This window comes from Indicator indicator, chromosome 23 (genome assembly GCF_027791375.1).
Source record: "Indicator indicator isolate 239-I01 chromosome 23, UM_Iind_1.1, whole genome shotgun sequence".
Taxonomy (NCBI): domain Eukaryota; kingdom Metazoa; phylum Chordata; class Aves; order Piciformes; family Indicatoridae; genus Indicator; species Indicator indicator.
Window position 1 is genome coordinate 7143063 of NC_072032.1, and position 71029 is coordinate 7214091.

Here is a 71029-nt window from a genome sequence, read left to right on the forward strand (position 1 = left end):
GGTCACCGCGGGTCGCGGGCAGGACTCCCAGCACCACCACCTACAGCATGCGAGGAAGGAGCGCTGTGCCCAGCCAGCCAAGAAAGGACGTCAGGGAGCCAAAAATAAACCCAAAACCAACTCAACCCTACACTGGCAAATCAGCAGTGGTGAGAAAGAGAAGGGGAGTCTATTATTTTTGAAGGGGACAGGGAGGAGTTGGGGAAAAAAAACAAAACAACCAACCAAACAAAAAGAAAAAAAAAAAGCGGGGCGGGGGGGGTGGGTAGAAAAAGGAGAGGAAATCAACTTTTGTGGTGCTGTTTGGTTGGGTGGCTTTCATTCCTCCCGCAGCTGCAGGCGGTAGCGGTGGTAGCGGACCTGGAAAAACATCCTCTCCAGCAAGGAGCGCGTCATCCCCGGCAGGGCGTAATGTTCCACCACCCCCATGTGCTTGAAGCCCAAGGACTCGTAGAGCTTGTGGGCTGCCATCTTGACGGCTGTGGTTCCCAGCACCACCGAGGAGTAGTTGTTGAGCATGGCGAACTCCAGCACCTTGCGGCCCAGGGCCTTGGCGATGCCTTTGCCGCGGTAGTTGGAGTCGACGGACATGCGGCGCAGCTCCACGGTGTTGTCCTCCTCGTTGCCTCGCGCCGCCACGATCCCCACCACGTTGCCGTCCAGGACGGCCACCCAGAAGCAGGAGCCTGCAAGTGAGAAAGCAGCACATGGAGCCACCCCAGATGGACAAGGCAGGCAAAGCACCCACTGATGGACACCTGGACTGGTTAGCCTGGAGAAGACTGAGAGGGGATTTAACACATGTTTATAAATATCTGAGGGGTGGGGGACAAGAGGGAGGGGACAGGCTCTGCTCAGTTGCACTCTGTGACAGGACAAGGGGCAACTGACAAACTACAGCACAGGAGGTTCCACCTCAACATGAGGAGGAACTTCTTCACTGTGAGGGTCACAGAGCACTGGAACAGGCTCCCCAGGGGGGTTGTGGAATCTCCTTCTCTGGAGACTTTAAAGACCCATCTGGATGTGTTCCTGTGTGACCTGTGCTAGTTTCTATGGTCCTGCTCTGGTGGGGGGGGTTTGACTCACTGATCTTTGGGAGTCCCTTCCAACCCCTAGCACCCTGTGATCCTATGAACACACCTACGGGGTCAGGAACCACCTCTGTGTCATAACCTCCTTGAATAAGGACCAAACTTCCCTTTCCTCTGACACTGTGAAGGGGATGTTGTTCTCCTGAGGAAGACACACAGGAAAGTCACTACAAACTCTAAGGGTGGTGAGACACTGGAACAGGTTCCCCAGGGAGGTTGTGGATGCCCCCTCCCTGAGGTGGTCAAGCCCTCCCCCAGGCTGGATGAGGTCTTGAGCAACCTGGTGTGGTGAGAGGTGTCCCTGTCCATAGCAGAGGGGTTGGAAACGGATGATCTTCAAGATCCCTTCCAACCCAAACCTTTCTATGAAGCTATGACCTTGCTGGAGCGAGGCACCAAGACCATCCCATCCCACTGCTTACACTGGCCAAACATGAAAGCTGATTCAATTAGCAACTGATGTACCTCTGTAGTAGTACAGCAGCACCTTGTGACTTGGCAAAGTCATCAGAAAGAGATTACCAAGGCTTTCTGTGCTTCTCTATGGCACAGTTCAGCTGCAGAGGAATCATGGAATGGTGAGGATTGGAAGAAACCTCTGAAGATCAAGTCCAACCTCCCTGCCAAGGCAGGTTCACCTACAGAAGGTCACACAGGAACATGTCCAGGTGGGTTTTGAATGTTTCCAGAGATGGAGACTCCACCACCAGGTACAAAGTGCAAGGAACCAGCTCAGGTTCAACCCTGGCTCATCCCCACCGTCAGTGACACACAGCTCAGGGATGCTCACTGCTGTCCCCACTGCAAGGCACTCCCCTGGCACTATCTAGGTCAGCAGCTAATTTTTAAAACACTGGGACCTATCCTGACCCACTTCTCAGGAGCAGTTAAGATTCCTCTCCTCTGCTGCTGCGTTGGCAGTGACTGCATTCACCTGGATCTCAAAACATCACTTATTCAGACGTGACCCCAGATGAAGACCTGCAGGAGCAGAACCCCAGCAGCCACCCTCCCTCTGAACGTGAGTCCCAGGGCTCAGCTCACTGCTCTCTGCACTGACTTTAAGCAGCTCATCACGTCAGGGCTCTGCTCAACACCCCCCAGCTCCTGTGCTGTAGTCCAAAAATGGGGTGCCTGAGTCTCCTCCATGCTTGGAGATGACCAGAGGTGGGATGGTCCCGTGGAGGTACACACTCACATCTCCCCAGCACCCACCCAGTCCTGAAGCAACCCCAGAAAATGCCACAAAGCAGGAACCAACTGGTGACTGCTGAATTGCAGCTGGTGGCACAGGCACCACATCCTTCTCATGCAGCCCTATATGCAGAAACTCCTCCTGGAGCTCCTTCTCCAGCAAGCCTCCCTCATTTTCCTCAAGCCACAGATACCAACCAAGGGCTCCCCCACTGAGAGGTGGTTGAATCCCCATCCCTGGAGGTGTTTCCAAGAGGCAGAGATGTGGTGCTGAGGGCCGTGGTTTAGCACCAGCCTTGGTAGAGTTAGAGAATAGTTGGACTGGATGATGCTAAAGAGCTTTTCCAACCAAAATGATTTTGTGATTCCTCTCAGCCCCAGGTTCCTGATTTCCCCTTCTCAGCAAGCACCTCTGCCCTGGGCACACCAAGCCCAACAGGCTGCTAAAGCTCCTCAGCAGCACTGCCCGTGTTTATAAAATGAGGACAATTTCCAGCATTTTGGAATTTGTTGCCTATTTAAGACCCAAATCAGGGCATGACCACCACAAGAGAGCCCACAAGGCCCTTCACACCTACAGCCCTTTCTGACCACCCACCAGGCCAGGAGCTTCACCACTCATCCCTCCGGCAGGGACTTGCCAACGTTGCAAGCAACATGACAGCGAACCCCTCCCCGCCGCCTCATGAGCTTTCACTTACAACTTTAAAGCTTAATTACAATGATTTTGGGTTCAGTGTGAGCAGACATCGTATCTGGCACGTCTGCCAGCGTCTGCTGTGCACACAGCACCCAGGGTTAGCAGCAGACAGGACACAGCTGCTCAAACAATGCCACTGGTACTCAGCCCTCACACCAGCACCAGCAAGGCCCAGCACTTTCACCCTGCCTCCCACCTTCTGTCTGCATCTGCTCTCAGGATTGCCACTAACCCCTAGAGCCTCCTAAAGACACCTCAGGCGTCCAAAGGTGGCCTGATCCTTCAGCCTCCTAAAGACACCTCAGGCGTCCAAAGGTGGCCTGATCCTTCAGCCTCCTAAAGACACCTCAAGCTTCCAAAGGTGGCCTGATCCTTCAGCCTCCTAAAGACACCTCAGGCGTCCAAAGGTGGCCTGATCCTTCAGCCTCCTAAAGACACCTCAGGCGTCCAAAGGTGGCCTGATCCTTCAGCCTCCTAAAGACACCTCAGGCTTCCAAAGGTGGCCTGATCCTTCAGCCTCCTAAAGACACCTCAGGCGTCCAAAGGTGGCCTGATCCTTCAGCCTCCTAAAGACACCTCAGGCATCCAAAGGTGGCCTGATCCTTCAGCCTCCTAAAGACACCTCAGGCGTCCAAAGGTGGCCTGATCCTTCAGCCTCCTAAAGACACCTCAAGCTTCCAAAGGTGGCCTGATCCTTCAGCCTCCTAAAGACACCTCAAGCTTCCAAAGGTGGCCTGATCCTTCAGCCTCCTAAAGACACCTCAAGCTTCCAAAGGTGGCCAGATCCTTCAGCCTCCTAAAGACACCTCAGGCTTCCAAAGGTGGCCAGATCCTTCAGCCTCCTAAAGACACCTCAGGCTTCCAAAGGTGGCCTGATCCTTCAGCCTCCTAAAGACACCTCAGGCTTCCAAAGGTGGCCTGATCCTTCATCCTCCTAAAGACACCTCAGGCTTCCAAAGGTGGCCTGATCCTTCAGCCTCCTAAAGACACCTCAGGCTTCCAAAGGTGGCCTGATCCTTCAGCCTCCTAAAGACACCTCAGGCTTCCAAAGGTGGCCTGATCCTTCAGCCTCCTAAAGACACCTCAGGCTTCCAAAGGTGGCCAGATCCTTCAGCCTCCTAAAGACACCTCAGGCTTCCAAAGGTGGCCTGATCCTTCAGCCTCCTAAAGACACCTCAGGCTTCCAAAGGTGGCCTGATCCTTCAGCCTCCTAAAGACACCTCAGGCTTCCAAAGGTGGCCAGATCCTTCAGCCTCCTAAAGACACCTCAGGCTTCCAAAGGTGGCCAGATCCTTCAGCCTCCTAAAGACACCTCAGGCTTCCAAAGGTGGCCAGATCCTTCAGCCTCCTGAAGACACCTCAAGCTTCCAAAGGTGGCCAGATCCTTCAGCCTCCTAAAGACACCTCAGGCTTCCAAAGGTGGCCTGATCCTTCAGCCTCCTAAAGACACCTCAGGCTTCCAAAGGTGGCCTGATCCTTCAGCCTCCTAAAGACACCTCAGGCTTCCAAAGGTGGCCTGATCCTTCAGCCTCCTAAAGACACCTCAGGCTTCCAAAGGTGGCCAGATCCTTCAGCCTCCTAAAGACACCTCAGGCTTCCAAAGGTGGCCAGATCCTTCAGCCTCCTGAAGACACCTCAGGCTTCCAAAGGTGGCCAGATCCTTCAGCCTCCTGAAGACACCTCAAGCTTCCAAAGGTGGCCAGATCCTTCAGCCTCCTAAAGACACCTCAGGCTTCCAAAGGTGGCCTGATCCTTCATCCTCCTAAAGACACCTCAGGCTTCCAAAGGTGGCCTGATCCTTCAGCCTCCTAAAGACACCTCAGGCTTCCAAAGGTGGCCTGATCCTTCAGCCTCCTAAAGACACCTCAGGCTTCCAAAGGTGGCCAGATCCTTCAGCCTCCTAAAGACACCTCAAGCTTCCAAAGGTGGCCTGATCCTTCATCCTCCTAAAGACACCTCAGGCTTCCAAAGGTGGCCAGATCCTTCAGCCTCCTAAAGACACCTCAGGCTTCCAAAGGTGGCCTGATCCTTCAGCCTCCTAAAGACACCTCAAGCTTCCAAAGGTGGCCTGATCCTTCAGCCTCCTGAAGACACCTCAGGCTTCCAAAGGTGGCCTGATCCTTCAGCCTCCTAAAGACACCTCAGGCTTCCAAAGGTGGTCTGATCCTTCATCCTCCTAAAGACACCTCAGGCTTCCAAAGGTGGCCTGATCCTTCAGCCTCCTAAAGACACCTCAGGCTTCCAAAGGTGGCCTGATCCTTCAGCCTCCTGAAGACACCTCAAGCTTCCAAAGGTGGCCTGATCCTTCAGCCTCCTAAAGACACCTCAGGCTTCCAAAGGTGGCCAGATCCTTCAGCCTCCTAAAGACACCTCAGGCTTCCAAAGGTGGCCTGATCCTTCAGCCTCCTAAAGACACCTCAGGCTTCCAAAGGTGGCCTGATCCTTCAGCCTCCTAAAGACACCTCAGGCTTCCAAAGGTGGCCTGATCCTTCAGCCTCCTAAAGACACCTCAGGCTTCCAAAGGTGGCCTGATCCTTCAGCCTCCTAAAGACACCTCAGGCTTCCAAAGGTGGCCTGATCCTTCAGCCTCCTAAAGACACCTCAAGCTTCCAAAGGTGGCCAGATCCTTCAGCCTCCTAAAGACACCTCAGGCTTCCAAAGGTGGCCTGATCCTTCAGCCTCCTAAAGACACCTCATGCTTCCAAAGGTGGCCTGATCCTTCAGCCTCCTAAAGACACCTCAGGCTTCCAAAGGTGGCCAGATCCTTCAGCCTCCTAAAGACACCTCAGGCTTCCAAAGGTGGCCAGATCCTTCAGCCTCCTAAAGACACCTCAAGCTTCCAAAGGTGGTCTGATCCTTCATCCTCCTAAAGACACCTCAGGCTTCCAAAGGTGGCCTGATCCTTCAGCCTCCTAAAGACACCTCAGGCTTCCAAAGGTGGCCTGATCCTTCAGCCTCCTAAAGACACCTCAGGCTTCCAAAGGTGGCCTGATCCTTCAGCCTCTTAAAGACACCTCAAGCTTCCAAAGGTGGCCAGATCCTTCAGCCTCCTAAAGACACCTCAGGCTTCCAAAGGTGGCCTGATCCTTCAGCCTCCTAAAGACACCTCAAGCTTCCAAAGGTGGCCAGATCCTTCAGCCTCCTAAAGACACCTCAGGCTTCCAAAGGTGGCCTGATCCTTCAGCCTCCTAAAGACACCTCTCAGAGCTTTAACTTCAGAAATTCACAGGCAAATGTCACAATGAAGGAAGAATATTTCTGTAGGATGAGAGGACTCTGAGAGACTGGAACAGGTTTTCCAGAGAAGCTGTGGATGCTCCATCTCTGGCAGCATTCATGGTGGACAGACAGCACTTTGAGCAACCTGATTTATTCAAAGATGTTCCTGCCTGTGGCACAGGGGTTGGACTGGATGATCTTTCAAGGTCTCCTCCAATTCAAACTATGAAAAACAACCACCTGGGACACATGCACCTGTGTAAAAGGCATAAGAAGGCTGTGATGTGCACAACAAGGAAGGTGATTTTGCATTGTTCATGCTTCAGAGCAAGGTCAGCCATGGCTCCTGAGCTGAGGGCACCCAGGACCTGAAAGCACACATGATGGCAGTGTCTTTCTGCTCTAAATTTAAGGATGATTCCCAGCTTTTGAGGCCCAAAAGAGAGCATTCAGCTAATCCACCCACTCCTCTCCTGCCCTCAGGCTTCACACACCACTGCCAGCCCCATGCCTTGAGGATTGCCCTGGAGCACCATGCCTGATGGCTTATTCTCCAACCAAAGCACCCACCAGCCCTGCCCAAGGAGGACACCCTGTGTGAGCCCCTGGCTGTGCCTGCAAGCCCTCCTCTCCTGCTCTCCTCCATCATCATGAGCTGCACAGCTCACCCCCGCGCAGCCGACGAGGCTGGTGGGTGAAAATAAATTCATTTATTTTTGCTGCAAACTCTCTCCTCCCCCCTTTGGTGAATAAAAGGCTGGTGGGTGGATGGGTGGAAAGGCTGGAGCCAAAAGCAAGAGCATGGAGTACTGCTAGCAAAGAGGGGGGGGAAAACAAGATCCCAGCCTTCCCCCACCGCACGAGTCCTATGGGACTGACTACAGCAGGTTCTAACAGCTTTCCCAAGTCCTTCAGCACCTGAGGAACGCCACCTCAAAACCCAGAGCTGCTCAGAAAGAGCACAGATCTGTCTGCCAGGTACTCCTATAATCCATTGCTTTCTAGTAAATTCCAGTACTTCCACAGGAACAAGCAGAGCTCTGCCTCCCCAGAACATTCTGAAGTCACACTTGGGTCCAGCACTCATAGGTTGATGGTTGGGGTTGATGACCTTAGAGACCTTTTCCAACCAAAACAATTCTATGAGTCTATGATTCATGCACTAAGGGGTGAACGGCTGAGCCAGACAAAACCTATCCCTGCTTCCCACAGGGCTTGAGAGAGGACAGAGCAGCTCCTGTGGCCACAACCAACTGCTGGTGCTAATTTTGCCTGGGTGAGGTTGATCCCTGGGGGAAGGAGCTTTCTGTGGAAGCTCAGCAGAGGGCAAGTATGGAAACCTTCTGCAGAGAAGGTCTTCTCCCTCTTTCTTCACAGGTGGCACTGCTATCTCACACAGCTGAGTTCTTACCCACTCCCTGAGAGTTATTTGTGGAACAATTTCCAGACATGCCACTCCTCAAGGCAATGTCCCTTCAAGCAGAGACTGTGATTCTCAGTCCTGCTCCAGCATGTCACAGTGATGCAAACATGAACAATTCCCCTCCTGACCCACAGCTGTCCCAGGTGACGTCCTCAGAGCCTTATCCAGATGAGGGGACCAGGAGAGCCACTCAGCAGCTACCACCAGCACTGCTGGGAACCTACCAGGTGAACACTGGCTCCTCTGCACCATGCTTACAGCTGAGCCAGGAAAGCATCTGAGGACTGGCCACCAGGAGAGAAGGAAGCTGATGTTAAGAGAACATTCTGGCCAGGCTCCCAGTGAAGGTGAGGAAGCTGCAGAGATGTGACATGCAGGTGTGAGTTCTGGGAGGGGGGAGGCTGCCCACAGCCTGAGGGAGAAGCAGCATCTCCCCATCCCGGCTGGCTGAGCAGTCGCAGCCAGCAGCAGGTACAGCTGCTGCCTGTCCTTGGTTAGTGTCCCTGTGCCCAAGCTGGCTGTGGCTGAGTGGCAGCTGATGTGCCCTAAACTCCTCCTGAGGCACCATTTCTGTCAGCTGTCCCCAGAAGAGCCTCGTTTCTCCCTTGACATTAATGTGACTTGGCTGGGCTGCCCCATGCTTCACCCAGGGTGGAGGAGGAGGAGGAGGAGGGAAGGGTGCCTGGAGCACTGAGTCCCTCTGCTCCTTTCCAGACCCAGACAGGGCTAAGGGCAGGGACTGAAATGGCATCAACAGTACACAGCCATGGCACAGCCAGCTCTGGGCTGGAGACTGTCCCCTTGCTGCCATGCACAACCTGTCTCACTTGAAGTGATGTGTGCAGACAGTGCTGGCAGGAGGAGAGGGGAGACACTGGGTAAAGTACCAAGAAGGCCACCAGCATCCTGGCCTGGATCAGGAATAGTGTGACCAGCAGGACCAGGGAAGGGATTGTCCCCCTGCATTCAGCATTGCTCAAGTCACACCTCAAGGACTGGGTTCACTTTTGGGCCCCTCACTCCAAGAAGGACATTGATGTGCTGGAGCAGGTCCAGAGGAGGGCAACAAAGCTGGGAAAGAATCTGGAGAACAGAACTGGTGAGGAGCAGGTGAAGGAACTGGGGTTGTTCAGCCTGGAGAAAACCTTTCTACAACTCCCTGAAAGCAGGTGGGAGCCAGGTGGGGGTTGGTCTCTTCTCTCTAGTAACTAGCAACAGGACAAGAAGAAATGACCTCAAGTTGCACCAGGGGAGCTTTAGTTTGTATGTTAGGAAACATTTCTTTGCTGCAAGAGTGGTCAGGCATTGGAACAGGTTGCTCAGGGAGGTGGTGGAATCACCATCCCTGGAGGGGTTCCAGAAACCTGTGGCCATGGCACTGGGGCCATGGTTTAATGGCCATGGTGGTGGTGTCTGATGGACTTGATGATCATAGAGGTCTTTCTCAACCTTAATGATCACAGTATCACAATATATCAGAGGCTAGAAGGGACCTCAAGAAATCATCAGGTCCAACCCCCCTGCCAGAGCAGCATCACTTAAGGTAGTCTGCACAGGAATGCATCCAGGTGGGGTTGGAAAGTCTCCAGAGAAGGAGACTCCACAACCCCCCTGGGCAGCCTGTTCCAGGGCTCTGTCACCCTCACTGTAAAGAAGTTTCTCCTTATGTTGAGGTGAAATCTTCTATGTTCTAGTTTGAACCCATTGTTCCTTGTCCTATCACTGTGAACCACCCAAAAGAGCCTGGCCCCCTCCTCCTGACACCCATGACACATGATTCTGGGAGTCTCTCCTTTCCACCTTTCTAGCTCCCCTTGGCTTCAAACAGGGCTGTGCAGCAGCTCCCACAGCTTGTGCTGATAACTCTGCACCTGACCTCAGTTAAAAGACATTCCCACAAAATAATGGCACTGCAGAGGAGTTTTTGGCCGTTGTTTAGATGTGAGGGACCCTGACTTGACATCCCTGACAGTGCCTCTACACCAGACAAAGCCCAGGCATGGGGGAAACAAGAAAGGTCAGGGACACACAAGAATTATTCACACATGAAATTAGAAATGCTGTGGGACCTCTTCCTTCCCATAAATAACTCCACAGAAGCTACTAGGCACAAGATTCACTGCCCTGTGATAAATAATTCCCTGCTGGAAGAGCACAGGGCAGCAGATCTATATGCCAAGGGTGGGTGACACCTCTTGATTCATGGGCAGCAGGCAATGAGATCACCCCCAGAGCACGAAAAGAGATGGATGACTTGGTCCCAAGCAACCAGCTCAGCCATTTCTCCATCTGCCTCCTTTTCCAACATTGCCACCTTCCACCTTGGTTGTTACCAAGGGCTGAAGCTACCTGCAGTCATCTCTAAGGTCAGGCAAAGCCTGCAGAGCTGCAGTCAGCTCTGGATGTCACTGTGGGCTAACATCCAGCATCTGACCTGCAACACAGCCACAGCGCTGTTCCATCCACATTTACCACCAGAAACATTGTCACCATCACCCCCAAGAGCAGTAGGTCTCAAACTGACTCAAGAGACAGGAATTCAGAGGTGCTCTCTACAACCTGATAAACCCCACTGCTGATAAACCTGGGCAGGTGATGGTCCCACCAGGAGGCTTTGCTGCAGCCCAGCTTTACCTTCACCTGGGGGTGGGAAGGGTGGTGGGCTTGCAACTCACAGTAACAGCACAAGAACTCATTTCCAGCAGAGTCTGCTCCACACCTGCTGATGGAGCTGGTCCATCCTCAAAAGCACCCAGCCACTTCCTCACAGGTTCTTAGGAGCTCTCAAAGCCCCTGGATAATCCCCCAGCCACTTCCTCACAGGTTCTTAAGGGCTGTCAAAGCCCCTGGATAACCCCAAGATGTTGACAGCCAGCTGTGGTTTACTTCCTATCTTGACTGGAGAGAAGAAAAACGTTCTGCAGCAAATGGACTTCAGAACGTGGCCAGATCTGGTCCTAAACAGCATCTCCTGCTGTTGCTGCTGGGGGTGTAACCCTGCAGGCAGTTCTGAGCTTAAAACCTTTGCTTTCAAGATCACTCCTGCTCTGAAACACCTAGGGGCCAGCTCCTCCCCATGCCCCTTGCTCCTCCAGAGCTTCAGGAGGACACAGCCTGGATGTGTGGTTTGACACAAGCTGTTAGCAATCACACCCTCACATCAGCACTTCAGAGGCAGATTTTTTTCCAAGCAGGCTTCAGTCCCACAGGACCCAGAGTGTCACCAGGCGTGACAGCACCCAGGGAGCTCATCAGAGCCCCGGGAAGCGCTCGGCACATCTCGGGAACAGGCTTTTGATGAGACAGCTAGAAATGTGCCACCAGCAGGGCACAGAGCCCTTCCTGCACAGTTCAGAGGGTGCTATATTAAGAACTGCAACAGCAGGGCTTAAAAAAAAAAAAAAAAAAAAAAAATCTTCTCTCTGGCTTTTTCTGTTGGCTGTGATGCACTTTGAAAAGCAGAGGCTGTAATAAAGCCAAGGTGCAACAACTGCTCGAGGAAAAGCTGCAGAAGCAGTTGTGGGGGGTTAGAGGCACCCTGGTTATCAGGGAATATTTAGCCTGGTCCATTGGCCTGCTCCCTGCTGATGAAAAGAAGGGCATGCCACAGAGAAAGGAGAGGCAAACCCACCCACTGGGGTCTAGCTGCTGGGTCACCAAGGGAAAGCACAGCTGAGAAACTAGGCACTGCCTGGGGGTTTTGCACCTGAGCAATGGTCAACAATAAACAAAGGACTGAACAGCTTAAAGGAGTGGATAAAGCCTAGAAGATGTGATCCTGGCCTGGCTAGCTGGATGAGGAGTCCCAGCTCAATGGAGCTGGCTCAGCAGAATAGACCATTCTGCTCCAATGGACAAGCACAGGAAGAAGTACTTAAAGTCCTTTCACAGAGGATGTTCCCTGTGCATCCCAAATCCACACTAAGCTGATCAAATGCAGAGTCAGACCTTAAGTTAAAAAAATATTTAATGTTCAGAAGAGGAGGCTGAAGGGAGACCTCACTGCCCTCCACTACTCCCTGTAAGGAGGCTGGAATGAGGTGGAGGCTGGTCTCTTCTCACAGGCAACAAGAGACAGGACAAGAAGCAGCCTCAGGTTATACCAAGGAAGGTTCAGGTTGGATATTAGGAAAAATTTCTTCACAGAAAAGGGTTCTCAGGCACTGGAACAGGCTGCCCAGAGAGATGGTGGATCCACCATCCATGGAGATGCTTTAAAAAAGGTGTGGATGTGGTGCTGAGGGATGTGGTTAAGTGGCAGTGGTAGGATTGTGAGCTCAAGGTGAGTGGTTGGACTTGATCTCAAAAGGTCTCTTCCAACCTCAACAGTTCAATGATTCCAGACCAGCACTTCAGAATTCAGACAGGTTCTTAAGCAGCTTGAAGATAAAAAAAAAAAAAAACAAAACAACCCACCACCAAGAAATCAAGCCCTTCTGGCAGCTCTGCTGGCCAGTGTCCTCCCAGCAGCTGCTCCAACAGACAAGACTGATGTGACAATTAGCTCCTTGTTAGTCAAATTAGTTTAGAAGATTAAATGTGCTGCTGGTGGTGTCTTAAGCCAGCTCCTTAAAGGACATGGCTAAGGCTCAGTCTCCATCTTCTACATCAGTCTTTCACTACATGGCTCCACTGCTTTCAGAAAGGTACTGAATTTGCATGACAGCACTTTCCACATCCAAATACTGGGGAAACAAGGCAAAATAATCTCCAATTACTAGATGTTTCAGAATGATTTGCTAGCTGACTCTTCCTTCATATGCATTACTGTAAAAAGGCACCAAGCAATCACCACCAAATGACTTCCTTTTAGCAGCTGCCCCAGCCATAAATCAACACAGGGAAACCAGAGAGAATTGATCTTATTTTCACCATCCATCATTACTTATCTGGGCTAAATTTCACCCAAATCCCCTTTCTTTCCACAGAAGTGTCTGTATCTACACAGGTACTGCACCAAACAGTGCAGCAAAGAGAGAAACTAATGAATCAGTCCAGGCTGGAGGTTGATCTGCTGGAGAGCAGCTCTGGGAAGAAGGACCTGGGAGTGCTGGTGGACAACAGGATGATCATGAGGCAGCAATGTGCCGTGAAAGACCAATGGCATCCTGGGGTGCATTAAGAAGAGTGTGACCAGCAGGTCAAGGGAGGTTCTCCTCCCCCTCTGCTCTGTCATGGTGAGGCCATAGCTGGAGTCTTGTGTCCTGTTCTGTGCTCCCCAGTTCAAGGAGGAGAGTGATTCCTGGAGAGGGTACAGAAAAGGGCTACAAAGATGCTGAGACTGGAACATAGAACCATAGAATCATTAAGATTGGAAAAAAGAGCTTTAAGAATATCTCTCTTATGAGGAAAAATTGGTTCAGGGCACAGATTTGGTCCAAACTACAGGTGAAATCAGATGGTACATGGTTTGGTCTCCTTGAAGCTGTTCCAAGCCACAGATATTTCTTTCTCTTTCTAACACAGCAGCTTGAAATGGTGCTGCACACACATCAGAGCTCAGCTAGCCAACAAGGACACCAGGTGTAACCAGCTGAGACCAACCACACTCTCAACATCACAGCATGGGAACAGTCACCATCTGCCACACCAAGATGAGCCCCTAGAGTCCATTGCAATGGAATGGGAAGAGCTCAGGAGGTGAGGAGTGAGGGTGGCCTCAGTACTCTGTCCTCCCCAACTGCTCACCAAGGGTGCTTCCTCGGGTGCCTCTCACCAGGACCAATCCTGTCTGACCTCTCAGTAAAAGCTCTTCAACCACTGAGTCAAACCTGCTCCCCGAACCTCTGGGCAAGGAATAGATGGCTAAGTAACAGGGGAACTGAAATAACAATAAAGCTGATTAAGGATAATCAGGCTTGGGTCAGGCAGGGCACCACTCTGCCCTGCTGCCATGGAGGTGGCACAGCATCTCCATGCAGATGTTCATCCTGGTATGGAAGGTGATGGAACAAACCAAGACCTTTTCCTTGGGGAGGGGGTCTGCTGGGTACTTCTGACACCCAAGGCCAGAGGGAGCAACAGGAGTAACCTTGGGTTTATAGAGATGCTCCTCGGGTGTAGAATCATAGAATCATTTCAGGCCTTTGGGAAAGGCCTTTCACAGTGAGTCCAATCATCACCTACCTCTGCAATCAGTGGAATTTCACTGAACTCCACTACCCCAGCCTGCAAGCAGCCCATTTATTTCATGTGGCAGCCAAAGAAAACTCAAACACATGAACATCTGTGGGGCTGGGCACAGGCAATGGACCTCTTGTGGATGGTGCATTAAGAGAAAAGGAAAATGACATCTGTAAATCTCTCCATCTCTAAAATTCCTTTGCCATGTGTTCAGACTACCCTGCCAGATCAATCAGCCCAGACAGTCCCTGCAGAAGCCTAATCCAGGGATTCCCAGTTCTCCTGTGGTGACCATCCACCACCACCTCACACTCCCCCATCCACATGAGTGGGGCTCCTTTGAGCCCCAGCCTCCAGAGGAGAGCCTCAAGAGAGAGAGACATCCCTGAAGGGATTTGAAAGAGATTTGCTAATAAATCAAAAATGATTTCTTCTGGGCCACAGCTCGCCCCGTGAAGGAGGCAGGCAGGCAATGAAGGGCAGCCAGCTCAGAGCTGGTGAAAGCAGACACCTTCAGAGCATGTACCATCACCTGTGGCACCCCAGGTACCTTCACAGCAGACACCACCAGCCTGTGGCAGGCTCCTTCACCAAGTGTCTGCAGAAAGGGGATCAATGGCACCTACAGGAATCAGCACCAGGACAGATGCAACCCCCCAGCAGCCTGAGCAGAGCTGCAGTACTGTGGGGAGCTGCTGGGTTTTGCCAACCATGAAGGCAACACAACACACTGAACCCCCCACCCCCCACGCTGAGACAGGGCAGAATGAAGACCACAGGATCACTGAGAGGTTGGAAGGGACCTCTGGACACCATCCAGTCCTACCCCCCTGCTAAAGCAGGGCACCCACAGCAGCTTGCCCAGGATCACAACGTCCAGGTGGGTTTGGAATCTCTCTGGAGAAGGAGACTCCACAACCTCTCTGGGCAGCTTGCTCCAGGGCTCCAGCACCCTCACAGAATTTTCTCCTCGTGTTTAGGTGGAACCTCCTGGGTTCCAGTTTGTGCCCACTGCTCCGTGTCCTGTCACTGGGCACCACTCAGCAGAGCCCAGCCCCAGTCTCTTGTTTGGCTTTGGGGGTTTGCTTTGGGTTTTCTTTTTGTTTAGCTTTGGCTTCTTTTTGTTTAGCTTTGGCTTCTTTTTGTTTGGGTGGGGTTTGGGTTTTTTTGGTTTGGGGATTGGGTTGAGGCTTAGGGGTCTTCTTTGATTGGCTTGGGGATTTTTTTTTTTTGGTTGGTTGGCTTGAGGGGGCTTTGTTTTTTCTTGGGTTTGTGATATTTTTTGGTGGTTTGTTTGGATTTTTATGTTTGGTTGGGGTTTTTTAATTTGTTTTTGGGGTTTTGTTGTGGGTTTTTGGTTGGTTTCTTTGTTCTTTTCATTTATGTGGCTGGGGTTTGGTTGTTTGGAGGGTTGGTCTTTTGTTTGTTTTTCAGAATTCCACTGAAATCCTCTTTAGCTGCTTGAATTCTCTATTAAAAAAAAAAATTGTTCCCACTTCTCAAGGAATCCTTGCAGATGCTTTGATGCTTTTCAGACTACTGATGGCTCAGAGTAGAGCCCTGTAAAACCTGATGATGGCTTATCCCAAAGCAAAAAAAAAAAAAAAAAAATCACTGCCCCAGAGGCACAGCTTGATGTTATCCTCTCAACATTTGCAGGTTCCAACATCACACCAGATGTGCATTTTCATAGCCATTAAGTGAATCTAATTGACTTTACAGGCAGCAAAAGCTTGAAGAGGTGCCTTACAAATCCCCCTCTTCAACAGCTGGGATTAAAACCATCTCTCATTAGCACCACTTTCCTACAGTAACCTCCCCCCAGCTCCTTTTCTCTCTTTTTTAACAATTCCCCCCCCCCCCCAATTCAAGATGGAATTCTATCAAGAAGGACTTCACCAAGATGCTCTGTGGACAGCAGCTGGGTACCTGCCCTGCTTTTACTGCCCTGCCTTCAACTCACCATCATCATCTAGAACTGCTTACAAATGGCAGGAGCTCCAAGCCAGGCTCCTCTCAAAAGCTGCTCTTTGCAGTTCTACTATTTAACAGCCTTTTCAATTGAAAGACTACAGATTTAGGTCTTCCCTGGCTTCCCACTAGAAGTGTTACACAGTGTTTCTGATGCTGTTAGCTAGTTCCAGAGAGGATGAACAGATTTGGCACCTCCAAAAAAAGAACAAAAAGCCCTGATCTCAGCAAAGGAAATGTTGATTTGTTGAGGGTGGCTTTTTGTTGATTATTGTTATGGCTTTTTTTTCCCCCCTGCACTCTGACTGCAATAACAATTTTATATATCCTATTAAAATGGGAAGAAGACGGTTTATAGAAAAAAAAAAAGAGCAGAAAGGATCAATAGGGCCATACCCAGATACATCTGGGAGAGAGGCATGCCAGATGCTCTCAAGAAGGTGTAAGAAATCCTGCTGTTGGCAGTTCATTTGCCTTTAGGCAAAATGTTCTCTCCCCACCATGGCTGACACACTCTGTGTCTGCTAAGCTGAAAGCAATCTCCTCCTGCTGCTGACTTATATTTACTTGCTCATCTTTGTTATTCTCAGTATTCTACTGAAAAAAAATAAATAAAACCAAACCCAAGCCAACACAAATTACCCAAAGAAAACCTGTGCTCACCAAGCAAAAACCAGCTGAACATCAAACTAAGGAGAAGCAAGGGCTTAGAGAGTGAAAGTAATCCAAGGGACATAAATTTAAATGTAATGGGAGGAAAAGGAAGATCAGAGAGATACAAAGAGGGCTGCTGTGTGTGGGAATCATCACTCTTGGGAGACATCAGAAGTGCTGAGTGAAGAACCAGGCCAAAGCCACCAGAAAACTCAACCCAGGGAAGATTTAGCACCAGGCTTGGTAGAGCTAGAGAAAGGTTCAGCCCTGATCTTAAAGGTCTTTGATCTTAAAGCATCTTTTTCAAGCCAAACAGTTCTATGATTCTATGGACAAGAGAGCCAAGCAGATTTCAAAGGATAAATAAAAAAAACAAAAGGGGGCAAATATTGCAGTGTGACACAAGTGCAGAAAGCACAGAACTGCTGTGGCAGGGGAAGGAAGAGGAGAAAAAAAATAATTCAAAGACCCAGTCTTGGTTGCCAATAAGTAGGATGTCATTCTCTGGGAGCTGCTGAAATGGGTGTTGTGTGTGAGGTGCACTGAGGAGCCATTCATGGCTGGACAGCTGGTCCATCACCCCCACCCCCATTTCAATTAGCAGAGACCAAGAGCTGCAACTGTACAAAGCAAACAAACTTGGGTCTCTGATGCTGGTTTCCAAGTCAGGATTCAAGCACACTGGCAAGAGGGAGTGGGAGCAGCTTGCACAGCCATTACTGGCAACCCAGGGTAAAGGCAGGCAAGGAGATCACTTCAAAATGCAGGGGTTTGTCAATTCAAAACAATTTTCACAGCTGACCTGAATTCACCAAAGATCTTCAGCTGGGAAAGAGAAGGCAGAGGAAAGTCAGGCTGGGGCTAATCCTGGCACAGCCCATCCACAGTGCTGCTGGCCCAGACACCTGCACATGGCTTGGTCCTCCCCTGGATCACAGGGGATGTCCTGGCTGCCAAGACCTCAGAGATGGTCTCTCTCAACAGCACCTCTTCAACTGCTGCCTAAAGAGAAAATGGAACCAGGCTCTGGGATCCAGACAATCCCAGCACTGGCTCAGTGTAGGTTTCATAGTGCCACACAACCAAGAACACAGGGACCTGCTGGGAGGCAACACTAACCCTGTCACAGCTCTATCACAATCAGTACTTTTCAAAGCAGGCACCTCCAAAGGTCATCCAGTCCAACCCCCCTGCAGCCAGCAGGGACATCCTCCACTAGATCAGGTTGCTCAGAGCCTTGTCAAGCCTGACCTTGAACATCTCCAGAGAGTGGGCCTCAACTACCCCCCTGGGCATCCTGTTGCAGTGTTCCACCACCCTCATGGTGCAGAACTTGTTCCTGAAATCCAATCTGGATCTGCTCTTCTCTCATTTCAAACCAGTGCCCTTTATCCCATCACTGCAGGCCTTTGCAAAAGGTCCCTCTGCAGCCTTCTTGTAGCCCCCTTCAGGTACTGGAGGGATGCTCTAAGGTCTCCCTGGAGCCTTCTCTTCTCCAGGCTGAACATCCCCAGCTCCCTCAGCCTGTCTTTATAGTTGAGTTGCTCCAGACCCCCAGTAATCTTCATGTCCCTCCTCTGGACCTGCTCCATCAAGTCCAGGTCCTTCCTGTGTTGAGAGCTCCAGAGCCAGATGCAGTACTGCAGGTGAGGTCTTACCAGAGCAGAATACAGTGGCAGAATCAAGGTGATCAACACTCTCCTCCCTTTTATCTTCCAGTCCTGAACTGACAAAAAAAATATTGTTTTCTAAAGCCTCTGGTTTTCAGTTTTGCCACCTGGATAAATCCTAGAAGCAGCAGATGAATTTTAAAGAGACAGCTACTGCTCACAAGCCATCAGTTCAGGCAGCACCCAATAACCTGCCACTAATGGGGTTTGTTTCTCTATTAGCTGCAAATCCTGCTTTAAAGAGCAAGAAATATCTCATGCAGCCACTTAAAAATACCTCTGGAGTCCTTGTTTCCTGTTACCTATTTTGAAAAGCCTCCTTTCACACTCACAGAATCCAATTTTAAATCAGAATCCCAGCTTGGCACTAAGCCATGCAAGTCTCAGACCTGAGTTTTAGAATTCTCCTGGAAGAAATAAAATTTGCAGTTCTTGAAACAAATAAGCAGTTAGAGAGGACAACAAATGACATCATATATATAATTAGTTAATTGATTGCTGGGGTCCAATGGGTCAAGAGATGACTCCAAAGAATGGCTCAAAGCCATCTGTAGCAGGTTACCATGGCTTGCACCTGACTCTAACCAGACCACTACAAACTAATTGTTGATGCAACCTTCACAAAATGCCTGAAGTTTCTTGGTGAGTACATTTGGCTCTTGGAAAACAAACAAAACCCCCCCCCAAAAAAAAACAACCCCCAAATGAAAAAGCAAACCCCAAACCTTATTGTTTGGTTACAAGGAATAGAACCTTGTGAGTAAATGGAACCTAAAAACATGCTGCTATCTCTGGATTCTCTTGCAGACTGCTTTCATTAGCTACCTGTCAGGAAAAAGCAATGATTCCTCAGCTTCCTACAGGGAGAAACAAATAAAAGAGAAAAAAAAATTATCTTAAAACACCCTTTGAAGCTCCCTGTTTCACTGATGCAGAAAGCAACAACAAAGACCAGCACATCCCTCAGCCCCTCACAGAATGTGATACCAGCAAAACACTCCAGGTCTCTCTTTTTGCTTTAGTCTGGAAGGGAGCAGCACCAAATGTCATTATTTGTAACAGATCCCCAGCACTGCATCACCAAAGTAAAAATGTGTGCTCTGCAACATACTGGTCACCAACACACACACAAAACCTCAAAGGTGGAAAAAAAGCCCCCAGAACACCTGATGTTTCTGCACCCTTCCTGTTTGTAATCATTCAGGTTGGGAAAGGCCTCCAAGGTCATCAAATCCAACCATCAACTAACACCACCACGTCCCATCAAACCATGTCCCAAAGTGCCATGTCCACACATTTCTTGAACACCTCCAGGGATGGTGACTCTGTGTCCCTGTGCAGCCTGTTCCAGTGCCTGACCACTCAGGAAAGAAATTTTCCCTAACATCCAACCTAAACCTCCCCAGCACAATTTCAGGCCATTTCCTCTTTTCCTATCACTTGCTCCTAAGAAGACCAACCCCCAACCCCTACCTCACTCCAATCTCCTTTCAGGGAATTGCAGAGAGCAATGAGGTCTCCCCCCTCAGCCTCCTTTCCTGCAGACTAAACCCCAGCTCCCTCAGCTGCTCCTCACCAGACCTGTTCTCCAGATCCCCATGCCTGTATTTGACACTCATGAGGAGTTAACTGTGCCTAAAAAACTAATGATGTTCAATTTACACAACTTATTACTTCTTGTACTGAAGATTAATGAACAGCACTTGCCTGTACCAGAGGTTTTCATACCTGCAGGCAGAACACACTTCCAGAACCATCACAGAATGGTTTAGGTTGGAAGGAACCTTAAAGATCATCTAGTTGCCACCCCATCACATCCACCCAGTTGTGGCTACAACTCAGGATACTGCTGCATCAACTGATGGTCATGACAGAATTTTACCTGCAGGAAGAATTTTTGAATGCACAGGGAGAGGGGGGGGAAGTAAAAAAGTTATGCTGCTCTGCAAAATTGACTATAAAATTTATTTTCCTCTAATTTTGACATGGGAGTGTGCCAAAGCTGGGGGGTCTGGAAGGCAAAGCTATTTTTGTCTTACAGAGATGCACGTTGAGGAACAGGTCTGGGCATATGTTGCTACTCCAGTAATAAATAAATATGAGGGGGGGAGGCTGCAGCAGCTTGCCCATGAATGTGTTTGTCCCATCTGTGGGAATGACATAGCCCTCCACCCTCCTCTTTCCTCCCTCCACCCTCCTCCAGCCACCCAACTTCAGTTTTGCTGTGTGCCAGCTCCTGACAGACAGCACTGCTCTTCTCTGCACTGTCTGGACCTTCCAAAAGTGGAAAAAAAGACTTTGAAGGATAAAGATTTTATAGGGTAGAAAGTCCCTGCAGGCCCTCAAGAGCATGGTGTGGCACTGCAAGAGACCCAGGCTGTCACCTCCAGAGTTTATCAGCAGGGCTGCAGGGTTGGGCTGGGGCCCAGTAGAGCTGCAGCCCAGCAGAGCTGCCTTCAGATGATCCTTGCCACTGGGACCCAGCAAAGTTGTCTTCAGCTTGCCCTTGCTGCTGGGACCAAGAAAATCCCCTGGGCTCAGCTCTGGGAGGGCAAGGTGGAGGTTAGGAGCTCTGCTACGGGCTGGTGCCTTGCTCACTGTGCCCATGCTGAGTGCCTGCAAGGATGGAGCTACCTTCAGATGCAAAAGCCAGGGCTCCTCCATGGCAAGGCAGGTTTTGGCAGAGGCACCCTGACTTTAAAGATGTTATCCATGATTCAATTAAACCCAAAATATTTCAGTCCACTAATAATGCTGGACAAAGCACATCCCTCACACTTGGAAACACGAGTTGTTTTTTCTATTGCTTCCCAACAAACTCCACCAAAGTAGGCAGTTCGGTGCTGGTAAGATGCAGAAACCCAAAAGCAACAATGGGAATTGCTAAGCAGCAGCATCCCTGGTTGTCCCCCTGCCAAGGGGTCTCAGCTTTCAGATGTAATCCTGCCCACTACAGAATACACTGAAGGTCTCTAATCCTAATCTGGTAGGATCTCTCTGATATGGAGATCACAGCCCCTGGAGCACTCTCATTGAATTTCAGAGAGATGCCACCAGTCAAAGGCTCACTGGGCAGACCCTCCATTGCCTGAGGACAAGACCTGAGCTCAGCTCCCAGGAGCAGAGCTGGGGAAAGAGGGAGGCAGAGATAAGGACACAGCCTCTCCCTTGGGTTTTCCATCTCCAAGCCCCACACTGGTCTCCTCCACACATGGTGCAGTGCATGAGGAGAGGCACATCCCAACACTCCCATGCAGGACACCCAGCTCAGGGGTCTGGCAGACACCTGAGGTCAGGGCACTGCACAATCCAGCAAGAAATCTGAGGACAGGGATGCTTCAGATTCCAGCTGCCTCTGGGGCACCTCAAAGGGTAGGGCTCTCCAAAACCAGGTTCCTCCACTGGGAAGCAGCAGCCTTGAGCCTTTGCCCTGTGTCAGGTAACTAAGCTCCCCCTTTGCAAAGCAAGGGCTACCCTGCTCTTGACAAACAATGTTATCACCTGGCAGTGGAGCTCCTGCTTATCTGGCAGCTTGAGGATTACCCAGAATGTGGAGGAACTGGGCTCCAGGGTTGCCCCTCTGCCCTGGGGGCTCTGGTGGAAACTCCTGCCCTGGCTTGCAAAGGCTCTGGGCATGGCAGAGAAACCACAGCTCCCAGGGTGAGGATCTCCTCCTGAGGCAGCCACTGTGTCTTCCCTGTATCCCAAACTCCCTGCTGCTCACCCCACAGCCCCCTGGGGCTCAGTACCTGCTGAGCTGGGTTAGCAGAAACCACACCATTCAAGCCCTGCTGCTTTCCTCCTTGCAAACATCTGGGTTCACCTCCTCTGGTATCAGCTCTGTCCCCCCAGCATCAAACCCACTGCAAACAGACCTGATGCAAGAGCACAGCTGAAATACTTAATGTTTCCCAAACATCTCACTGAAGGTGAGGAACATCTCAAGAGAAAGAAGCAGCAAAGAGGATGACCTCACCTCCTCACAACCCAGCTCTGGCTCCACTTCAACTGGTGTCCTTCTGGCAGATATATGATCCCAAAACCTCAGCCAAGAAGGTCAGGACAACCCCCCTTTGGGCCCACCTGAGGAGTGTGCCACCCAAGAGCTGCAGAGACTCAATCCTAATGAACTACTTCCCTGTGACCTCTCTTCCTTAGGGCCCCGTCCCCCATGGAGGTTGGGATATCACTGCAGGTTCTTCCTTAGCACCCTCACGCACCAGGGGACAAAGGGCAGCAGGACAGGGAGGCTCTGCTGACCCCTGGCTGGATGGAGGCAGGGGAGCAGAGGCACGTGTCCCCTCCCAGCATGAGGAAACCAGAGGCACCAGTTTGCCCAAGAGACGCAGATGTGCAGCCGCTGCCAAGAGCCACGGCTCTCAGCCTGGCGTGGCTAATGTGACCAGACACCTCCTGCAGCAACCACTTCAGCTTCATCTGCTGTGTTATGCAAGGCAGATGCCCTCAAGACTCCACCTGGTCCTGCGGCCACAGTTCTCCAGGTTGCCCCTCCAGGCTGTCTGCCCATCCTGCCCTGCGGTTCTGAGCACTGCAATGCAGCCACCCAGCTCATCTCTGGTGCCCAAAACCACTGGCACAGGCCAGCCCTCACCACCAGCAGCTCTTTGCACCACCACCACACATATGCACACCCCTCAGCAGACCCTGCCAGCAGCGCCAGCAGCAGGAGAGAACACTTCAAACCACCACAGGAGGACACGCTAGCTCCAAAGCCCTGGCTCAGCTCAATTTGGAGAGCAGAGGTTCAGCACTGGAGGCAAGGAGTCCTGGCTTCCATCAGCTCTCCAGCAGAGATCTCAACCTTGCAAGAATCTCTCCAACACACCAACCACTGAAAATAAAGCAAAAACAAAACCAAAAAAAAAAAAATCCCCCACAAACCCAAAATACACAACACGAGCAGCAGGGACAGAAGCTGGAAGAGACACTGTAAAACTGATTAGTCCTCAAAATCATCAGACCATAAAAGAAGCTCCAGCTGTGCTCCTCTTATTTGCGTAGAGAAGGAGGCAGAGTTCTATTTTAAATTCATTCCTGCTTTTTCTGTCATTTACTAGAGCCTGAGTTACTCTGGTTGACAATTAAGCTCAATTATCCAACTCCTTTCTTATCCACCACCCCAGTGACTTTTTTCATACCCTATGAAGAACAGGGGGAAAAAAAAAAGGGGGGGGGGGGGCAATAAGTGCTATTTTTGAAATGAAAAAGACAAGTTTACAAATAGCTCTGGAAGGTGTAGGAACCATTCAGCCTTTTGCTTTAAGACCCCAGCACAGGACTTGACACAATTCCCCTCCAATCAGCAGCAATTTCAAGTCACCCCACTGCATATGAGCTCCAAGCACGAGCTTCTCCCTAGGACAAGAGGAAATGGCCTCAAATTGTGGCAGGGGAGGTTTGGGTTGGAGGTAAGAAAAAACTTATTTGCTGCAAGAGTGGTCAGGGATTGGAACAGGCTGCCCAGGGAGGTGGTGGAGTCACCATCCCTGGAGGTGTTCAAGAAATATGGCACTTGGGGACATGGTTTAATGGTTGATGGTTGGACTTGATGATCTTGGAGGTCTTTTCCAACCAAAATAATTCTATGATTCCAAGTCAAGTGCTGGCCCAAGCATTCTGCCAGATTCTTGGCATAAGTGCAGGAAGGCAAGAGAAACCAAAGATTGAAATCCTGGCTACTGAACTTCTGCAAAAGGTATTTTTCAGTTCCTACAAAACCCAGCTGAGGACATTTAAACAACAACCAGCATGGAGGTGAGTGGTTCAGGAAAGCTGCAGAAGCAAAACCACAGTGTGATATAACTGCACACTAATCATTAAGCTGGGTGCTCACAGGGCATCCCACTGCAAACTGGGTCCTTTTAGTACCATTTTTGCAAAACCACCAGGAATGACCTCTTTTGATAGTTAAAATATCCCCTCATTGTAGACCCTTGCCTCGCCAGAGGCTGTTTGCTGTAGGCTCTCTGCTACAGCATCCCCAGCCTCAGACAACACCAAGAGCCCACTGCCAACAACAGGGATTTATGGCTGCCTACCAGGGATGCCAAGAGCAAAACCCCACCAAAGCCACGACCAGCATCATGGCCTGAGACCTTAAGACCACATTCCAGTCCCACCTTGGCATTTGTCAGCCTAAGCAGCAAGAATTCATAAACCCACCACAGGAACACTCTCCACTTCCTCTGTTTTCCATGTTGGGGAAAAAAACAAAACAAAACATTGAAGCAGGTAAAGAAGGATTCTCCAAGAAGGAGCAAAAGTTGCTTGGTCATACTCCCAGCCAAAGCCAGGCCAACCTGCTGTTACAGCAGGTTGGGGTTTTTTAACTCATCTAGTCAGGCTCTGACCACCTCCAGCCTCTCTGGGCAGCTGTTCTCACATCTGATTACCTTTCTTGTGACCATTTATTCTCCAAAGCCTCAATGAGGACCTCTCCCTAATTCCCCAGCTAGAGCAATGCAGAAGAGAAGGAGCCCTTCTCCTTCCCACTGCAATCATTTCTGCCTGGGTGCTAATCTGCAAAGCAGCCAAACAAAAGACAAACTTGGGGCTGGAAATTGTTTTATTGCCATTTTTCTGTACTTTGGGTGGGCTGGGCAGCACTCACATGGTAATGTGCTTCTCTCCATACCTTCAGGCAGACAATGCAGTTCAGACAGATGGCCTCTGGAGCCCACAAAGCTCTAGACTTTTCCTATGTGACTATTGATACTGTTATCCTATGGGGAGGAGAGCCAGCAACTCTTATTTTGGGGGAAACAGGAGCAAAACACGGGATTCATGTCCTGTGCACGGTGCCACCAAATAGCACCAGACAGCTTCATGGCACATGGACAGGCACCACTGGTGGTCAGTCCCAATCCATGGACACCCTTCTCCCCAGTTTCCAAAGCCTCTCTGGTCTTTACCTAGTTACAATTCCAGCCAATCTGCTTAACATCACTATCCTCATCGAGGAGCTCCAACAAGCACCAAGGACCCCATAAATCTGCTTTTCCATGGCAGGGCAGAAGCCTAATTACACCTTTAAATCCTGCCAGAAGGCAAAGTCCCCACACTTGCTCTGTCACTGAAATCAGCCCTTTTAGGTACCAAATACAAGCAGTGTGAATGCTTCAAAGCCATGGTCGCCACTCAGCTGAAGCAGATGACACTGCTGATCCTAAACAAATCCAGGGCATTCCTCTGAGCCCCTTCCCTTTGTTTTCTGTCTGTGTCAGCATGATCCAAACACTTTGGTCCACATCATGAATCCCAACCACGAGTGATGCAGCTCAACCATCCTGCTGGAGTCTCCTGTACTTTCTCCAGCACAACAACACAGCTGAACCCCACCGCAGAGGTTCAGAAATAGTTTTGCCAGCAGCCCTTTTATTTTTGTGCCACCACCCTTAATGAAGACTGAGCTCTTTAAATGCAAGCCATGCATTACTTGATTACTACAAACCAAGGACACTGTGGAAGTGCAGCACAACCTGTGTGTAAGGTGGGACAAGATCTGGATGACATATGCACTATGATGGGAAACAATCTAAAGCAAGCACACCTGAGGTGTTTGGGGGGTTCTTATTAGAGGAGCAGCATCATTTTAGCAATAATATTGTGCATCAGAAGTCAAAGAAGGTTTGTGGCTATGGTACCTCCTATGAGTCTTCTAAAAGCACCCAGGAAGGGGTTTGACACACCTGAGGGACTGCAATGATACAGCAAAAACATGGGCACAGAGATAAACAACCCTGAGAAGATGGAGCTATGGTGGGATATTGGCATTGCCTTGCTCTCCCAGCTCACCCCCAGTACTAAGCAATCACCAAAGGCACACCTCAGACACAAACAACAGCTCCAGACAGCCCCTTGCTTTGGTCCCCAACATGGATGTCTGCCTACAAAAAGGGAAATAGCAGCTGTCAAGTTCTAAAGGCTCTTTAAAACAATCACATCAGAGCTCTTAAAGAGCACTGCAAGGAAATGTTATCATCAGATACTCTGTTTTTAATTACATGCATGTGTGTCACAAATGGAGGAAGGCATCACATCAAAGGCAGGCAGCATCTCTCTGCATACCTGATCTGTGCCTTTTCCAAAGCACTAGCATTAAATAATGTTGCTCTTGAATAATACTGAAAATTGGTGCAACTGAACAGGTTCCTTGATGTGTTTTGGGCTAAAAGATCTTTCCTCTCCCACTCCTTCTGCTCTCAGAGCTAATGCCAAGTCAAGGAGCAAAGAAATCACAAGTCAGGGCAGGGGTCGACCTAGCCTGCAGTAAATAACCCACATCATCCAGCCCCTATGTCCCCAGGCACCCAACACCTCAGTCAGCAGACAGACCATGGGACCCAGCAGTGCTGCACTCAGGGGGTGGATGGAGACTGCCTTGGATGACTAGACATTTTAGGGGGAAAAAGGGAAAAAAAAAAAATCAACCAAAATCTACCAAAACCCTCAAGAAAAGCCAAATTAAAAGGAAACCAGAGATAGCTTTGTGCTTGGAGTTGCTAAAAGAGCTGCATTCTGGTGACTCTGGAGCTTGCTCAGTGCTGCTGACAGGAGGGTAAAGGCTCCAGGAGCAAGGAGCAGGGAGCAGCCATGTTCCCTGAGCAGGGCTGGGGGGAGGCTGCCTCCGGGGAGTGGACACTCACCTGGTGGTTTCATGTAATATTGCTCAATATCAGACATGTCCGTGTGCAGGGCGCAATCGAGATAGTGGAGGATAACTTTTCTACTGAAGTAGTACCTCATGCCCATCAGAAAGATGGGCAAGCAGCAGGTCAGCAGGAAGGACTTGGTCACAACAAAGCATATTACTATGGAGATAAGGAAGAGAAATAAACGATACCTGTCAGAAAAGAGAATTTAGTGTTGATTTCGGAATACAAACTCATTAAAAAGAAAATAAAAACAAAACCAACAACAACAAAAACCAAAACACAACAGAACAAGCACAGACAAAATATACGTTTGCAGCACACACACACAATTCACCCTCTTGAGATGATCACACCGAGATAGCCCTGGAGAACTTTGTGGGGTGCTTGGAGAGAGTCAGTGGAGAAGCTGTGGCAAAGCCCACCAAACTCCCCAGGAAAGAGGCTGGTGGGGAACCACTGAGGGCCAGGCACTCCCCTCAAGGACCTGCTTTGCTTTCCTTGGTGAAACCAAAAGGCAGGCAGGATGGAAAAGCCATGCTGCAGCCACGCTGCTCCGCAGCCACGCGTGTGGCACTGCGGCATTGCTGCTCCCATCACGGGGAGCACCTGCTCCCGGGGGGGATACCCTGCCTGCCACGATGCTGCTGGAGACCTGGGGGGGCTTCTACAGATGCCCCCCGAGATGATAGCTTCCCCCAGCATGGCCACAGCCTCCCAGAGCAGGCCAAATGCCTACTTGGGGAGGGGGAAAGACTCTCCTCGAGCACAGGGCCCTATCCTCCCTTCTTGTTGGGGCACGGAAGGCAGGGGGGGGAAGGGGGTGGTGCAACCTGCTTGCACTCACCAAGGGCATGAGAAACCAGCCCAGATCTTGCTCCAAGGGGTGATGGGCACATAGCAGGGGAAGAGGACACACACATTCTCAGTAACATGGCCTCACTTGTGTGCAATTATCTGCGCCCGGGGGAGGGGGGTGCATTATTATTTGCACCGGGAAGAGGGCACCTTGAGGATACTGTTTGGGGCACGAAGCTCTAGGAGGTGACACCCCCCCCCCCCCCCCCGCCCCGGCCCGGCCGTGTATCAGGGGTCAACCTCCCTCCCCATAGCTTTGGGGAGAGGCTTAAAGGGAGGAACGCTCCGCCGGCGGGCCGGCGGTCTCCAGGCAACGCCGAAACGCAGCAGACCCCCCTCAAATCAGCGTGCTGCGCGGGGGCGGTGCGTTCCTCTTCCCCGCAACTCCCCCTGCACCCCCTCCCAGGCCTGCGGGGACAGAAGCACAGCTCCACCTTCCCCTAACCGCGTAACCTGCGCGGCATACCCCAAACACACACACAGCGTTCCCCTCCCTTCAAACCCGCGCAGGGTCGCGCATCCACCACACAACAGCGCCGGCGCTCCAGGCTCCCCCCCGCCCGACTGCACCCGCCGCAGCGCGGCGGCTCCGCGGCCGTCCGCGCCGCACAATGCTGCGGCGAGCCCGGGGCTGCGGGGCCGCGGCTGCTCCCGCCTCTCCGACCATTTTGTGAAGACCCAGGAGACAAGGGGCGGAGGAGGGGGGAAGAAGAAAGCAACCCACCACCCCCCAAAAAAGAGAGCAGGTACTCACCGGCCAGCAGCCCGTAGAGCAGCTGGGTGCGGGGCTGCTGCCGCAGCCCCCTGAAGGCCGTGTTGGGGATCCGTTCCATGATCCCCTCGTAAAAGATGCGGCGCACAACCTCCTGTTCCGAGGGGTGGAACTCGCGGATATAGACATTGTCGCGCCTAGGGTCCTCTTTTGGAGGGGTGAGGGGAGGTGGAGGGGGTGATGAAGAACCCGCCAAAGAGGGCCACATTTGGGAGGAGGAAACAATGATCGTGTCCTTTTTAGAGCCCGGGATTGATTCATGATCTTCTGCAACAATCTTGGTCTCACAAACCATCTTGGGAGACAGACAATGCATGCAAACCGGCCGCGGGGAGGGGAGCAGGAGAAAAACGGGATTGGGGGGGGGGGGGGAGGGGGTGTAAAAAAAAAAAAAAAGAAAAAAGAAAATTAATTAAAAAAAAAAAAAAAGGAAAGGGGGAGGGGAAGGGTTAGGGCGCGGAGCAGGGATGGAGACCCGCCAGGCAGCGGCTACGCGGGGCGCGGAGCAGCACAGCCGGGCGGGACGGGAGAAAGGACCCTCGCTGCATTTTGGAGAAGCATTTATATTGCGGGGGGAGGACGGCCCGCAGGTCCCCGGGGTCCTAGAGCCCCCCGCATTGGCTGCGCAGGGTCGCCATGTGATCGGAGCGGGGACGGCTCCTTCCTTCCCACCCACCCCTTCCACCATCCCTGCACCGCCCCTTGCAAATTACTACGGCGCGTCCCTACGCGGGGCTGCTCGGTAGGTTGCTCCCGGGCGGTAGCATATCGCTTACCGCATACACCCGTGCATGGGCGATGTGTGTGTGTGGTTATTTATCTACAGCCAAAGCACCCTACGGTTTCTGGAACAGTCGCTGCGGGAGCCTACGGACCACAGTAGGGAGCGTTGGGGAGGTCCCGGCATCGTTGGCTCCGCACCGTTCCCGCATCCCGGCTGGCTGCGGCGTGGGCTGTTCCGCAGAGTCATCCACCGCCTTCCGAGGGGTGTGGAGGAGCACCCCCAGCCCACCCAGCGAGGGAACACTGTGAGAGGGGTACGAGGGTGTGTGTAGCCGCGGTGCTCCCCGAGGTCAAATAAAGCCCCCGCCCCACCGATCAGCCCTCCGGCCCGTAACTTTTCTTTCCGTGTCCGGCTCCGCTCCCCTGCGCGGGGCGGAGAGAAAAGGCGGAAGGATGCGCAGGGAGGAGTATGGGATCTTCTTTATAGCACCTAAAAACCTTCGGCCTCTCTCGGCTGGAACCGGCCGGCATCTGCCCGAGACATGCGCCGTGCACGGCCGGTGCGGGGACGGGGCGGAGCGGGGGGATGCTCCAGACCACCCCCTTACCCCACTCCACCCCTCTCAACCAGGTTCCCTCCGCCGACCCTGGGCTGAAGAGCTGTGCTGACCCCCCACCTCTTGCGGGGTGCATCCCCCGAAAGCTATCTCGCGGGGTGCGCAGCCGCGACTCCTCACATACACTTCACCCGTGTGTGTCCTTCCCCCCCAAGCTTTAGCTGTGCCTCTGTCTGCAAGGTGCACCCCCCGGAAAGTTTCATCTATGTCTCTTCTTCCTGCGCGGTGCATCTCCCTGCCAGTAGGCAGCCTGGCTCCCACCCCTCTTTGATTTACACCCCTGAACCCCCCTGCAGGGTGCATCCCTGCACCCCTCCAGAAGCTGCTCACTCTGTCCCTAGCATCCCGCAGGACTTGCTGTCCCTGGGGAGCTCAAAGGGGACACTTCGGTCCTTCAAAGAAGACACAGCCACTGGGTCTTTGCTTCAAGCTGAAGCTTGATGTCACTGCGTTGATTTTCATTGTGGTTTCTTTGCTTCACTTTGCTATTAACAATCGTTCAGGAGTACAAGAGATGGCAGAGGGGGAAGCATTAGATAAGGGCTTGGAAACCTTCCCACCCAGAGGAGTGATGCCAGCACCCCACAGGCTTGTGCTGCATCATGTGTCCCTTGTGAGAAGCTCCTTTTGGGCAGCTGTGGGATCTAGCCATGGTCAGAAGCTGCAGCAGTGCCAGGCTGCTTGGAGGGGCAAGCACAGCATGGACTTGCTAGCAGCAGAGTTCCTGTTTCCAACCAGCATCTTCTCAGCTGCAGCCAGAACAACCCCCAGCTCCCAAAGCCTGCAATTTTCTGAACTGGAGAGCAAAATGTAGGGTTAGAAAAGATGGCACAGCATGGGTACAATGGAGGTCTTGCTGCTTTGTGGATAGGTTAGCCAAAAGAGCAACATAGAATGGTAGGGGGTTGGAAGGGACCTCTGGAGATCATCCAGTCCAATCCTCCTGCCAAAGCAGGGTCACCTAGGGCAGGTCACCCAGGAACGTGTCCAGGTGGGTCTTGAAAATCTCCAGAGAAGGAGACTTGACAGTCTCTCTGGGCAGCAAGGAGATCCTCCCATGGCATCCCTGTGCCCCCCTGTCACATCTCACCTCAGTGAGGATCAGCTGGACTCTCTACTCAGGAGATACCTGGCAGCCCCAAATTCACCAATGCAAAGGCGAAGACTCTGTGGGTGGGGAAAATAAATACCAAAATAAATCAGGGTAGTGTTTGACTTTGAATTCTCAAAGCTCAGGGCCAAAGATAGGAGGCTGCTGTTTCAAAAATATCATTAAAATGCTGCTTAGTTTCCATATGCCTGAGTTAAGCAGGCATTTATTTTGGTTTGATCTTTTCTAGTCAGATGTGTTGCTTATTGATGAAATAATCACAGTAATAAAATCTACCCATTCCTTAAAAAAACACTCCAACCCATTCCTTAAAAAAACCCCCAAAAAAACCCCACCCCCAGCCCACTGCAGTTACATAACAGCCAGGGGAGCTCCCAGTTCCAGTCCCAGGCTACAGACCAGAGTTTTTGCAGAGAGTTATCTTTAGAAAGGCACTAAATCCTTGTTTACTATTTATGCTGCTGCATTTGAGCATCTCCTGAGTAACCTCTGCTCCCCCGAGGTGTGCAGGTACTGTCACCCCCCACCATGGCCAGGGACCCGAGGCACAGAGGGATGTGGTGATTTGTGCACCATCATGCAGTGACTCGAAGAAGGAGACACAGGCACTGGACCAGATTTCCCGAGTCCTTCCTGGCTGTCTGAATGCCAAACTTTGCCTTTCTCATTGCAAAGCCAAGATTTCAGCTTTCTCTGTAAACTGGGCTGGTGAGGAGGCTCTGGGGGTGCTGCTGTGTGGTGAGGAGGAGGAGGGGTGGTGATGGAGCAGGTGGCTGTGACTGAGTGAAGCAAATGTCAGTGAGAATCAAGGGCCTGGCTGAAATCAATTGCAGAAGCCAGTCAGGTTTGCAGAGGGCAGGTTTGGGCCCCTGGAATGAAAAGGACATTGTTAGCAGCTTGCTGGCACGGCAACTGCTCTGCCAGGAGCTCTCAGTCTTTAAGAACGCAGTTGTCATCCCAAGTCACCGAGGATTTTGCTCTTGGGTTTACTCCTGCTCCTCCAGGACCTGAGGGGAGAACTCCCACATGCTCTGACCGACTGCTGAACCTCATGGATAGAGCTAATTTAATTAAGATGGACAGCTTAGAGCTGGAAAGTTGTGCCAGGGTGCTCAACAGCTCTCATTGCTGGGTGTAGAGAAGGAGCTTGTATAGATGCTTGCTTCTTGGTATGGCTGGGAAAGAGCCCTGGGGTAAGCAGGGCAGATCGTGTGGCTCTGGGGGCTGGGGATGTTTGAATATTTCAGTAAGAACCATGCTTTGCCTTCAGCAGGTCTGCTTTAGGCTGACTGTGCTTTGGATTAACACATCAAACCAGTAAGCCTCAGAGATGACATTATTCATCCTTCCCAAAACAGCAGCTCTCTTCTTGGGTTTGGGGAATCACTCCTGCTGATGGGTTGTAACGAGCACCCAGCAGCTTCCCCTGCTGGGAAGCTCACACTCTGCTCTCGATCTGAAACTTTAGGATTTCTTGCCCAACCCTGGGCTTTGAATGACTTGAAACAGCTTCTTCCAGCTAGATTTTGCTGTACCTCTTGAAGCAATGAGATCCACGTGACTGCAAGTGTGGTGGGATTGAAAGCTCTAAGGAAGTGGTTGGACTTGATGATCTCAAAGGTCTCTTCCAAACTCAACAGTTCTGTGATTCTATGATTCTAAATGAAGCAAAGCATTTGGGATGAGCAGTCACTCCTGCAGAGCATATATGCTTAAGGAGCTGGGAACAGCAAGGCAGGTCCCCTGCAAACCTCCTTGACCCACTGCTCATTGTCTACTGGGCAAGGAGAGACGTGCTGCTGTGCTCTTTCTTCTGCAAAAGCCTCAAGCAGCTACAAGCCTTTGCTCATCAGGAGCTGTATCAATCAACCTCAGCAATTAACTGGTCGACAGCAAAAGCTGCCCCAGGTTACGTGAATGCAGCGGTTCCAGAACAGCTCATCCCAGCAGGACGAGGCAGTCTGGCAGGGATGGCTCCCACTCTGGCCTTTCTGAAGTCTCCATCACTGAGCAAGTAAGGAAGGTGTCCAATTTTAAAGCTCTTCTTCTGAACTACCTCCAGGTTCTCCTCCAACCTGGACCTTGAACTGGCTTTTCCATGCTTGACCTGAGACACCCAGCACAGACTGAGCTCCCCCAGTACTGCCAGCTGTTAGGCCCCAGCAGCCTCCCACCTCCTGCTTTGCTGGGCTGAGAGAAAGTGAAAGCCTCTCTGTTGGCTGCAGATGTGCATATGAATGTGAGGCATTTGCCTAATAAATATCTTCCTGAAGGGGGATTAATTAGCATCCCCAGATTTGCTCTCACTGCGCTCCCTCTGATGGCAGCAGCTTCTCTTAGGGACACTTCTTTCCCACTGGAAGCTGCTGGCCCCTTTCCCAACACAGAGACCCCCAAGGATTTGCTGAGGGTTTGCAAATCTTTGCTCAGGAGCTGTCACTGCAGCAGTACCCATGCTGTGGGAGCCAGTAACCGTGCACACAGCCCAGTTTACCCAGTCCTGCTGTAAACTGTGACCCGTTGCAGTGGTGATCATGGAATCATGGAATTACAGAATCCTAGAATGGTTTGGGTTGGAAGGGACCTTTAAGATCATCTGGTTCCAACCCCCTGCCATGGGCAGGGACACCTCCCACTACACCAGGTTGCTCAAGGCCTCATCCAGTCTGTCTGTGAGCACCTCCAGGCAAGGGGCAATCACAATCATCCCTGAACAACCTGTTCCAGTGTCTCACCACCCTCACTGTAAAGAATTTCTTCCTAATCTCCAGTCTAAATCTCCCCTTTTCCAGCTCAAAGCCATTCCTCTTGTCCCATTACTAGAAGTCCCTCCCCAGCCCTCCTCAGCCTTCCTGTAGTCCTCCTTCAGGTACTGAAGGCTGCACTAAGGTCTCCCTGGAGCCTTCTCTTCTCCAGGCTGAACAGCCCCAGCTCTTTCAGCCTGTACCCATAGGGGAGGTTCTCCAGCCCTCTGATCACCTTCATGGCTTCCTCTGGACCCACTCCAATAGTCAATGTCCTTCCTGTGCTGGAGGCCCCAGAGCTGATGCAGGCTCCCTCCTTCCACTGTTTTCCTGGTGCCATGAATAACGAATCACTACAAACCCCTGTGTGCCAAAAATACTTCCAACTTGTAAAACTCCATGAATTGGTAAGTAGAGGTGAGATCTGTTGATGGACATAGGCCTCTGCCAGGTGGACCTTGGCGTTGGAGCTGGCAGCCCTCTACTCCAAGCCAGGGGGGAGGCATGGAGCTTCCTGATCCAATGTGGACCTCTAAAATAGATGGGATGACTCATGTGCAGAAAGTGGTGAGGTTTGTCACCAAAGGAAGTGCAGGGTGACTAGCTCAGCTGTGGAAGTCTCCCCTGAGGGACATCTGAAGATGAACATCCTCCTATAACTTTTCTTCAGGCTGAAAGAATTTTGTGGGTTGTGAATGAAAGACAAATGTTTCCTAAAGTGTGTGCCAGCACCCAGTTGTCTTTGTCCTCTTCCCAACAGGGATTTTGGGACTGCATGTACCTTTAATGGAGAGTAACATCTATGGTGAAGGAGCCCCACTCCAGATCACAGCACCATGAGGTGTAGGAGCAGGCTGCCCAGGGAGGTGGTGGAGTCACCATCCATGGAGGTGTAGGCATGGCACTTCAGGATGTGGTCTAGTGGTCGTGGATGTGTTGGGTAGAAGGTTGGACTTGATGATGGTCTTTTCTAACCTTAATGAGTCTATCACATTACAATCTGAGCTCTGCAGCAGCTCTTTGGAGATTTTTCTAGAGCAGCTTGGTGCAAGTGTGAGGAATACTTTCAAACAAGGAGAGCTTCTCTAGGGATTCAAAGTATCTTCAGTTAAGGAGTAGTGTGCTTACAAATACTTAAGGGCTGGGTGCCAAGAAGATAGGGCCAGACTCTTCTCAGTGGTCCCCACTGAAAGAACAAGAGGTAGTGGGCACAAACTTGGACATAGGAAGTTCCATCTAAACAGGAAGAGGAATTTCTTTACTCTGAGGGTGTCAGGGCACTGGAGCAGGCTGCCCAGAGATGCTGTGGAGTCTCCATCTCTGGAAGCATTCAAAACCCTCCTGGATGTGTACCTGGGTGATTTACTCTATGTGATCCTGCTCTAGCAGGGGGGGTGGACTGGGTGATCCTCAGAGGTCACTTCCAACCCCTACCATTCTGTGAGCCTGTGTGTGACTATTTCCAGACAAGCAGAGCTGCTGTAGAGATTTAAAGCATCTTCAGCTAAGGAGCAGTATTTTGTGATGAGGGCTGTGATGGCTTGAGGAGACAACACATCTTTCCTCCTGATAATGTTACTTCTGCAAGCTTAGACTTTTGGGGCAGATTTTACCAGAGATTTTCACTTTAGTCAGCTGTAGGAGACAGAGCTGTGCATGCAGAGCATGGGCCAGGCTGGGTGGGGGATGTGTTGGGAGCACAGGAAGGACCAGGGCTATGTGTGACCTGAGGAGAGCTGAGAGCACAGGAGCTCTTGTACACGTGGGAATAACACAGGTGGTGGGAGCCAGGAAATGCTCATTTCGGGGGTTTTCAGTGCAGGACTTTGCACTTTCTTTGTAAATTAGCAACAGTGTTGTGGAAAAATACCTGCCTCCACAGCCAGGTCCTTCTCTTGCTGTAAATAACCTCCAGCCACCCAAATTTTGGCTACCTGCTTGGGTCAGCAGGGTAAGGCTGCTACAAAATTTGCTGTATCATGAGCAGCTCTGTCAATGTGTATCCATCTTTCCTAAGGAAGGAGAGAAGAACATAAGGTTAATGGCTGTACTTTTGACCAACAGCTCTTTTGCTGGCATTTCTAACAGCCACCAAAGTCTGGCTGTAGCCTTCTGATCTTCTAAGGAGCCTGAGGAGACTCGGACAAGCAGCATCTTATTTACCCCTCTGCATGGCAGGCACTGCAGCCTGACAGCAGACAGAGGGAAAGGAGTTTGGAAAGGACCCAGGAGAGGTAAAAGGAGGAAAACAGGCAGCAAATTGCAGCAGAGAAGACATGAGGATAGTCTGTAGAAAGCAGAGGGAAATTAGATGTCAAAACAACCACAGGTGTGCCACTAACAAAGGCCCCTGCCCAAGATGAACTCTGCAGTGATGAGGCAGAAGAAGATGTGAAAAGGTTATGTGGGGATTTTTTGGATGTATTTGGGAGTTGGTTCTGCTGCTAAGCAAAGGAAAGTCACATTTTCAGCTTGGGCTGCAAAGCTGGGCAGTGCTCGCTCACAGGGGCCAGCCAGTGACCCCAGTTCCTCCAGTAGCAATGTCTGGTTGCCTCGGGGGAGGCAATGTACATATCACCTCCTGGAGGGGTTGGCCTCATGCCAGAGCTGATTTTACACTGTTTTTTCCAGCCCTTGATCCAGTCTGGGATTTTCCTTTCCTTGAATAATGCCTTTCAGCAAGGAGCTGAGGCCAGTTTTCAGGTATTTCCAGTTTTCCTGCTCAGTGATGCCTCCGGGCTCCAGCGCTGCAGGACGAGGGCCCCAGCTCCCCTTCCCTCTGCACATCGGGTGGGGGGATGCTCGCTGCGGGTGCCACAGAGACCTGGGCTCCTCCCGGAGAAGCCAGCTCTATAGCAGAGAGAAGTTTGACTTTCTCCTCTTGACCAGGGCCACCACAAGGTAGCGAGGGGCACTGTGATCCCGGGGTGCCAAATTTTACAGAAGCACCTCCCGTGGGCCCGGGGCTGACCTGGGGTGGTGGCTGCGAGCGGGGTTTTGCTGCGCCGTGCTGCGCTGTGCAGTGAACAGGAGAAAGCAAAGGCACACAGACCTCCAGTGGTTCTCCCCAGTACTGCACTGCCGCTGCCACTGCCACCCCAGGGGCACCCCACCGCTGCCAGTGGGTCAGCAAGAGCTCAGGCACTGTGAGGGGTCCTGTAGAAAAGCAAAGAGATGTGGAAGAGATCCTCTTCTCCTGATGGGATGAAAGGAGATGGCCTCAAGGGGCACCAGGAGAGGTTTAGGTTGGATATTAGGAGAAACTTCTTCAGTGAGAGGGTTCTCAAATACTGGAACAGGCTGCCCAGGGAGGTGGTGAAATCCCCATCCCTGGAGGTGTTTCAGAGGCAGAGATGTGGTGCTGAGGGCCATGGTTTAGCCCCAGGCTTGGTAGAATTAGAGAATGGTTGGAGTCGATGATCTTAAAGGACTTTCCCAACCCTTTGATTCCTCCCTGCTTCAGTGGCCACTGCCTCAAGCATGAGGCTGGCTGAGGCTGCAGGCTGTGCTTTGGGTCTTGTGGGGGAAGGACAGTTGGTGTGTTGCCCATGAAGTGAAGCTGTCCCATGGCATGAGCTGCCTTTCCTGGTCTGGGTTTGACTTTTGGGGGCCAGAGCCTGCAGCTTGAGCAGGGTTGTGCTCACAGCCATGGGTCCCTAGAAATGCAGCTGAACCTGCACAGTCCTGATGTGGGTCTGGAACCTGGCACGGGCTCAGCCTGGCTGCTTCCACTCCCTTCTGGGTGTTGCAACATGGAGCTTGAGTCCAAGTGAGACCCTCATGGATTTAATTTTCCAAACTTGATCATAGGCTTTCTCATGATGAGTGACCAACACTCAGGAATGCTCTTTGGAACACATACTGAAGGGTCAGGAAAGGTCTGGCTCAGGGATTATTGCCATGCATCGCTGGAACAAGCTCCACACAACCTGCTGCCCACAGGAAAGGGCTTGGCAAGGAAACTCTGCACCTGCTCCTTCCCTCTCCCACTCTGAGACACACTTGGGCTTTCCCTCACCATCCTCTCTCCTGGTGTTCACCTCCAGGCACAGAGCTTGAACTCATCAGCTTCATGTGACCTTACCAAAACCCTTCTAACCAGCAGCTCTGCTCCACGTGCCTCTGTTGTAAATACCCTGTAAGAAATGGTTACTCATTTACAGAGCAGTGCTCTACGTGCCAGCTTGCTGCTCCTGGGGGGAGGGGAAAAAGGAGCAAAATAAATCCCTGCTTTTTTGGTGATGATTTCCCAGGTTTAACAATGACCAGGGCATTAGGGTGGATCTGCTCTTTTTTACTCTTGTGACCTCTACTACATGCAAAGTTCTTTTTCCTTAGCATAGTTTCTTAGCCCCAGCCTCCTGCATTTTATGGCTTCTTCTGACTGTCCCAGTGCCCATCACCTTCTTGTCATGCTCTCTGCAAGAGGCAGGATCACCTCAAAACTCAGGATAAATATCTCAGAGCCCACCTCCTGGATAGGTGCCTTGTGTGGCTTTGACAAACAGGTTTGATAAGGAGAAAAATCAGGGGTGGTGCTGAATGCAAAAGGGGCAATCAGAAGATTTGACTTCAAGGCTTGCTGTCTAATTTCAGCATGTCCAAGTGAGGGGTGAAGCCTGGGAAGGAAAACCTCTTTCTTGCTGGGGTTGGAGCAGCTGGACTACAGTGCTGGGACAGTGTCGTAAGTCACAGGGCTTCAAGAAGCCCCACGCTTTTGGGCCAGCATCCCCCTGCACTCAGCTGTACCTCATGAACAGCAGAACAAGGCTTGGGGCTCAGTGCCCTGCCCAGAAACAAGCTGATTTTGCTGAGGGTTGGGGCCAGGAGCCTTGAATCAGCAGCACTGAACCCATAACCTTCCTCATCCTACTCCATTCCACATCCACCTGGTTCCTGCTGTATCCCCCAGTGTATGCTGGGGTGTCCAGCCTAGCAGGAGAGCTTTTGGAGGACCACAGGCTCCTGTGCTGCTGCTCACCTGCTGCAGCTCCTGACCACCTCGTGCTATTTCTAGCACATCTCCAGAAAATAGCTCACTCCCCTCGACACAACTGGCTCTCCACCATGAGGAGCAGACTCAGCAGTTTACCAGAGGGATTCTGATTCTTATTTTAGACTCCTATTTTAGTCTTCTTTTTTTCTTTTTTAGATTTAAGCTAATCCCTTTCTACAGCTCTGGGAGTGAGGTGCTGCCAATGCAGCACTGCAGTGCCCACAGGTAGGCTTAACTGGATTCACAGCCCTTTCCCCACCTCACCCCCACATCCCTCCTTTACTTTGGGCAATCCAAGATACTTTGAGCTAAGTAGCTGGGGCCTGGGGGTGTTGTTTTGTTGGGTTTTTTTTCCCCACCTGCAAGCATCACCATCTCTTCAATGACAGCAGAGAAGGTGAAATGGCAAGCCTGGATTTTCAGCATTCCTGGTCTAGGTTGACAAAAGTGAAGTCCTAAGACAAATTCAAACTGGGGATTACTACTCTGTGATCTGCTCCATCTCCACATCCCTCATGGCAAACGGCCCTTCCCAGGATCATGTTTTGCTGTGAGATCTGCCCAGTATCAGCCACGTGCAGAGACCTGGTCACCAGGGAATCTGTGTGTAACATCTGTGGGTCATCTCAGTTTCAGTGGAAGGGAAGGGGGTGATAAACTGTGGTCATCTGAGTCTCTTTTCAGTTGCTTCAGTACATCAACACACTGCTACAAGCAGCCCAGTCTACATCTGCTATTCCTGCAATGCCAACTATGTATCATCTTGACTCCATTTCTGTTGGATCCAGCTGTTCTGGCTGATATGCTCGTGACCTTTTCAGCTGGTCTGGCACTTGGCTGCCAGGAGGTCACTGAATGCTGCTTTCACACAGATCAACGTTTCCATCTATTCTGCTGGGGTGAGGAGGCATTTCATCCACCTGTTTTGAGCAGGAACACCTTGGGAGATCAGCTGGCCACTGCTCACCGGCAGGAGGTCAACTCTGTGTCTGCAGGCTCCAGGGAGCATCAATAAATCAGTCTGCCCCTGAAGTTTCAGTAATCTGGGTAAACTGGAAAGCACAGCTCAGCATCCTCTTGGGAACCACGGGGTCCCATCACAGCAGGGCCAGGTCCTGACTTCAGCTTTATTAAGTAGCAGGAGATGCCGTAGAGATGCATGTGCCAAAAACACCTGGCAGCCCTGATTCCATGGGAAGCACAGCCAGGGCTTGGGAAAGGGGAGAGGACAGACAGGCAGGGTGAGGGACTGACCACTGCACCCTGCCTGACCAGTGCAGGTAGCTGCAGTACAGAGGTGGGGAGCAAGGAGAGCATACAATGTTGGGATGAGAGCATACAAGGATGGGATGAGAGCATACAAGGATGGGATGAGAGCATACAAGGTTGGGATGAGAGCATACAAGGATGGGATGAGAGCATACAAGGTTGGGATGAGAGCATACAAGGTTGGGATGAGAGTATACAAGGATGGGATGAGAGCATACAAGGTTGGGATGAGAGCATACAAGGTTGGGATGAGAGCATACAAGGATGGGATGAGAGCATACAAGGTTGGGATGAGAGCATACAAGGTTGGGATGAGAGTATAAATGGAGCGGCTTCTTCTTGTGGGCAATGATCAGCTTGGAGTTTTGCCCATCTGCTTGCCCATGGTCAGCCCCTAAAACAGAATCTCTGGTTGAGATGGGGCCAGAAGTTATCCAGATGTCCCTCACCAGGGAAGGAACAAGCATTCCCAGTCAAAGTTAAGTCTCATCTGTCATTAAAAGCCTTCAAAGATGGGGAGCCTGCAGCTTTCCTCAGTAAATTAATCTCCACTTCTATTGCCTGGTGTTTACATCCCCGTTTAGTTGCTCCTCACATCTAGCCTGAGTCACTTCTGCTGGGTATTACTCCAATTAGCTCTTGTCCTCCTGCCAGAGGCTAAGGGACAACGACTGCCCCCTCCTGCTTTACAGCAGCTTTTCCATGTTGGAAGCTCATTATCTTATGGCATATTAGCCTCCTTTTGTAGACTAACCAAGGCTAATTCCTTCACCTTAGCCACCAACCTTGTTTCAGTTGTTTTTTATTTTTTTTACAGCCATTAGGACTTAATTTAGGCTTGGCTGGTGTGCCTAGGTTAAGGCTGTGAGCAAAAAGTTCTTCTTCTGGCTGCAGTTGTGCCAGCAAAATCATCCAAGCAGATGCAGCCACAGACATCATGTTGCCTTTGGTTGGAGCTGCTTGTGGTTGCAGCACCATGGGGAGGCTGAGTCAGTACAGCTCTTCTGCAGGAGCTTTCTAGCCAAGACTCAGGCTTTTGCTTTGGCTCTGAACTTGCTTGTGCTTTTGGTTGCTTCTGGTGCTATGAACAGGGTAGAAAGTGGAGCAGAATCTATTCTGCAAGGCTCTTGCTTTGTCTTTACTCAGTGCAAAAGTCCAAACTCCTGGAGCAAGGCAGCCTAGGCTGGTAGTCCAGTTTGCTGCAGGGGACACCCAGCCCATGCTTTGTGTACCCTCACCTGGACCCCCTCTTTATTAGAGCAGGTCTCTCAGAGATGCCATGGGCTGCTACAGTCCTGCCCTGGATACCCTTCCCCTGCATGAAGTTATGTATGTGTAGGGAAAAGATGGAAATCTGCTCTTCCTGGGTTTTCCTCACAGAATTCCTTTCCTCTCTGTAGGTGGGAGCTTGTGTGACTGATGTGCTGTCACAGAAGGCCACCTGGGCCAGATGCCCTGCACCTTCTGGGAAAGGGAGGATTAGAGCAAAGGCAGGACAGCACCCAGCCAGCACAGCCATACCATGGTGAGATCTGATTTCACAGAATCACAGAATTGTGGGGGTTGAAAGGAACCTCTGGAGATCATCTAGTCTAACCCCCCCTGCTAAAGCAGGTTCTCTCAGGTCAGGTTGCACAGGGACATGCCCGGGCAGGATTTGAAAGTCTCCAGAGGAGACTCCACAACCTCTCTGTGCAGCCTGGTCCAGTGCTCTGGCACCCTCACAGGAAAGAAGTTTCTCCTTAAGTTCATGTGAAACCTCCTGGGTTCTGGTTTGGATCCTTATGGCTGGGTTTGCACTAAACTCTTCTTGGGTCCCCAGTGCTGAGGACAAGTTTTGCTAGCCTCTCTCTGCTTTTGACAATCCTCTGCTGTCTCAGAGGCCCCAAAGGGGAGGTCTGCATCCTGGCCAGGGACTTCCCTGACCCGTGGAAGGTGTGAGGCTGGAGGAACACGCTGGGAACAGCACGTTTAGCTGGTTGTGCTATCTTGGCAGGACTGAGTGTGGGGAGCAGTTGGCTCGGCCAGCAGAGGTGTGATAACAAGATGCCAGATGAGAAAGACTAAACAGACCAGTCCTCACTCACCTCTCTCTTCCAGCAGATCAAACCAAAAATGACCCCAAGCCAGTCAAATGTGAGGCAAATGAGAGCCAGTGCCTTCCTTTCCAAAAGGAACCTGACCCCTCAGGAGAGGACCTGTTCCAAGGACCCAGCGCCCTGGCTCTTTTGTGCCCAGCCTTGCTGCTCAGAGGCTCCCAGGGGTTTTGCCTGTGTCACTAATGATGCCCAGCTTTCCTACCAGAAGCAATCCCTGATGGAAACCTCAGTTGTCAATCCTTGTAAAAATCATGCTGGGTACAGGTCCTGCAGCTTGTTGGAGGCACCTCCACCTCCTCAGCCTGGCTGGCAGGTGGCCACTGCTGGTGGCCCCGAGGCACTTTGCAGACCTTTGCCTCTCCTCTTGAGCCAGCTTTGGATCCCTGCAAGGGGGAGAGCAAGCTGTCAGCCAGCAACCCTCCTGCCAGAGCTTTGGGGCTGGGGGGATAAATGCCAGGCTCCTGCAAGGACTTTGGGCTGAATTGAGAGGTCTTACATTAAGTGCTTGGTTTAATCACTGTGCTGAAGGTCAGGAGAAAGATGAGATCCATCCACTAGACCTGACTACCTCAGCAGTGGGGAGAAGCTGTGTAGAAAGGGGTATGAACACAACCATAATCTCAGTCCCTCAGTAATATTCAGGTAGTGAAGAGTCTTCTCTTCAAGCAGATGAGGACAATGCAGTGTTGTTGCCTAAACAGAGGTGAATGATGCTATTTCATAGCCTACCTCCTGTCCAGCTGCTCTGTACAGGCAGGTATCTGCCTCAGACCTCCTGTCAAGGCCACCAGGCAGTGCCCACAGAGGACCCCAAGTGCTGCTATGTGCCTCTGGATGGGCAGATAAATAGGTGCCATGCTGGCTCTGCTTTGCAAAAAAAAAAAAGAAGCAGACCCAGACCTGGGAGCAGGTAGGTAATGCCTGGTGGGGACACTTGCCTCCAGACTGCAATATGTCACTGCTGGGGACTCAAGAATAATAATATGGTTTGTTTTGGAAGGGACCTTCAAGATCACCTGGTTCCAAGACCCTGCCATGGCCAGGGACACCTCTTGCTAGAGCAGCTTGCTCAAGGCCCCATCCAGGCTGGTCTTGAACGCTGCCAGACTTGGAGCCTTCACAGCTTCTCTGGCCAATCTGTTCCAGTGCCTCATCACCCTCATGGGGAAGAATTTCTTCCTCATGTCTCATCTCATTCAAGCTTCTTCCATTTGGAAGCTGTCACCCTTTGTCCTGTCACTGGATGCCTTTGTAAGAAGCAGCCTCATTTATGGGCTGACTTGTTGACTGTTGATACTCCTGTTAGGGTTAAACAACCAGTTGCACAACTGGCTTTGGAGTAGCCCTTGTCTTAATTGCCCACATAAAGCCTTCCCTGCAAAACAATGCCTGGCTCCAATGAGTGAGCAGCCAGGGCTGGGCAGAGCTCAGTTTTCTTTCCCTGTGAAATTTGTTAGGGCATCAAAGAAAAGAATAATAAATCTGTCATGAGTTGCACTGAGAAGCCACAATTACAGAAGCACTTTTTCAGTGCTGCAAACCTGAAGGAAAAGATTCCAGTGAGTGCAACTGAAATGCTTCACTTCCACTTCAAGCACACAGGGATTGCCCATCGCCCCACACCAGCTGCAGAACAATCTCTGTTCAGCAGTGTCAAGCATGGTTCAAAAAAACCTCCAACTTTTCCAAGCTGCAAAATGACTTGAAGCCAACTTTTCCCTTCCCCCCCCCCCCAGCAGAACACATTGTTTTTAGCTCATCTGATCAATTTTTCATTTTCCCATGAATCTCGTTAGCCCAGCAGCAATCCAACACACTCCAGGCTGTGGCTGGGCTCTGCCACTTTTAAGAGCTCTGGAGGAATAAGTGTGGCATGTGGAGTGATTGATGCCAGCCCACTTGTGTCTCCCAGCTGTGGCTGCAGCTCCCCTGCAGCTCCGATGCTCTCCAGGAATCTCCGTGCTCCTCGCCCTCCGCCTGCACTCCCCAGTGGGCTGTGTCTGGGTTTCCTGCCTGTGCTGCTGTCTCCCAGCCCACCCACACTGTGTCAGCCTGTCACTGTGACCAGCATGGAAAGGAGAGCCAGGAGCAGAGCTAAGAAGTGTCTACATCAGGCCACCTGCCTGCCCACCAGTGCGGGGCCAACACCTCCACCAGCCTGCTCTGAGAGGCAGCAAAATGAAGAGATATCCTAGAATCACAGAATTGTTTTGGTTGGAAAAGACCTTGAAGATCATCCAGTCCAGCCATTCCCTAACTCTGCCAAGCCTGGTGCTAAACCATGGCCCTCAGCACCACATCTCTGCCTCTGAAACACCTCCAAGGGATGGGGATTCCACCACCTCCCTGGGCAGCCTGTTCCAGTCTTTGAGAACCCTTTCAGGGAAGAAGTTTCTTCTGATATTCAACCTAAACCTCTCCTGATGCAACTTGAGGCCACGTGTTCTTGTTCTATCACTTATTAGTAGGGAGAAGAGACCAAAGACCTACCTTGCTGTAACCTCCTTTCATGGAACTGTAGAGATAACATGAGGCTTAGGTCTATTGTAAGCCTCCTTTTATCCAGACTAAACTACACCAGTTCCAAAATCAAAGTAGGACACCGAGGCTGGGGGAAGTGGTGGCAAAGAGGATTTAGGAGCTAGTGGCACCTGCAAGTTGATTTCTGAAAGCCATGTTTGGAGGAAGGATCTCACCTCTGTACATGAGGAAATATCTGGTCAGGGTATGAGGCAGAGGGAGTCATCTGAAAGGATCATGGGTTTCTGATGAGCTCTGGGACATGTAGAGCTCTGCCTGGTATGTGAAGTCAAGCACGAACTGGAATCAGTTCCTGGCCTGAGATAACATTTAGCATTATTGAAGCAGGGGGGGAAGGCAAGGAAGGAGACTGCATGTGGCAGTCAGGCTTTGTGTCCTGCCAAGCCCCAGGGTCATGGAGAGTCCTGGTGGAGAGTCCCTGAGGGTGGAGAGGCACAGAGATTGAGCTGAGGCAGCTGGAGAGCAGTGATCCCAATCAGATCCTTGCAAGGGGAGAGATGAAGGTGTTCCAAGATGCTCCTTTGATCTCCAGTTGCTGTTGGAAGCATATTCAATGGCTCAAGTTATGCTGCTTGCAGGGAGCTATCACGCTCCAGAGAACAGCCAAGGGGACCTAAGAACTCAGCAGGACTTTTAAATTCCTCCTGGATGCTTGACTCTTTGAGGATGACAAATTCCCTGGACTATTTACACGTGCTGCATCTGTAAAACACCTAAGCCAGAAGAGCCCTGCTTCTCCTCTGGGGTTCTCTGACTGCAGCAGCCTGGTGGGACCCATCCTCTCTGTGGGCTCCTCTCCAACACAGCAGTAGGTGTTGGCTCTTCTGCATGGCCTCCAGCTTGTCTGTTTCTCCCCAGGGCTGATCAGGTAGGGGTGGCTTTGGCCAAGGACATTTGCAAAGCCGCACATCACTTTCTGTGTTGGCCAAGGGATTGGTGCTGGCCTCAAGAGTTAACAGCCACCACCAGCTGTAGTTCCCCAGCAGGGTCAGAGAGGGCCTGGGCATCAGGCCAGGAGGTTTGAGCACTGCTGGCCAGGACTTCAAACCCCTTGGCTAATTTTGGATGTTGTGCTCGTGACAGAGAGAGCGGCATTCTCAACTAGGAGAGAGCTCTTCCCTGGGACTAGGAAGGGAAGGGCCCATTTCTTGCTATAACACCATCAAGAACAGCCTTTCATTTCAGCACATCTACCTTTCTGAAAGCCCTGCTTGAGGTGGTTTCCCTCATATGAAACGTTTGCTCTAAGGAGCCCCAAGGATGCTGTAGAAGAGGCTGTCACAACCCCCTGAGTTGGCAGTGTGGGGTGATCACTCCACTTCCAGGAACTTGAGAGAATAAAGAATGCAGAATATTTAAATCAGAGAGGAAATTTGGGGCAAAGTCATGCTTGCTCTCAGCAGGATGAAAGATGGAGGGTGCTTCACCCAAGGACTGAAAGGGCAGTGAGGATCCTGCCTCACAGGGGCTCCCCTTACCAGGACACCAGTGAAGGACTAAGTGCCACCAGCTCTGACAGCAGCCCCAAGGGTTTGGTGTCATGTTCTCCCTATTCCAATGTCTCCTACATGGGACTTTGTAAAACCTGGGCTTAGGGCACATCTCTTCCTCCACAACAGTTAGAAAGGTCTGAGATCTATATGAATAAACCTTTCAGCCCACAAAAAACAAGGACTGCACATACTTCTGTACTGTGCTGTAGGTTTCCTTCGCGGCTCAGAGGCTGTGTAGCTGAAGATCACGTCTCTGCTGGGCCTCAGGGTCACCAAGAAATTCTCAGCACCACTGCTGATGACCTGAGTGGAAAAGCAGAAAGGGAACACAAGCTCCGTGTTGCAGCTGGTGAACGCAGGCACCAAAACTGCAACGACAGCAACAGAGCAAACCTCTGGCACAGAAAAAAAAAACCTCCTCGGTCCCCTGCTGTGCCCTGACACTGCCGGCTAAGGCTGCAGAAGCCTGCAGGAGCACAGGGACGTGCCCTCCAGCCCCTCCGTGCCAGGGTCACGCAGCCGCTGGTGCTACTGCCACAGCCCAGGCTCCTCCGCGGCTGCCCGGGAGGCTCCCTCCGCCCGCTCCGAGGCTCCAGCGCAGATGTTCCTGTGCGCAGCGGAGATGTCAGGGCTTCTGGACATCTGCTCACCCGGTACGAGCAGCTGCCCCTGGTGGGCTGCCTGACATTCCTGAATTATGGACGAACGTGCTGCAATCTGCAAACACCAGCACGGTGGTGACAGAGAGCGCGGCCCCGGAACCCGGAGCGCTGCCTGCCCGACCCTCGGTGATGACTGTGTGTGAGCACGTAGCGAGTGCTGCCTAGCCCTGGCTCTAATGTAGCATAGAATCACAAAACGGCGAGGGCTGGAAGGGACCTCTCTGGAGATCATCGAGTCCAACCCCTCTGCTAATGCAGGCACACCCAGAGCAGGTGGCACAGGAATGCATCCAGGTGGGTTTGGAATCTCTCCAGAGATGGAGACTCCACAATCTCTCTGGGCAGCCTGCTCCAGGGATCCATCACCCTCATAGCAAAGAGGTTTTTCCTGATGTTGAAGTGGAACCTTCTGTGTTCCAATTTGTGCCTGTTGCCCTTGTCCTGCCACTGGGCAGCTGTGAAAAGACTGGCCCCATCCTCTTGCCCTATAGCTCTTGGTGAGCATTGATCAGATCCCCTCTCAGGCTGCTCTTCTCCAGGCTAAACAGCCCCAGGCATCTCAGCCTTTCCTTATCACACAGATATTCCAGTTCCTTCATCATCCTCACAGCCTCTGCTGGACTCTCTCCAGTAGTTCCCTTTCTCTCTTGAACTGGCAAGCCCACAACTGGATACATCTGACTCCAGATGTGGTGTCACCAGTACCTAACTCAGCTTACCAGATCTACTGCAGAAAATGGGGTTCCTCCCCTCCCCTTCAGTCTGTAAATGCAGCTGGGATGTGAGCTGCATGGGCTCATGAGTTTGGATCAACCACTGGCATCAAGACATCATACACAGCTATGAAGTGCAGGGAGCATGATGGGGAAAGAAACCAAGAATGGGGGACAAAAAGAGGTGTTTTGGTTTTAGGAGAGGAGTAGAAAGCCAGAAAAAGAAAATTCAGAAATGGGGAAAAATTAGTGAGGCAAGAGTAAAGAGCAGGCAAGAGGAAAGAGCAGGGAAGAGGAAAGAACAAGGAATGAAAGAAGGAGGTTTAGAAAAGCAGAGGGCTCATTTATTGTGCAGCAGGTGCTTGCCTGCACCAGTTTAATGTTCAGCTGTTTCCCTTGGTCCTCCCAGACAGAGCGTCAGCATCCCTCTAACTACAAACCACGCCTGTGCAAATAAACCCCACAGCAGACTGAGTCACCCTGAGAAGAAAGACAGGAGATTAAATTACAAGCTAATTGGGCTGAGATGCTTTCAGAGGCACGAAAGTTTTGGCAGGAGGCAATTTCTCCAGAGATGATGGCTCTGGCAGACCCTCCCCTTTCCCTTGTCCCCAAACCAACCTCATCCCTGCTCTGCCAGAAAGGCTGTGCTCTGTTTCTCAGCAGGTTGGGAGTCTCCCTCGCTGGGCAGGCCTCCAAAGGACTCTGGGACCTACTTCTGGACATGCATTAAACCCAGCGTTTGCCTGCTGCATTCATAGAATGGTTTGGGTGGGAAGGGACCTTAAAGATCTTCTAGTTCCACCCCCCCTGCCAGGGCCAGGGGACACCTTGCACTAGACCAGGTTGCTCAGTGAAGGAGCAGATGGAATAAATCATGGTGATTTTAGACAGCTATTTACTTTCTGACACCTTTTTGAAATAGCTTCAAAGCCTCAATGACTTTTATTTTCTTCTTGGATGGAATAAACTTTATTTTTCTGAAGCAAGACAGCATTTTTCAGCTGGCAGCAAATCTGGACGGGCAGCTCGTGTAAGACACCAAAGGTTTTCAGAGGAACTGCTCCAAGTATGCTGGTGGATGCCCCAGTGTAGGAACACGATGCCTGGGCTCCCTTGGACCCCTAACACTTCTACTAACAGTGTGCAGGCACTTCCTACCCTTCTAGAGAGGGAGGCTGAGGTAGCTGGGCTTGTTTAATCTGGCAAAAGGGACTTAAGAGAGAACTTGAACAGTTGCCTACAGCTCCCTGATAGACTGGTAAACATGATGGAGCCAAACTCTTCTCAGGACTGCAGGGCAGTGTAAGGGAGGATAATGGCCAGACTGTAGCTGGCAAGGACAGCAGGGAAAGCAGAATTCCACCATGAACATAGTGCAGCACTGGAACAGGTTGTACAGAGGCTGCTCAGCTTCGCTCTTTGGAGGTTTCAAAGTCTGGCTGGCAAAGCCACAGCTGACCTCATCTAGAGTTGGCAGTAGCCTGGCTTGGAGCAGGCAAAAGAGGCCTCTAGAGGTCCCTTCCAACCACCATGTCTACAGTTCTGGGGCTATTTCCACTCAGTTTCAGTATTTGTGCTTGGAAGTTTGTTTGGTTCAGTCTTGCTGTGCCAAGTGCCCCAAAAGATACTGCTTGCTGTTAGCAAACTGCAGTGGTTTGTTATTTCAGCTCCCCAAACTCTCTTGCTCTGATGATTTTCCTTCTACAAAAGACATCCTTAGGTTGCAGCAGGTGGGACTTCTGGCAGGTTATTGAATCTGATCCTGGAAAATGTTTTTAATTGTCAAGACTATCCAATTAGCGTATTCTGGAGGCAGCTAGGAGCACAAATTGGATCTGAGGCTGAGCATTGTGCAGTCAGGCCATTGAGTGGGGTATTTTATTTTAATTTCAGTGTTGTTTTCCTTTTGTTAATAAAATATTCAGCCTTTAATGACACAGAGTCAACAACAACAGTTGGAGAGCCTGATGACTGGTGGTTCCAGCTCTGCGAGAGGATTAGGGAACCCATAACATTTATCAGGTGCTGAAAGCCAACACATGATGTGTTAAATCTGTGATTTGCTTGATATATAATCCCAGAGACACCAGAGCATCAAGGCTGGCTGAAGTTTCCCTGCAATGCACTTGAGAAAGCTAAATGAAAACACAGTTGAGGTGAGCGAGTTCAATACAAACTATTTCATACTAAAGCAATCTACTTCTGACTCACAACATTCTTCCCCTTTTGTTAGTCCCCAAATTAAATAGAGGCAAAGCTGTGTTTTGACAGAACAGAAGAGCAGTTTGGTTTTTTTCCTTTGGATGCTCTCAAGCTGAGCTGAGCAAAATCTGATTTACTCAGCTTTAAGTCTAAGTCCTACACTTCCTGCAGGAATCCCACAGCAGTGCTTTGTTTGTTTGTTTTTCCAGGTGCAGAAAAGAGTTGTAAAAAATTTTATTCATAGAATGGGTTGGGTTGGAAGGAACCTTTAAAGGTTATCTAGTCCTGCCCCTCTGTAGTCAGCCCGGACATCTTCAATCTGAGCAGGTTGATCAGAGCCCCAAACAACCCCAGGGATGGGGCATCTCCCACCTCTCTGGACAACCAATTCCAGTGTCTCACCAACATCATCATAAAGAATGTCTTCGTTCTATGCAGTCTGAACCTTCTTCTTAGATTAAAAACATCACCACTTGTCCTGTTCACAACAGGCCCTGCTTAAAAATCTGTCCCCAGCTTTCTTGTTGGTCTTTTTAAGTACTGAAAGGCCACAAGAAATTCTATCTGGAGCCTTCTCTTCTCCAGGCTGAACACTAACTCTCTCAGCCTGTCCTCACAGCAGAGGTGTTTGAACTCTCTGACCATTTTTATGACCTCCTCTGACCAGGTTCAAGTCTTTCTTGACATTTAAGGAGATGATGTTCAGTTTCCCCATTGTGTACAAACCCTTTCCCTTTCCAGCAGGCATTACCTACCTTTGACACAATCCTCTGCCAGACAGGGCAGCACTGCATCACACCAGCTTCCACACCTTGCTGGCCAATCCTTTTTGTCTGCAAGAAGGTGAGGTGGGCAGCTGAATTTCCAGCCTTTCAGATTTTCTCCTTCAGGTGAACACTCTTTAACCTGTCACATAGAAGTTCAAAGAGAATACAAGGAGTTTGTTTTTAAGACCATTACAAAACTTCCCAGAAAAAATCCTCCCAAAACCACAAGTATTTGATGAAGTTGACAGATTGCTGTATCCCCTGGTCAGCAGCAATGTTTCAGAGAGGCAAGGCAGCTAGAACATGAAAATAACTAAATGTCAGAATTTAATGAAAAGTTGTCAGACCTCAGCCAAAGCAGGAGAAATGAGGAGGTCGTCTGACCTTGCAGAGGGCACTTTCCTGTGCTCTGGCAATCATAGAATGCTTTGGGTTGGAAGGCACCTTCAAGACCATCTAATTCCAATCCCCCTGCTAGGTCAGGTTGTTCCAGTCCCCATCCAAGCTGCCAGATTTGCTTTTCTTCAGAGTCTCTGCCTGGCACGAGCAGTGATGTCACTGAGCTGAACTTCTCTCCTGCTGTTCAGACAGGAGTTTGTGATGCTGTCCATTGTTGTCAGGTTTGTTGTTTTGGCAGCTCTTCATGGTATTTACACAACATCACTGTTGCTTTGGCTCCTGAACAAGACCTTTGGGGTAAAACCATCATCCTCCTCAGTAAAGCTCTTGGCTCTCACCCAGGAAACACGTTGATGGTGTTTGCTTCTTAAGGAGGCAAAAGGATTAACCAAGGCATTTCCAAGGGCTGGCTGCTCTTCTGATACCTGCCTGAAGGGTTAAAGCTTCCTTGGTGCAGCTGCCTCAGGAGAGGTGGCTGGTTTTGTGGCACTGTCACAGATCCTGCTTGCAGATGTCTATTTGTAAACTGCAACCTGCTTGTTTATGAGCTGGGAATCGATTCCTCGGCGGCAGCATTTCTTCAGGCTCTTCACTATAAATAGCAGAACCCTCCAGAGGCTTTTGATGCCCCTAAGGATTACAGGTAGCAACTGAAATATGCTGTTATCTTTCTCCTTCCATTTTTTTCCCCACTATTTCTGGGAATCTGGGGATTCCTTGTGAGAGTCAGAGATTTCAATCCGTGCTTGCACCTCCTGCTGTATGGTGGCTGTGCTACATAACCCCAAACTGTACATTTATTTATGGCCCAGGTACTCTGTCTGTAATTAATATATCTATATAGTTCAGCCTGGGGTAGACCATTAAAAACAACAACAAAAAAATTATAAAGCCAGTGGTGAAATTCCCCTTGCCTGCCCCAAAGACCCGGAGAGCTCCTGTCCAGATGCACTTACAGTTGTTATATTTTCTTTACCTAATAAATAGTGCTGCTGGCTGAGCCCCCAGAGCATGGATGCAGGATGCAAGGGCAGGAAAGAATCAGGGCTCTGGGGGAATTCAGCTGGAATCCCTTGAAAGGGTTAAGGAAACTGCAGAGCAGGGAGGACTCCATGGCTCTCAAAAGGCTTTTGATAAAGTCCTGCACAAGAGGCTATTGAGAAACTTGGCAATCCAGGGGTGAAAGGTAAAGTCTTGTCATGGATTAAAAACTGGAGAAGAGATAAGGAGCACAAAATAGGAACAAATGGCCAATTCTTAGTGTGGCAAGAGATTAAACATGGGTAGCTGCAAAGCCAGAATTGCAGACTGGTGCTGGGTTTGCTTACCACTGGCCAGCCAGGAGGTAAAAGAGACTGGGGGCTCAAAATGCTCAGGCTAGCCAAGACTAGGGAGAGTCAGTACAAACCCAAGGGAAACCCGACTTCAGAGACCAGTTCTGCCAGGGATTAGTATCACTCAGCATGTCCTAAGAGGCAAGAAGAGAATAAAAAGGCAAGTTGGCAGGAGAGGCAAAGATTTGACAGAGACAGGCAAAGAGAGGCTAATGCTGAGAAGACAGAACCACCACTTATTAGCCCATTGTCATGGGCAGCATAATTAGTGCACCAGAATTAAAAAGCTAAAACAGTGAAAATGGGAAAAGGAAAGTCCTGAGGGCATCACATGGCTCTGTGCTTGGATTAACTGCACCACCACCCACAAACCTGATGCACAGCTTCCAGCCTACACAGCTGTACCTAAATGACAACAGCTCTCCATCCTCCTGCTCCCAGAGTAATCACTGCCTGGACCCAGGAGAGATACTCAAGTAATCTGTTTCATCATAGCAGAGATGTTCAAGTCCCACAGTCATCTTTGTACCTCTCTGTTGGACTCCCTCCAGCAAATCCCTGTCTCTCTTGAACTGGGGAGCACAAAACTGGACACAGTATGCCAGATGTGGTCTCACCAGGGCAGAGCAGAGGGGCAGGAGAACTTCTCAAGACCTGCTGGCCACACTTTCCTTAACACACCCCAGGATGCCATTGGCCCTCTTGGCACAGGGCACATTATTGTCCCATGGAGAACTTGCTGTCCCTAAGGTCTTTCTCCATGGAGCTGCTTTCCAGCAGGACAACCCCTGGTGCCTGCTGTTGTTCTTCCCCAGATGCAGGACTCTCCACTTATCCTTACTAAGCTTCACAAGGTTCCCCTTCACCCATCTGTGCAGCCTGTCCAGACCTTGTTGGATGGCAGCACAGCCTGACAGGTGTCAGCCACCCCCCCCCCGGTTTGGTGCCATCAGTGAACTTGCTGAGGCTGCACTCAATCCCCTCATCCAGGTCATTGATGAAGATACTGAATAAAACTGAACCCAGTACTGAGCCTTGGGGAACACCACAGGCTGGACTCTGCACTGCTGGTCACAAGCCTCTGCACTCCATTGCTGAGCCAGTTTCCAACCCACCTCATGGTCTAATCATCTAATCAGAGCACTGGAGCAGGCTGCCCAGAGAGGCTGTGAAGTCTCCTTCTCTGGAGTCTTTCAAACCCCATCTGGATGTGTTCCTGTGTGACCTGCTCTAGGTGACTGCTCTGGCAGGGGTGTTGAACTGGATGTTTTCTGTAGGTCCCCTCCAACACCTCCCATGCTGTGATTCTGTGATTCGGTTTTCTTCTGGAAACCTCTCCCATTGGAGAAAAAGTTTGTACAGACCATTGCTTTTTCTGCTGTTGGATCACAATGACAGCAAATTCAATTTGCCTTCCTACACAGGGATTTAAGGATACTTGACATATATTAGCAGCTGAAATTTCATGGCTGCCCTCACTTCATACCTAACAAACCTTATTACCTCCATTCAACATGGAGCATCAGCCCAGCACAGCACAGAGGCATTACCACAGGCAGGGCTGACCTTGGAGCTGAGTTACTTTGTTTACTTAAACATATTCATTTGGTGTGGGATGACACATCCAGGAGTGACTCTCTCTGCCATCTCTCAGGAGGTCTTGGTGAATGCTTGAGTCTAACTTTATCTTTTAAAAGGTCAGAGCCTTTTTGTTGAGTTCCTTCCTCTAGTGATTGGTGCCAGAGGCAGAAATGGTCCCCAAAATTCCTTTGTTATATTCAAGTACAAAAGTCCACGGCTGGCCTTGAAGATGCCAAGTGGAGCTTGTTGTCTGGGCAGGTAGATTCTCAAAATGTCATGGCCAGCTAGGAGAACAATCTCAAGGGGAGAACCAGCCTCAGCAGGATGGAAAAAGGAGGTGGAAATGAACAGATGCTGGCTAAATCCATCAGCTCTAATAGTTTGCAATGAAAGGTGGAGAGAATTTCAGCCAACAATTCATGTGGGTGTCATCTCTTTAGGACTCCCCCTTACAGCTTGCAGTCTCAGGAGTCCATGACATTTCTTCTGCCCTTGCTTCAGTTCTGTTTCTCCTCACTTGTGATTCTTTTGGATGAAAGGAAGCAGAGGCAAAATGGACACAGCAATCAAAATACAGATTGTGCCTTTCCTACAGAGGGCTCATGTCTGGCTGCCTCAAAATTGTTTGGAAAGGTCATGGATTCCCTTGATGACAGCATTGCAAGTTAATTAGGTGCACAGTCAGGTAATTAGGTAAATGCAAAGAGGCAAAACCTGGGAGCTTCCCTGTTGTAAGAACTCTCAGGCAAATTGATTCCTTCTGTATTATCCAGCAGTGCTGGTGCTCACTTGTGGAGCATCATCTCTCCACCAACTCCACAAACAGCATTTACAGAACCCTCTTGCTGCAGAAACGGGGATGAAATGAGCCTCCTACTCTTTCTCAATCAACACAATAAGGTCAGGTCTTGGTAGGACCATTTTGCACAGTCAACCAATTAATCAGCCCAGGCACCAGATCAGATAAGGGATTTTGCTCCTGTGAGGAGCTGCCAGCATGCTGCAATGATGGAACCAGCTAAGCATGTATGGGATGAACCGGGACAGAGAGTGACACCTCACCAGAATATATTTCTGCTCAATAATGCCTGCCTGAATGTCACCTCTCCAGTCATGCCATACCTCAAGAAGCCTGGAAAACACATCAGGAGGAGTGAGTTTATCCAGTGCAGATTGAAAGAGCCCACACTCCTCTCTGAGGGGTACCAAGAGACCTGGTTACTCACCCAGGCATGGTGCATACCACCAGTCCCTCAGACTTGAGAAATGATTTATGAAAGCTCCCCAGGTACTGCTCCATTTCAATTTCTCATTCTTGGTCAGGGTAACAGAGAATGGCACAAAACATCACTTGAAACATCTAGCCCACCCCTCCCCTGCAGCAGGGACATCTTCAACTACAGCAGGCTGCTAAGAACCCCAAACAACCTGACCTGGAATGTTGCCAGGGTTGGGACTTCTACTGCCTCTCTGATTGACCTAGGCCAGTGTTTCACCACCCTCATCACAAACACTTTCTGCTTTTCATGTAGCCTAAATCTATGCTTTCAGCTTGCTTAAGGCTGAGGACAGAGAACATGCAGCTGGAGCAAGAGGAACCAGTGCTGATAGTTTTTGCTTCCAGTCCCTTGTGTTGGGTGAACACTCAGACGTTTCATACATGCTAGGGTATGTGCTGTACCACTGAGTAGCATCACCTCAGGTAGCTCAGGATGTGTGCAAGCATCAGCCAGCACCAGTGCAATTCTCACTAAAGGTGTGGTCCACAGCATGGCAGGGGGACTCCTGTGCTCGTACTGAAGGACAGCCTCAGTCTGGATGATGATTATCCATAACTGAATCACCCAAATGGCTTGGGATGCCTGTGGATTTCTGCAGCTAGTTACTTGAACCCACTCCTTCTAAAATGGAATTGCTCCTCTGGAACACTCGAGAGGGAGACATTGGAAGAGACTCATTTAACATCTCTACAGCTTGTCTCAACGTGACATTAGAGCAGTTTATGGGGATGAAAGCACCCTGAATTGTAATTTTACAAGAGGAAGTTCCTGCTTTGATTTCCTAACACCACTCAGTTCTTTCTCACAGGCCCAGGACTGTGACCCTGTCATTACATTGCAGTTCTTTCATTTAGCACTTCCAATTCTTCAGATCTTATCAGAAGTTTCATAGAATTTGGCACTTATCTTCAAGATCTTGCTCTTGGGGCAACTGATTACAGAAGAATGTCACATTTTATTTAAAAGAAGAAGTTTCTAGTCCTCTGGGTTAGAAAGCAAATTTAAAACACACAGCTGAAATATCCTCCTGGCTTGCAAGCCAGAAGACAAATTGAAAGAGTGTTTCTTTATCTCCTTATTTTCAAGTCACTCTTGCAATGATACACTCTGGTACAGCTTGCAAAATGCAACTATGGGTGCCTTCCTCAGCAGACATTGAGGAGTGTCACAGTGAGATGAGCTTTAGAGGAGTCTGGTTCACAATTTTGGAAGATTTGAAACCCTCACTGCTGTATCTTGAGGTCTGTAACCATGAATACTTTAGTGCTTGGGTGTCCCTGTTCAGATGTGGCACAGGTTATGGACAGTGTTTTGTATGCCCAGGTGGCCAGGAAGGCCAACAGCATCCTGGTTTGTATTAGTGTGACCAGCAGGACGAGGGAGGGGATTGTGCTCTGCATTGGAGAAGCCACAGCTTCAGGGCTGGGTTCAGTTTTGGCTCCCTCACTCCAAGAAGGACATTGAGGTGCTGGAGTGGATCCAGAGAAGGGCAATGAATCTGGAGAAGGATCTGGAGAACAGGGCTGGTGAGGAGCAGATGAGGGAACTGAGGTTGCTTAGTCTGGAGAAAAGGAGGCTGAAGGGAGACCTCATTGCTCTCTGCAGCTCCCTGAGGTGGGGAGTTGGTCTCTTCTCCCAAGTAACAAGTGATAGAACAAGAGGAAATGGCCTCAAGCTGAAGCAGGGGAGGTTTAGGTTGGACATTAGGAAATTTTTTTTCCACTGAAAGGGTTTGTCAGATATTGCAACAGGCTGTCCAGGAAGGTGGTTGAGTCATCGTCCCTGGCTGTGTTTAAAAGCCACGTAGATGTGGTGCTCAGGAACATGGCTTAGTGGTAGACTTGGTAAAGTAAGGTTAATGGTGTGAATTGATGATCTTGAAGGTCTTTTCCAACCTAAATGATTCCATGATTTTCATAGGGTGGTGTCCAGTCCTCTCTGGCCAGCTGATGGGTAAACGACACTGTCCTGCCAAGGCACCTTGAGCTGCCCCACTGAATGGCACAGGGCTGAGCATTCATCTCCTAAGGAAGCACAGCAGTCCTGAGTGGAGATTGCCCAGTTCATTCCACCTAAGGTAGCCCTTGAATGTGATCCCAAAACCTAAGCTTAGCTGTAGAAGGTGGGGGGAAAAATAGAAAAAAAAAAAAAAAGGTGTATTTTGCTGTTGGGATGTTGGGTGTCTCTGTGCCTAACAGAGCCCCTTGGGCTGCTCCTGGACCAGCAGAGCAGAGGAGAAAGCAGAATTTCTAGCACATGGGAAACGTCCTTGATGTTCCTGTGCAAAATGTGATTGTGGTTTGATGTGTACCAAACCCAGAACTCTCTGAAGCCTCCCACAAACTGAAAATTCTAGGAAAAGGGCACTTCAGAAGCAATGTGCTGGGATGCTTGGAAATCAAATGTACTCCTTGGACCCTGAGGCTGCCCAGAGCAGTGGACGGGCTTCTGTCTCCAACTGCTGATGAAGATTTCATTTGCAATCTGCACACCAGATCCTTTTTTTGGTGCTACCTCTGTTCAGCCACAATGGATTTTTTTTGGGTAAGGATTGTGTAAAAGCAGATGAAATACAGAGCACAGGTTTTTAAATACCTATTAGTTTAAACTGAGACTTAAATAATGCTATGACAAGCAGCATAGAGTGAAAAAGGGGCAAGCATTTGAAAATGAAAGCCTCAATTCATCAGGAACACTCATCAGGGGGATCATTCCCATGCATGAAGGTTGGCACTCATTTAAGTACCCTTTTGGACTTGGTCCAGGGAAGAATATTGATTTTGTTGGGTTTTCATTAACGACACTGCAAGATGAAACCCTTGTTTTGGGGGGAGAATCACATAAGCAGACAAACAATTTTCATTTTTCTCTAAAATATCACCTTGGTCCCAAAAGCCAACTGGTTCTGCCTTACTCTTGGACTAAATGTTGAGTTGCCATTAGATGCCTGTGAGACAGGAGATGGCATTCCATAAATAATGCATGACCATGACCATGGCAGGGTGATGCTCGTTCCCAAATTGGATCAAGCGAAGGCTGCTATGTGAAGCATGCTCTCTCCTCTCCTTTCCTGCCCCTTCTCCTACTGCCCCTACTCTGCTCCCTCTGACTTCACCTTAGACCCCCCTAATCCCTGGGTATTTTTAGAACCCCCCTCATGCTGAAGGCATGGTGATAATCACACATGCACTGACAAAATATGTCAAACCATGGAGGATGCCATCTTCTATGGACATTTATAAACCTGCTTGGAAAGGCTCACTGAGGAAGTGACATATGTTACTAATTAGTCTTGTTGCTAATAATAGCCAGCTTCTGGGTTAGAAGGGGGCTTTTTTAATCTGCAGCAGGTGAGAACCACCCAGAGTCCATGACCTGCATGGGGTTCATGAAGCAGTTTGAAGTGTGCACTGACAGCAGAAGTTGAAACGTGAGCCACCTGAACATCCAGATGGGTGCACACTTGGTGTGTGGGTTTGTTCTCTGCTCACATTCTCATCTCTGCACCTTACTCTCAAGCTGGGGAGCTGTGTGTGCTTGGGGAGAGCTGGGCAGTGTTGTTTGGAAGGCTTCCAACACGCTTTAGGTATTACTCACAGGAATTAATTACTCACCATGACACTGGATACTTTGGGTTGAAAAACAGAACTCAATCTAACAACTGAATCAATGACAAGCAAAAGGGAAAAAATAGTGATCCAGACAAAATTAGAGGTAAGACTTGAAGGTAAATTCTTCCTTGACTATGGCACCACTGACATGAGCAGTAACTGGGAGCCTAAGGTGGTATTTTCCATGGGCTAACCTAAACTGTCTTTGATGTAATCTTGCTAATGCACATGAACACACAAAAGACCCTGGGCATCAGGTACCACCTGCCAGTAGCCCAAGCTATGAATCTGAGTCAGCCCCTAACATCCCCTTGGATTTCCTCCTGAAGCCTCTCTGACTGTTCTTTATTAAAAATTTGCTGCTTGTCCTCTCAGTTTCTGTGGCTTATACCTCTAGTTCTCTTCCTCAACCACTCACAGACCAAGAAAAGGTGAAACTTTCTGCATTTACCTTCCTTCTGGAGTCAAAGTCCTGCAACCACATCACATAACTCAGCAACAGATGACTTCAGAGAGTGACTGCCCAAAGGCTGTGTTGCTTTGCTCATTACAAAAAGAGCTTTACCCTTTGTTCCACCTGGCTTGAACAAATGTTATATCCCTCCCCTACAATAATGCTTCACTCAGCCATCACCAACATAATAACTGATGGTAGCCTTAACCAACCAACCCATCTCACCTTCCTGATCGTCAGGAGCTTCTACGAGTTTCTGTATTAAGTATGAAGGGAAATTAAAAATAGGACAAATACAAATTTTCTAATGAGTTAGAGAAAAACCAGAATGTCCTTGAGAGAGCCTGTTCTAGGTTATATCCCTAGGAAATGGCAGGAAGACTGGATAAGGGAAAGTAAGAGCACAATTGCTATTAGGTAAGACATGGCAGCAGACAAGACCTCCGTGAGTGGAGTAAGCATGGACCAGGGCTGTGTGGAAGCAGGCTGGAAAATTTCATAGATTCATAGAGTGGTTTGGGTTGGAATGGACCTTCAAGACATCCAGTTCCAACCCCTCTGCCACGGGCAAAGAGACCTCCCACTAGCCCAGCTTGCTGAAGGCCTCATCCAACCTGGCCTTGAACACCTCCAGGGAGGGGACATTCAGGACATCCCTGGGCAACCTGTTCCAGTGTCTCACCACCCTCACTGGAAAGAATTTCTTCCTTAATGTCCAGTCTAAATCTCCTTTCTTCCAGCTTATAAGCCATTACCCCTTGTCCATTGTTCTGATGTGGGGAAATCAGAATTGTATCTTCAGGGCTACACCTGGTTTGGCCTCTTTGGTGGAGGCAGTTGAACTCTCTTATTTGATGTCCATAAATCACGAGGAATCTGCCTCATGGCACCTTTCCATGGCAGTAAAACTAATTTAAGCTCTGTGAATGAGGAGACTGAATAGCCAAAGAACAAAGCCCTTAGTGGTTTGGTGTTCAGCTTATACCAGCAGATGTATAATGCTGCAGGGTCCATGGATGCTGAGCTGGGGCCTTGGAAAAGCACCAGCAAGCAGCAATGGATATTTAGGTGACCACAGCTGTTCTTAGCAGAGGCTAAATGGGGCTGAATGTCCAGGGTCTTCCCATTTGGGGTCTGGAGTTCAAGGAAGTGTTGATTGATTATGGCTTGAATCGAATTCAGTGCTTAAGGAGTGGTGAAGATGCCTTGGTAAAAGAGACACCAGAAAAAACATCCATGGGGCATATTGAAACACTGGAAGGCGACAGTTGTTTGATCACAAATCTGACACTCCATGAGCTCTGTGTGGTGGCCAAAGGAACAAGAGCCCAACCACAAGGAGATAAGGTCTGACAACTTCAGACCAGAAGCTAGATGTGAACTTTCTGCCTCTGATGGAAACTGACAGCTGGGACAGTTTACCAAAGATGACACTGGATTTTTCTTGGCTTCTTGCCTTTAAGGTCTTTAAATCAAGACTAAGAATTTTTTCCAAGAAGACAGTCTTCTTGGAACAAGACTCTGAGCAGGCACATTTCTCACCCCTGGGATGGTGCTGGACTAGGAGACTAAGATCATAAAATCCTGGCCACATCAACCACAAATGTAGAGTCTGGCTTGTAATCTAACACATCCTTGCATACCTCTGACTTGGCAGCACCCCGTGACTGGGGCCAGGCTTTTTCAGCGGTGCCCAGTGACAGGGTAAGAGGTACCAGGCACAAAGCTGAACATAACAAGTTCCATCTGAACATGAGAAGGAGCTTCCTTACATTGAAGGTGGTGGAGCCCTGGAACAGGCTGCCCAGAGAGGTGGTGGAGTCATTCCAAGCCTGCCTGGACACTGTCCTGTGCAACCTGCTCTGGTTGAACCTGCTGGGACAGTGGGGCTGGACTAGATGATCTCCAGAAGTTCCTTCCAACCCCTACCATTCTGTGAAGGAAAACTAATTGCAAGTAAACAAGACACCACTTATTTTTGTTGTGATTAACATGAATCCCAGCTCCATTCTCCCAGCCTTCCCTGGAGCCTGAGACATGGCAGGTGACCTTGCTGCACTGAGTCAGGAGCTCAGATTTAAAGCAGGAGTGGCAGGCTGGTGATCAGCCTGGGCTGCACAGAGAGTGTCTGGTTGCAGCTTGGGGCCATGTGTGCATTCCATTTCGAGGGGGCCTGGGAGAACAATTTGGAGGACATCTGTCGGCAGCAGGGTCCCACAGGAAGGCTCCCAAGTGGCTTGTGAAACAGCTCCCTTTTCAGGTTGAAAATCCTCTGCTTTGCCTACGAGGCAGGGGATTTGCTTTATGATTTGTCAAGGTTGGCTCTGCTGAATTGCTGAATCCACCACCCACCCACCCCACTCCCCCCCAGCTTTGGCACTCCATCCATAACTCAGTCTCTAGGAGGAAATATTCCATTTTGATTCATCAAGATGTCCAATTTGCATTTCAAGTCGTTCATTTCCCATTTGTGCTGCCAGGTGTTGCAAGGCCTGGTGATAGCTCTAGTCCCACCCACCAGAATTAACTTTTATTTTTATTTTTTTTTAACAGGACATATTTGAAATTCATAATCAAAAGGGCTTGTCCCTCTCTCCCAAACCCCAGCTCCACAAGTAAAATATATTAGAGGCTCAGCTTTTAGAAGGGGGATCTTGAAAGACTCATGGAAAAGTTAGTCTTCCTCATAGTTTGAAGACACTTGGAAACCAGACTATCTCAGATCTCAATCAAAACATTTGATGATCCAAGGGCAGACGATTCCCTGTCCCGACAAACCTTGCCTCACAATGACTTGGCTGCTGACAGCTCTTTAGTGCCCTCTCATGATGATTTGTGTTTGACGGCAGGAGCAGGAGCTTTCAGGCAGCTCAGGAGGGACGTTTGATGTGCAAAACTTTTGCACTGTGGGTGACTCTTTGTGAGGAGACAAATACACTTGAAAACTAGACCCCTAGCATTCACCACCCCTCCTGCTACAGGGCCAGAGCACACTATTGTGAGAGAGGACTTCAAAGCAAAGCATGGAGGGGGCATCTCTCATGTTAAGTTTTGTCAAATCCACATTAAAGAGGGACATTCTCTTGTGATTCTCTGTACTTGGCATTATTTGTTGTCCAAAACCACCTAGCCCTTTGCAGGAAGCTTAGAGAAATAGGACTTACAAGCTAAGCCTATGGGTGCTGATAACAATATCTCTGACTCAGTTAAGTTTAGGATTCTGCCAGTGACTCAGCCTTGCAAGAAAAGAAAGGTACCTTGTAGACTGGGGACAGAGCAGGGCCTGAATGGGGCTGCACCCAAAGCAGTATGGGCAGCAGGTTGAGGGAGGGGATTCTCCTCCTCTGCTCTGCTGAGACCCCACCTGGAGTCCTATGCCCAGCTCTGGAGCCCCCAACACAAGAAGGATGTGAAACTGTTGGAGCAGATGCAGAGGAGACCACAAAGGTGATCAAAGGACTGGAGCATCTCTGCTGTGAAGACTGGCTGAGAGAGTTGGGATTGTTCAGCCTGGAGATGAGAAGGCTCAAGGGAGACCTTAGAGCAGCCTTCCAGCATCTGAAGGGAGCTAGAGGAGAGCTGGAGAGGGAGTTTGTACAAACACAGGGAGTGGCAGGGTGAGGGGTGATGGCTTCAAACTGGAAGAAGCTGGATTGAGATGAGACATGGAGGAAATTCTTCCCTATGAGGGTGGTGAGGCACTGGAACAGGATGCCCAGAGAAGCCTTGGAGGTTCCAAGCCTGACAGTGTTCCAAGGTAGGTTTGGTGGGACCTTGAGCAAGCTGGTCTGTGGGAATTGTCCCTGGCCACAGCAGGGGTTTGGAACTAGATGATCTTGAGAGTCCCTTCCAACCCAGTCTGTCTCTGTCAGCTTGTCTCTGCAATACATGGGTCACATCACCCTGCAAGTAGCTGCTCAGCAGCAGTAATCTGTGCTGAGCATTCCAGAACCCCACTGTGCAGGAGCTGGGAGCTGGGCTGTGCTCTTTGTGAGGAAGTGCCTTCAGTGCTTCCAACACATCTCACAGTTCTGCCAATTCCTTAATTCCTCATTCAAAATAATAAGCATTAGTCCTGATAAGACAATTTTATCCTGCAGGATGTGGCAGGAGAAGCTTCATGTTCATTCTTTGCCCTGTTACAACTGATCCTTTATTTGTTTTCCCTTACCCAGTTTCTAGTCCATGACAATATTTGGCCTCATTTCTTAGAGTATGTTTCCCAGATTGCCTCCTGTGAAGGACTTTGTCATATGCTGCTTGAAAGTCCAAGAAAGTCACATCCACTCTGCTGGCAATGTATTGGAAAGAACAAACTAACTAACTAGTGGATCAGAGAGACAATTTCCCTTCAGTGAATCCAGACACTGAGTTGTCCTCATTCTGTCATCTTCATCCAGCTGAACTTCTGGTTCTGATTAGTTTCACCCAATGCAGCTGGCATTGGAGAAAGAGCTGATCCTAGGACAGGACCAGAGAGCCTTTCTGAAGCACAGAGATGACATAACAAGAGGCAGTGTATTTTTATTAGCAGCTCAGCTCTTTTCTCCTTAAATCCCTTCCCTTCTCCTGGGATAGGCACCTTTCATTCCTAGCAGCTGCTGGCTTTAAGCTCCTTCAACACCTCATACTTTAAGATCTCAATGTCTATGATTTGAGCCTGAAAAAAAACAAACCCACATCTGAGGCAAATATTTCCCCACCTCCTCTGTGCTGCACACTGATGTTAGCTCTGCTGTAAAGGTCTTTATACTCCTAAACACCCCCTTGTCACCTTGGCACTTTATGGAGTCTCTTGGAGGCTTCCTAATTCTGATGCAGTGCAGATTGATGCTGTTGGGTATCCACACCTCTGAAAGCATCATTCCACCTTGTACCTTGTCTGTGTGCCTCTGAGGCTGCACTTCTACCTCCTGACCTGTGGCACTGGGGCACACTGCCCTCCCAGTTCACACTGTGCAGCTGAAGTGGATGAGCCATGAGCACAGTGCTTATGCCAAATCAGAGCTCCTTAAAAGCCTGCTCATAGACACCTAGAATGGCTCAGGTTGGAAGGGACCTCAAAGATCATCCAGTCCAACCTCCCTGCCATGAGCAGGGACACCTCAACTAGACTCAGCTGCTCAAGGCTTCATCCAACCTGGCTTTGAATACCCCCAGGGAGGAGGCATCCACAACATTCCTGGGAAACCTGTACCAGGGTCTCACCACCCTCATAATGAAGAGCTTCCTCCTAAGATCCAGTCTAACCCTCCTGTGTCATGCTGTTAGGTGATAGGCTGGACTTGATGATCTCAGAGGACTTTTCCAGCCTCAATAATTCTTTGATTCTGCGATTCTCTCCCTCATTTTCAAACCATTCCCCTTTGTCCTACTGCTATTTGTCCTTATGTAAAATCCCTCTCATGATGAGGTTTTGCTCTGAAGTGCAGAAAGAAATCATTGGGATCCCCAGGTATAGCTTCTTCTGAGGGTTTGGTTACCACCAAAGGAAACCTCAGCCTCAGTGGTGCCTTGCCAAGATGCCTGTTTTGAGGAAGTTTGTTCTCCATAGAAGATCTTCCCTGCAAACTGGTAGGACTGAGCTGATGACTCCCTTCAGAACCCATCTTCCAATCAATGGTGCATTCTTCCACAGGCTTCTGTCAGTTACAGCTGACAGCAGAACACACCCAGAGAAGACTGCACCACCAGACTGAGCAAGCCTGATGGTGCAGCCCAGAACGAGAAGGGATATTTGCCTGTCAAGACCTCAAGGTATTTACCTGGCTAAGTGGAAGTCAGTGCAAACTCTCCTTGCCAGCTTGCAAAGGCTTCCTGTTCTAGCTCCCTTCTGTATGGCTGCACATTCCCCTTCCTTACCCAGCAGGCATTGATATCAGCAGATGCTATGCAGAATGGAGAGGAGTTTTTAACCTCCTGAACATGCTGGAGGTCTTATGCAGAGCAGTTGGCTTGGCCTTCCTCAGTGCGGGACCAGTGCTCCTTGGTCTGTCTCTCAGGAATTTATCTGCTCTATGAATGTCTTCAGAGCAGCTCTCCATGATGTGGCTCTTCCTGAGCTATCACAGCTTCAGCAGAAGCTCAGACCCACAAACCACACATTCAGAAGACATTTAATGGGACTGTTTACAAGGCCAAATTTTTGTAGAGTTTGGAACAGAAGATCAAAAGAGATGTGGTGAAAATGCCCCTGGGTGCAGTTGGGGGCCAAAGGCATTGTCCTGACCCAGCTTTCCTTCTCTGAAATAATTTGCACTGTTGGCCCAACATTTCATTAAGCTTGAACATTCCTTCAAAATGCTGTTAACCACTGGACAGGAATTGCTAATGAAGAGCCTTGCTCAGGCAGGGCAGGAACCCATCACAGAAGCCAACAACTTCAGAATGTTATCAGAAAGGTGTCAGAAGTTGCCCATGTCCATAAATTGTCTGTGCTGGGCTGAGGGGCACTGGCTCAGAAATTCAGCTACTCCAATATCAAGGCAGTTGTTGCCATATTCTTGCTTCAAACAGCCTCCTCAAGAGGATAAATCAGCAGCTCCTGGCTTTTTCTGACCAAGGGTTTTCCCCACAGTCTAGTTATCCACAGCACTGAGATCCCACAGCCTGGCCCTCAGCACTTCTCCATGACATTTGGGTATGTTTCAGGAAAACACCTGCTCTTGGCTTGCTCTTTGCAGTCACTTACTGCTCCATCCAGTCACCAGGGACTGAGATGGCTACAATTGCCATGCTGGTCACAAGGACTGACCTCTTGGGTCAGCCCTGCCAGCTTTCTGTTGCTCCACTTCATTTTCTGAGCCTTCAAATCTTCACACTTGTCACTTGAGATGGCAGGTAGGAACACGCAGGAGTTTTTACAGGCAACCACGGATCAGCCTGAAGTAAAATTGTTCAATAGCTATGCCTTGTGTCTCTCTTCTTCAGTGCCTGCAATTAGATGAGATTTGTGACACTGGTTGGATCTAATCTTTTACACTGATTCAGCATGTCAGCCTTGTATTGATCCCACACTTGGGTCTTGTCACTTGGAGGTGGCGCAGGCTGTAAGCTCTTCTACCTGTTTGAGGAGTGATGCCCAAATCCTCAGTACACAGCATCATCCTTCTCTGGCCCTGCTCCTGGAAGCATTCTCCTGGCTTATATCCCGACCCAAAATAGGGTTTGGTTGATTTGGGGTTTTTGGGGGTTTTGTTTGGTTTTTCCCTCCTGCAGGTTCTCTTCATGCGTCTCAAACACCTCTATCGATCTCATCCCTCCAGTTTGTATGGGAAGATCAGAACCTTGACTCACACCTTCAGCCAATCTCCCCAGGCTCATCCAGGCAATGCTGCACTACAGCAAGATGCTTCTTTGTGTTTTGCTGTTTTGGTTCAGATGAGGACAAAAGCAACAACTGGCAAGGAAGGGGTGTTGTCACCTTGCACCATACAGCACCCTGGAAAATAATCTGGGCACACCAGCACTCCTCAGTCACAGCACAGATAGGTTTTGAGCCCATTCTCTGAGGCTGGAGCACTGTAGAGATAAATGCTGTGAAAAGGACATCTTCCTGTGTAGAATTCATGGCATCAGAATAAAATGAAGCAGTGTGTTGCTAATGCCACTTGGCATTATACTGATTTAAATAATCTTTCTGGGGAAGAGAACACTTTTTTTTACTTTATTCTAAGAGAACCAAAAAAGCTAAATAATCCTTTACATTTTGAGGCACCTTTCTGATTCATTGTTCTATTCAGCTTGAGCTTCAAAATCTCATTATTTCTCCAGCTGCTCTGCCTGCTAAACATTCCCTTTGCCTCTCATGGTTTTGTGCAGCAGAGTGGAGCTTACAAAACCTGATTTAATTATATCTGAGAAGAAGACCCAGATTGCAAGCACAGAGCTGCCACTCTTGTAACCCCCAGGCTAGGAATATCACCTTTTACATCTGCAACATAGCTCCACATAGGAAAAGGTGGGGCTGAGGGCTCTCTGCTAAATCCAACAGTGCACAGTCCTCTTGGTTGCTGCAATAATGGTAATCTATTTGGATGTAATTAGCAGCCCTCAGAACCAACCTCGACAGACACACAAGGTTCAACCTTGTGAGCTGAAAAACAATAACACAAAATAAACAACTACAAATCATTGCTCTCTTGACCACCAAGCTCCCCAGCCTGATGCATTTCTGTGAGGTGAGAGACAGGACAATATCTTCCACCTGACATCATTTGCAAAGTAGCTTTAGAGCAGGGACAGCAAATTGCCTGTAAGAGTCACCTGCTGAGAGATCAGCACCAGACCCTCCTTTCAAAGGCAGTTTGACTGCATCAACACTTCAGAATGCTGTGCCTAAGGAGCTCTCTGGATCTTGGGGAAGGAGGCAACCCCAATAACAATGTTGTGTTCAGTGTCAAGTGATAGCCTAAGGAGTTCTTCAGGGAAGAGGAGGGAGGTGATGTTACTTAGGGCAGGTAGTGACAAAGCTGAGCCAACAGCAGCCTTTATGGGTAATAACCTCCTGTCCAATCCTCCAGCTAGCTGCCAGGGACTCAATGATCTCTGGAGGTCCCTTCCAACCCCTAACACTGTATAATTTCCTGCTAGCTCCTGAGGACCACAGCTTGGTGGGATAGGGCTAACTATGCCAGGGTCCCTTTACAGCTCCCACAGCAGTGCCAGGAACACAACAGCCCTGCAGGAGGCTGAACAGATCCATGGATATCAGCCTCAGAATTAACAGAGCTGTCTTCCTTATCTCCCTCTGCACATCTTGTGCTTACCAAAGAACTATTGATGCATGTGGCAAGTGGAGAACTGGCTTCTGGCACAGGACCCTACATACCCTTTTCACCACCCTTGGATCTGGCTGTTTCACTCCAGTGTCTATGAAGAGCAGCACTGCCAAATGTGGCTGAAATTTGGGCATCAGGCATTTCACTGCATTTTCCAGGTCCTGCTCACATGCTCTCCAAAGGAAGCAGTCTCCTGTTCTCCTTCCACTGTCTGCTGCAGAGTGATTTGCTACTCAAGATAAAACAGTATTTATTCCTGTGTCCCCTCCACACCCCCTCCTTGGGGAGATGCTTGCCTAGCAGGAATATTTAGCAGGTGATGGATTTTTTCTGTAGCATCCAACCTCAGCCTCCCGCAGTCCTGCCTAGGATTCAGGGAATTCCATTATTTTGCTCAGGAGAATAAAAGGTTTGTAGCTCAAATGAAGTTTTACACAGACAGGATGAAGGGTGATGGCTTCCAACTGGAAGAAGATCAATTTAGATGAGCCATAAGGGAAAAAATTCTTCCCCAGGAGGGTGGTTGTCTGGAGAAGCTGTGGAGGCTCCAAACCTGGCAGTGGTCAAAGGCAGGTTGGATGGAACCTTGAGCAAGCTGCTCTGGCAGAAGGTGCCCCTGCCCTTAGCAGAGAGGCTAAATCTAGATGGTCTTGAAGGTGCCTTGCAACCCAAACCAGCCTAGAATTCTACAACCTGAGTTACAGGCAGGTCTGACCACAGTTAAGAGGGGAACAGCAAGGTGCTGCTGACATCTGGGGAGGTATTTATGTTCTGGGGTTTTTTTCCCCCCTCTGTACAACTCACATTAGAAATGCTCAGGCACTGAGTGACACTTTCTGCTTCATAGTGCAAACAGGACAACCCCACTTCATAAATGCCAGATATGGATGCACACAAGGAGGGTGATTCAGAGGGGCTAATTTCTCCAGACTAAGAAAATTAGAAGCAAATGATAAGCAAACAGGAAGAAAGGCAAAGGCAGAAGGCTAATGGAAATCAATAATCACAGTCCCACAATCAATACAGAAGATAACATTGGTTCAAACCCCTTACAGACTCTGTGGCAAAGTGAAGGCTCCAATCACAAATAAAAAGGCACTGCATGACCATCTACATTACCTCATCCCTGGGGTTGAACTCCAGCAGTTTCTTTCTCATCCAATGACTCATTCCCAGCAGAGAGGAGAGATCAGAAAAAGAAGACCCACAGGTTGAAATGGTTTTCATGAAATAGCCAAAATGATCCTAGTGTGGGTATAAAGCATGCAAAGTTGTACTCAGGCAAGTGAAGACTCAGCAGCAACACTCAACAGGCAGGCAACCTTAGGGAGAAAGAAGAAAAAAACCAGAAGAACCCAAACAGGAGACATCCTTCTTCTCAAACTTCCCCTTTTATACTGAGTGTGATGCTGATGGTCTGAGATACACCTGGAGCCAATTCAGGTCAGCTGTCCTGGCTGACTCAGAGCTGCTGCTGACCTGCAGCCCATGGCTGGCCTGGGATTCTGTCCCAGCAAAACCAGGACAGCAATAAAAAGGGAGGGAGGAAGCAGATCAGAGCTGATAAAAATATGAAGTTGTGAAGTCTGGAGAACTGGTAACATATGATAAAAATCTGGGGGGGAAACAAGGGCTTTTAAGAGATATGTCAAGAGCAAAGACCTTCTTCTACTGGACCAGAAGACAGAGACCCCATGATGCAGAAGAAGGCAATGGTAGGAAAGCTGTTCCTCCAGCCCCTCCTCCCCTGCAGTCTCTGAGGGAGCTGGAAGGGAACCTATGCCACATCACCTCCACTCCTGCCTTACAGCAACCCAGCCTGGGAGATTTCCCATCCTCTGGCCCTGCCTTGGTTCCTGCTGTTTCTCACCTGTGCCAGCACAGAACAAGACATTTCCACACCGAGAGGCAAGCTGGGTGTCCCCTCCCTGAGGGATGGAAGCTTGCCAATTACATGTTCTCCTTTGAGCAGAGACAAGCCAGGACCTTGATTCACTGTGTTTCTACAGCATGGCGTTTTCTGTGCCAGCCTGCCAAGCCCTTTGTCTACCAGACACATCAATACTGCAGGGGACAATAGCTGCAGGACATGAGCAGCATTGAGATGCTCATCTGCATGGCTGCCTCTGCAGTGCTTGTCCCACTCAGCTGCCATGAAGTGTTCTGGAGCCCTGTCACAGCCTCTGAGCCTGCCAACACGTGGCTGGTTATTAAGGCTGTTGATGTGAGTAGGGCTTCTGCTTCCCTTTTGCTCCCCATGTCACAGCACTGCACAGTGTGCCTAAACCAGCTTCCCTTCTCCATTAGCAGTCACAGAACACATCAGAGTGGAAGGGACCCTCAAACCCCCTCCAGTCAACAGGAGCACCTCCAACTAGATGAGGTTGTTCAGGGCACCATCAAGTTGGACCTTGAATATTTCCAGGGAGGGGGCCTCAACCACATCCCTGGGCAACCTGTTCCAGTATTTCACCACCCTCATGGGGAAGAACTTCCTCCAAGGACTAGAGGGAATGGAACAAAAATAGAAACGGGTAGATTCAGATTGGATGTTAGGAAGAAGTTCTTCCCCATGAGGGTGGTGAGAGACTGGTACAGGTTACCCAGGGAGATGGTGGAAGCCTCACCCCTGGAGGTTTTTAAGACCAGGCTGGATGTGGCTCTGAGCAACCTGATCTAGTGTGAGGTGTCCCTGCCCATGGCAGGGGGGTTGGAACTGGATGATCCTTGAGGTGCCTTCCAACCCTGACTGATTCTATGATTCTATGAACGTCCTCATTAAGAGAGCTTTTATTATTATTATATTATTATGGGCTTTTTGTTTGGCCATGGAGGGAAGGGCCCTGTCCTTCCCTCTGTGTTAGTCTCACACCAGCAATATGTGTGCAGAAAGCAGGCTGCAGGGCTGTGGGCAGCTCTGCACTGGAAGATCAGACACCCAGGCAGGTGTTTCCAAACCCTTCAGCTCCTGCAGGAGGCACTGCCCACTAACCCACTGACCAGCTCCAGCAGCTCTGCCCAGAGGTTCTGCAGATGTCCAGTGACATCCCAGAGCCTGGAGATCATCTAGTCCATCTGCCCCTGCTAAAGCGGGGTTGCCCACATCAGCGTGCCCAGGATCATGCTAACTCTCCAACCAACCACAAACATGAATTTAAATCCTGTGGTTGGTTTTGATGGAGGAGCAGCTGAGGGAAGGGAGATTGTTCAGCCTGGAGACCAAAAGGCTCAGAGGAGACCTTCTGGCTCTCTACAGCTCTCTGAAAGGAGGTTGGAGTCAGGTGGGAACTCATTTCTTTT

General features: G+C 50.0%; 1 protein-coding gene across 1 annotated transcript; it reads right to left on the bottom strand.

Moving 5' to 3' along the window:
- Positions 1-318: 318 nt before the first annotated feature.
- On the bottom strand, positions 319-28666 carry NAT8L (N-acetyltransferase 8 like). The gene is made up of 3 exons (XM_054391641.1): positions 28333-28666; positions 26715-26879; positions 319-686 (listed from the first exon to the last, which is right to left on the bottom strand). The coding sequence occupies exons 1-3, from the start codon at positions 28664-28666 to the stop codon at positions 319-321; spliced, it is 867 nt and encodes a 288-aa protein (XP_054247616.1).
- Between the last annotated feature and the right edge of the window lie 42363 nt (positions 28667-71029).

Coding starts and splice junctions, on each gene's coding strand:
- NAT8L (XM_054391641.1), bottom strand. CDS start 28,666: ATGCATTGTCTGTCTCCCAAGATGGTTTGTGAGACCAAGATTGTTGCA. Junction 26,880..28,332: donor GCTCTACGGGCTGCTGGCCG/GTGAGTACCTGC, acceptor TTATCTCCATAG/TAATATGCTTTGTTGTGACC. Junction 687..26,714: donor ATATTACATGAAACCACCAG/GTGAGTGTCCAC, acceptor TCTCACTTGCAG/GCTCCTGCTTCTGGGTGGCC.